This window comes from Narcine bancroftii, chromosome 3, assembly GCF_036971445.1.
Source record: "Narcine bancroftii isolate sNarBan1 chromosome 3, sNarBan1.hap1, whole genome shotgun sequence".
In the NCBI taxonomy this organism is placed as follows: domain Eukaryota; kingdom Metazoa; phylum Chordata; class Chondrichthyes; order Torpediniformes; family Narcinidae; genus Narcine; species Narcine bancroftii.
In genome coordinates this window covers 326,451,614-326,523,702 of record NC_091471.1, presented here as the reverse complement: position 1 = coordinate 326,523,702, position 72,089 = coordinate 326,451,614, and the positions used below count along the sequence as shown (strand labels likewise).

General features: G+C 44.4%; 1 protein-coding gene across 2 annotated transcripts; it reads right to left on the bottom strand.

Annotated features, from left to right (window-relative positions):
* Nucleotides 1–32,637: 32,637 nt before the first annotated feature.
* On the bottom strand, nucleotides 32,638–55,711 carry rhoaa (ras homolog gene family, member Aa). 2 transcript variants are annotated; one of them, XM_069929091.1, is made up of 5 exons: nucleotides 55,628–55,711; nucleotides 54,498–54,660; nucleotides 40,002–40,122; nucleotides 33,817–33,947; nucleotides 32,638–33,509 (listed from the first exon to the last, which is right to left on the bottom strand). In XM_069929091.1, the coding sequence occupies exons 2-5, from the start codon at nucleotides 54,651–54,653 to the stop codon at nucleotides 33,336–33,338; spliced, it is 582 nt and encodes a 193-aa protein (XP_069785192.1). In that variant the 5' UTR covers nucleotides 54,654–54,660; nucleotides 55,628–55,711; the 3' UTR covers nucleotides 32,638–33,335. The 2 variants fall into 2 exon arrangements, with proteins under 2 accessions (XP_069785192.1, XP_069785194.1); XM_069929093.1 differs by having other exon boundaries at nucleotides 54,498–54,655; nucleotides 55,628–55,699.
* Nucleotides 55,712–72,089: the final 16,378 nt, after the last annotated feature.

Sequence of the window (72,089 nt, the reverse complement as noted above, 5' to 3'; positions counted from 1 at the left end):
TCTATTGTAAAAGGGAGTAACTTATTTTGCGTCAATATTAGTTTTGGTAATTGGTAATTTGTTTTATTTCTTTCTACATGAATCTTCACTCTCTTCATATTGTTGAGATCTTTCCGATACTTTGGCGACCAAAACTGCACACAGTATTCCAAGTTTGGCCTCACCAATACCTCGTACAACTTTAACTTCCCAGCTCCTGCACTCGATGCTCTGATTTATAAAGGCTGACATCCCAGAAGCTTCATTTATCGGCCTGTCCACATGTGACTTCACCTTCAGGGAACAACGTCCCATTATTCCTAGATCCCTCTGTTCCACTGCAGTCTTTTTTTTTTGAATATTTTATTTATAATTTTTCACACAGACCTGTACAGTCATATACCATGTCCTGCCAACAATGGCAGTTCACAATCTCGTATACATGTATATGTACTCCTTTTCTCTATGACTGTATATACAAGCCCATGTCATTTCCCACCCTCCTCCCCCACCTATTAAACTAAACAATTCATTCATACTCCAATGTCAATAACAATTACACACATGAACATTAAGGAAATGAATAAGAGTATAAATAATAAAAAAGAAACAGGGACCATCACGGCTCAACGGACAGCTTCCGGGTCGCTGCTCATTCTTGACTTTCCTTGATCAGGATCAGTGGCGGTGAGAGGAAACCGCAGCAGGGAACAGTAGAACAACCACTTCCATGTCCCTATGTCGTGCATGTATGGCTGCCAAATCTTCCGAAAGTTGCTGTACTTCTCAGATTGTAAGTTATTTTCTCCAGGGGAACGCAACTTTGCATTTCCTTGTTCCATTGCTCGATACTAAGAATAGAGCCAGACTTCCAGGTCACTGCAATGCACTTCCTGGTCACTGCCAATCCGATGAACAATTGGATTTGAAATTTGGACAGCTTCATTTTGTGAGAGATAATAGAATATGGGAAGTTAAGCAATTGTTAAATAGGAATGAATTATGATGGGTTGAATAAGGGTGGAGTAAGAATGGAGTGTGAGGAAGGGTTAAGCAAGTATAATAGAAAGGGGTCTTATAGCAAGTAGATAGATTTAGCGTCCTGGGGGTTGAGATTTATGAATAAGAACAAAGACATGACACTTCCTGGTAAACAAGTTTACACACAGAAGGGCACATAAACTGCACGTAGGCAGAATTACCTAATGCCAAACCAATCCAGGAGGCAGAAGAATGTTAAGGGGGGAGGTACTTCTGTACTGAAATAGAATGTATAAAAAGTTGGGTAAGCCCCAGTATGTGTGTGTATTCCCAGGGTAAGGGGAAGCACCCAACTTTGCAGTGTTGTAAAATAAATGTTCTTTGTTCTCAATTTTTGTCTCGAGTGAAATCTGTGAAGGCGCCTCTGCTTCTCACAACTTTAAGCCTTATGTCCAATATATTTCCCCACAAGAACAACTCCAGATCCTGAGGGAACTGTTTACCTATAATTTTCTCCATGACTTGGCCTAGATCTACTCAAAAGGGCCTCACCTTGGCACATGACCAGGTTGCATGCATGAATGTCCCGGTTGCAACACCACACCTGAAGCATTAATCTGGGAGTTCTGTTTTTGATCTATTTTCTGTGGTGATATGTACAATTGGTGCAAAAAGTTATACTGGATCAGCCTGTAGCTTGCATCAATGACGGTGGTCATTAACAGAACCAGAACTATCAATAAAAGAATTATATAAGAAATTGAAGGAATATGGAGAAGTGTCGGGATACAAGATAAATGTAAATAAAAGTGAAGCAATGCCTATGAATAACGCGGATTTCTCAAAATTTAAGAAGGAATCCCCATTCAGATGGCAAATGCAGGCAATAAGATACCTAGGTGTACAAATAAACAAAAATCTAGGCCAATTATATAAACTCAATTACAATCCACTAATGAAAAAATTACAGGACGATTTAGAGCATTGGAAAGAGCTACCACTAACACTGATAGGAAGGATAAACTGTATTAAAATGAACATTTTTCCAAGGATACTATACTTATTTCAGGCATTGCCAATACAACTGACAGAAAAATTCTTCAAAGAGTTAAAGAAAATAATAAGGAAATTTTTATGGAGAGGGGGAAACCGAGGATAGCACTAGATAAATTAACAGAATGGTATAAACAAGGAGGCTTACAATTGCCAAACTTCAAAAATTATTATAGAGCCGCACAATTAAGATACCTATCAGATTTTTATCAAACAAGGGAAAAACCAGACTGGACGAGATTAGAATTAGATAAAATAGGGGAAAAGATACCTGAAATGGGACGAAAAATTGGTACAACATAGAACTTCTCCAGTATTACACCATCTCCTCAATATTTGGAAAAAGATTCATGTAGAAAGAAATAAAACAAATTATCAATTACCAAAACTAATATTGACGCAAAATAAGCTACTCCCTTTTACAATAGACAACCTTTCCTTTAGAAAATGGGAAAAAAAAGGGATTAAAAGAATAGAAAATTGTTTTTCAGGAAGTAGATTCTTATCCTTTGAACAAATGAGAGATAAGTACAATATAACTGGAGTTACAGCACTGGCATATTACCAACTGAGATCCTACTTGAAAGATAAATTAGGAAGCAATTTGAGTTTACCAGAGGGAAGTAACCTTGAATATGTGATTACAGATACAATGTTAATCAAAAGATTTATAACAAATATGTATATTAAACTGCAAGAAAAGGAGAATAAGGAAACAAATGGTAAAACTAAACAAAAATGGGAACAAGATTTAAATATAAAGATAAAAAAGGAAACATGGGAGAAATTATGTTCTGGAATGATGAGAAATACAATAAATACGAGGCTACGTATGATACAATATAATTGGTTACACAGACTATACATTACACCGCAAAAGTTAAATAAATGGGACCCAACAGTATCTGATAGATGTTTTCGATGTAAAAAAGAAAGGGGAACAACAATTCATGCAATCTGGACATGTGAGAGAGTAGAAAAATTTTGGGATGATCTCAATCAGATATTAAATAAAATAACAGAAAACAATATACCAAAGAATCCAGAGATCTTTCTCCTAAGTAACATAAAAAATAAAGAATTTGGAATTGACTTGGAGGATGCACAAAAAAGATTTGTTAAGATAGCCCTAGCCGTAGCAAAAAAATGTATTATGTCAACCTGGAAATTGGAAGATAATTTGAAAATACAACAATGGTATATAGAAATGAATAAATGTATTCCATTAGAAAAAATAACATATATGTTAAGAAATAATATTGAAATATTCGAACAAGTATGGGAGCCTTACATTAAATACAATAGCGAAAACCTACCGGGAACAAACATTACCTAAGTTGATGGAAGGAGAAGAGAAGAAAAGAATGGACTCAGTAGAATTTCTGGTGTATTTTTGTTGAATGACAACATTGTCTGACTGGCTTAATGCAACCTAGATTGTATACCTAAAATGGATGAGAGGGGGGGTGGGGGGGTGGCTTGGGAGGAGGGAGGGGGGGGGGGAGAAAAAGTCACTGTATATGTGTGAAAAAGAAAAAGTGTATATCATGGCTAACGTGATTTATGGTGTGAAAAATAAAAAATTAAATTTAAAAAAAAAATGACGGTGGTCATGCTTTCCCGGCACAGCTCAGACCAGCACCTCTAATCAATTGTAATACCCAAGTCCGACTCCTATCTTTCTCCAAACCTATCCAGTTTGGGTCCCTCTGACTGGAACAGTCTAGGAATAATGAGATAAATTTCTTGCCGATCCCCTTTCGAATCAGGGCCTCTATGCTACTGCAATGAGGTAGGACCATATCTGGACCTAATACATCCCGTAGAAAAGACCTTATTTGAAGATAGCAGTGGAATGTTTTATTCAGTAAATCATATTTATTTTTGAACTGTTCAAACGACACTAATTGCCCTTGCTCATAACAGTTCTCTATACACCTGACTCCCTTACGGAGTCAGATGTCCAGAATCCCGTTACCCATTATCAGTGGTATTAATTTATTTGGAGTCAAGGGCAATTTTGGGGACAACCCCACTTTAATATCCAAATACTGGTTAATTTTGGCCCCGATACTAATCATTTGTTTTAATATGGGGCTGCACTTCTTTCCTGTCAACAATTTAATGTCCCATTTATAAATAAAATCCTCTGCTCTCTTCTCGCTCACCAAGTGCAGATCAATTTGTGCCCAGGATGGTACATCTCCGCCCCAAAAAAGGGAGACGATGTATCTCGACTGAGCCGCCCAACAATATTTTTTGAAGTCCGGCAATTTGAATCCATTTAGACTATAGTCCCATGTTAATTTTTCCATCGTGACCCTTGGATCTTAGCATTCCAAAGAAACCTCCTAACCATATGTGATAACTGTTTGAAGAAACCCTGGGGCAATGGCACAGGCAATATTTGGAAAAGATTGGAATCCTAGCAACACATTCATTTTGATGCAGTTGATCCCACCCACCAGTGTGATAGGCAGGGGCGTCCACCTCTTTAAGTCCTCCTCGACTCTTCCCAGCAAGAGGGCATGATTTAACATATAAGTTATTCAGGTCACTATCAATCTAGGTATTTGATCCCCTTCTGTGGCCACTTTAAATTACTAATTCCTTTAAATTGACTATAATTACCCTCAGTGAGTGGCATCACCTCGCTCTTATCCCAAATGATCTTATACCCAGATAGTACCCCATAGTCCTCCAGGACCTCATGCAGCCGAGGCAAGGAAGTCGCAGGGTCTGTCAAATATATCAGTACGTCATCAGCAAACAAATTAATTTTGTGTTTCTCCTGGCCCACTCTATAACCTTTGATGTCTGGATCCTGCTGAACAGTTTCTGCCAACGGTTCCATTGTCAGCACAAAGAGAGCTGGTGAGTGGGAAGGCTGAAGAGACCTGCCCATTGGTTATAATTTTCGTCTTGGGCACGTGGTATAGTGCCCTAATCCAATTTTGAAAAATTGGTCCCAGGCCTGCTTTCTCCAGCACCTTGAATAAAATTTCCCACTCCAGTCTATCGAAGGCCTTTTCTGCATCCAAGGAGATGTCCAGTCCTTTCTCATTTTTAGATTGTGCCAGATGCATAACACTCAGCAATCTGCCAATATTATCTGCTGCTTGCCTTCTCTGCACAAAACCTGTCTGATCTTTGTTTATCAATTTCGGCAAATGCAATGCCAATCTATTTGCCAAGGCTTTGGCTAGGATCTTGCATTTGGTATTCAGAAGATAAATTGGCCTATAGGAAGAGGGCAGAAGTGGATCCTTACCCTTCTTCAAAATTGTCGTAACAATCGCCACTGCAAAAGATTCCTGTTTGCAGTGCACTCAATGCTTTACGCAGTTCATCCTCAGTAAAAGAAAGATCTAATCCTGTCTGATCCTCTGGGTTCAAACAGGGGAGGTCTAATCTAGCCAGGAACTCGTCCTCTTGATTGAGGTCCCCAGACAATTCAGATTTATGTAATCCTTCATAAAATTCCCTGAAGGTCTCATTAATTTCCTTTGGTTTGTACGAGATCTAGCCATTCCCCACTCTTACTGCATTAATTGTTCTAGAGCAGGGGTGTCAAACTCAAATTCACGGAGGGCCAAAATTAAAAACTTGGACTAAATCGAAGGCCGAACTAAATATTCATTGAAAATTTTCAACAACATCTGCATGTTTTCTCTTCTTTCAACATATGTAATGTTAAACTTTTTCTTATTAAAATAAATGTTTAATAATAGGTTTGGATAAACTCTTTCCAGAAGCATTAACAAATGAGAAATAAAATATTCAATAAATAATATTTCTCTATAGAGGATTTGTCAAATGTTGCTAGTGTGCTGTCGAATAGTAAAATCTGAGGGCTATTGAGAATGTGAGAGAATAACATGATTCCTGAAACAATCAAATGGGTGACTGATTGTGGGCATGAACTCTAGCAGGGTTATTTGCCATGCCCTTTTTCCATTGGTACAGATATCCTTTGATTTACACACTTTTCAAGTTTTATGCCTAATGAGCTTGTATCCAGGTGCAGGACCATTTTTAACCAGGAATATATTTATCACTGTGACATGAAACTATTGGAAGATCGTTTTATCCTGAGATTAAAGTTCATAATCCTTACTCAGGCCTGTGTGCGGGAGGGCGGGGTTTGCGGGCGATCGGGTTGGACAACGACAGTGCGGGGGCATCGGCTCTCACTGCAGGGCAGCATCTCGGCGGATCAGCGGCCCCGTCACTGTGAGTCACAGGTCGGCCTGTGGCAGGGAGGGGGAGTGGGCAATGGTCCTGGCGAGGTCAGGCCCGAGGCCTCCGGTTCTGGGCGCTGGGAAGTGGCCTTGACTTCCCCTGACACCGGCCAGGCCCCAAAACCAGAGTCCACGGTGAGACCCTGCAACGTAAACAGAGGAGGTGGGGGCGATTACCGGGCTGACGCCAATGCATTCTGGGATTTGTTGTATTACTGTGCATGCGCTATACTGGCGCGGCGGCCAGTGGGCCACCTCTAATACATTTTTGAAATGATTTTGCGGGCCAAATATAATTATATCGCGGGCCAAATTTGGCCCGCGGGCCAAAGTTTGACATGTGTGTTCTAGAGGCTTGTTCTGCCCTCAACTGCCATGCGAGTACCTTATGTGCTCTCTCCCCCAACTCATAATATTTTTGTCTCGACCTCATAATACCCTTTTCCATACTATACCTCTTGTTTGTGAGAGCTCTGGAATGGTCCTCTAGGTCTGATTCATGAAAATCCTTCTCTAATTGGGTAATGTCCTTTTCCAATTCCTCCACTTCCCTCATATAGTTTTTCTTGACCATCTTCATATACCCAATTATCTGACTCCTCAAGTATGCCTTGAGGGTGTCCCATAGAAGAAATTTATCTGGAATTGTCCTCACAAAACTGTTATTTTAGATCTTATAAAGCTACAAAACTCCAGTTTTCTCAAGAGCAAAGTGTTAAGACGTCACCTGTATGCTGTGTCCTGCTTATCTGGCATGTCTATAGTCAAGACCAGGGGGGAGTGGTCTGAGAGAAGTCTCGCTCTGTACTCAGCTTCCATGATCCTACCCTCTAAATGGGCTGGACCCAAAAAGAAATCTATTCTAGAGTAGGAGTCATGTTGTTTCAAGTAGAATGAGTAGTCTCTCTCTCTCTTGGATGCATTCTACACCACGCATCTGTTAAATTTAATTCTCTCATACAGTCAATGGAGGCTTTCGCCACTCTAGTCCTAGTTATATGTTTTGTGGACTTATCCAATACAGGATCCAGCCATAAATTAAAGTTACCCCCTATCAAAATATTTTCAATTCCCTCCGCCAAATGTAGAGAAATGTCCTGTAGAAATTTTTCATTATCAAAATTAACTAGTGTCCAGGACTCTGAGTTTGTAGTTCCGAGTTCGGGGCTTCAACTGACCTTAGGGAGCGGGCTTCTCTGTCCACGGCGGGCCTCCTCGTACAGGTAAGGCCTTCACCTTCTTCTTCCGATGTCTTTTCTTCTTCTCTTCTTCCCATAGCTTTTGGCTTTTCTTTCTTCGCTGCCATTTTCTCCACACCTTTACTTTCACTTTATTTTGCTTTTTGTGTTTGTGCCTTTGTTTTTTCACTGTCTTTTTTTTACTTTTCTGGAGAGGGCTGATGTTCCCCGACCGGCCACTACTCCATCACATGACTACCCCCGAACAAAAGAAATTAAAGAGAGATTGGATAGGACATGTAACATCAGCGTCATATAATTCAAATGCCAGAGGAGTAGCTATATTAATAAGTAAAAATGTACCAATCAAAATAGAAGAGGAAATAATAGATCCAGCAGGGAGATATTTAATGATAAAATGTCAGATATATTCAGAGTTTTGGAATTTACTCAATGTATATTCACCTAACGAAGCAGATCAAAAATTTATGCAAGATATCTTTTTGAAGATAGCAGTCAAGCAAGGGAACATACTAATAGGAGGGGATTTCAACATTAATTTGGATTCAAACATGGACAAAACTGGGAAAAAAATTAACAGAAAGAACAAAGTAACCAAATTTATAATTAAATCGATGCAAGAAATGCAACTTTTGGATATATGGAGGAAACAACACCCAAAGGAAAAGGAATATTCATATTATTCGGGTAGACATAAAACATACTCAAGAATAGACCTATTCCTGTTATCAGCTCACATGCAAGAGAGAGTTAGGAAAACGGAATATAAAGCTAGACTATTATCGGACCACTCACCCCTGTTATTGACAATAGAGTTTGAGGACATCCCTCCAAGAATGTATAGATGGAGATTAAACTCCATGCTACTTAAAAGGCAGGATTTTAGAGAATTAATTGAACGACAAATTAAAATGTGCTTTGAAATTAATACAGAATCAGTGAAAGATAAGTTTATACTATGGGACGCAATGAAAGCGTTGATCAGAGGGCAAATAATAAGTTATGTAACTAAGATGAAGAAGGACTACAATCAGGAAACAGAGCAGTTAGAAAGGGAAATAGCAAATATAGAAAAAGAATTAGCAATGAAGGAAGACACAACTAAAAGAGAATTGGCAGATAAAAAAATAAAATATGAAACACTACAAACATATAAGGTGGAGAAGAACATAATGAAGACAAAACAGAAATATTATGAACTAGGAGAAAAAACGCACAGAATTCTAGCGTGGCAGCTTAAGACAGAACAAACTAAGAGAATGGTATTGGCATTAAGGAAAAAAGACAAGCAAACCACATATAATCCAACGGAGATTAATGAAAACTTAAGAGAATTCTACAAACAATTATATCAAACTGAAAACGAAGGGAAAGAAGACAAAATAGATGAATTTTTAACTAAAATTGAACTACCGAAATTACAAACAGAGGAACAAAATAAATTAACAAAACCATTTGAAATAGAAGAAATACAGGAGATAATAAAAAAAACTACCGAATAATAAAACACCAGGAGAGGATGGATTCCCAATAGAATTCTATAAAACATTCAAAGATTTATTAATTCCTCCCCTCCTGGAAGTAATCAACCAGATTGATAAAACACAAAGCTTACCAGATTCATGCAAAACAGCAATAATTACAGTAATACGAAAGACAGGGAAAGATCCACTCGCACTAGCATCATATAGACCAATATTTTTATTTAACACAGATTATAAGATAATAGCTAAATTATTAGCAAACAGATTAGCCGATTATGTACCAAAAATAGTAAATCTAGACCAAACTGGATTTATTAAAAAAAGAAAAAACAACAGACAATATCTGTAAATGTATTAACTTAATTCATGCAGTAGAAGGAAACAAGGCTCCAACAGTAGCGGTTGCTTTAGATGCAGAGAAGACCTTTGACAGAGTAGAATGGAATTATTTATTCAAAGTACTACAAAAATTCAGCTTACCAGAGAAATATATTAATTGGATTAAAGCATTATATAAGGGGCCATTGGCGAAAGTGACAGTGAATGGATATATATCAAAACAATTTAACTAAAGCAGACCAACAAGGCAGGGATGCCCACTATCTCCCTTATTGTTCATGCTAGCCATAGAACCGATAAGAACTGATAAGAACAGAAAATAAAATAAAAGGGGTAAAAATAAAAGACAAGGAATATAAAATCAGTCTATTTTCAGATGACGTTATAGTATATTTAGAAGAACCAGAAATATCAATAAAAGAATTACATAGGAAATTGAAGGAATATGGAGAAGTGTCGGGGTACAAGATTAACACAAATAAAAGTGAAGCAATGCCAATGAATAATGTGGATTTCTCAAAATTTAAGAAAGAATCACCATTGAGATGGCAAACGCAAGCAATGCGATACCTAGGTATACAAATAAATAAAAACCTCGGCCATCTAAATAAATTCAGTTATTATCCACTAATGAAAAAATTACAAGATGACTTAGAGCATTGGAAAGACTTACCACTAACACTGATAGGAAGGATAAACTGTATTAAAATGAACATTTTCCCAAGGATACAATATCTATTTCAGACATTACCATTACGCTTAACAGAGAAATTCTTCAAGGAGTTAAAGAAAATAATAAGGAAATTTTTATGGAAAGGGGGGAAACTGAGGATAGTACTAGATAAATTAACAGAATGGTATAAACAAGGAGGCTTACAACTACCAAACTTTAAAAATTATTATAGAGCCGCACAATTAAGATACCTATCAGATTTTTATCAAACAAGGGAAAAGCCAGATTGGACTAGATTAGAACTAGATAAAATAGGGGAGAAGATACCTGAACATATATTATATAAATGGGATGAAAAATTGGTACAACGTAGAAATTCTCCAGTATTGCATCATCTGCTCAACATTTGGAAGAAGATTCATGTAGAAAGGAATAAAACAAATTACCAACTACCGAAACTAATACTGACACAAAATCAGCTAATCCGTTTTACAATAGATAACCTTTCCTTTAGAGAATGGGAGAAAAAAGGGATCAAAAGAATAGAAAATTGTTTTTCGGGAAATAAATTATTATCCTTTGAACAAATGAAGGATAAATATAATATAACTCACGATACAGTGTTGGCATACTACCAACTGAAATCCTACTTGAAGGACAAATTGGGAAGCAGTCTGAGGTTACCAGAGGTATGTAATTTTGAATATGTGACTACAGACACAATGATAATCAAAAACTTTGTAACAAACATGTATATTAAACTACAAGAAAAGGAGAATGAGGAAACAAATGGTAAAACTAAACAAAAATGGGAACAAGATCTAAACATAAAGATAAAGAAGGAAACATGGGAGAAGTTATGCTCAGGAACTATGAGAAATACAATAAATACGAGGTTACGTATGATACAATATAACTGGATACACAGGCTATATATTACACCTCAAAAGTTAAATAAATGGGACCCAACAATATCTGACAGATGTTTTCACTGTAAAAAGGTAATGGGAACAACAATTCATGCAATTTGGACATGTGAGAAAGTGAAAAAATTTTGGAAAGATCTAAACCAGATATTAAATAAAATCACAAAAAGCAATATACCAAAAAACCCAGAGATCTTCCTCCTAAGTAACATAAAAAACAAAGAATTTAGACTCGATTTGGATGGAACACAAAAAAGATTTGTTATGATAGCCCTAGCTGTAGCAAAAAAATGTATTATGTCAGCCTCGAAATTTGAAGATAAGTTGAGAATACAACAATGGTATATAGAAATGAATAAATGTATTCCATTAGAAAAAATAACCTATAATTTAAGAAATAACATAACAATATTTGAACAAATATGGGAGCCTTACATGAAACACAATAGAGAAAACCTACCGTGGACATCTACCACCTAAAATGACAGAAGGTGAAGAGAATGAAAAGAAATGACTCAGTGGAATTTCTTGTTTATTTTTATTGAGTGACAACATTGTTTGACGGGTTTAATGTATCTTATATTCTGAACTTTAAATAAATGGGAGGGAAGGTGAGGGAGGGAGGGAGGGGAGGAGGGAAGGGGGGGCAGAAAACGATACTGTATATATTTAAGAAGGAAAATGTATGTATCTTGATCAATATGGTTTATAGTGTGAAAAATAAAACATTTAAAAAACAAATCCCATATAACCCTCCCAATGCAACCTCTGCCCCATACTGCATCTACCCTCCCTTCCGTTTTGCTGACAGCCTCCGTCAGCTGTCAACCATTCCCCATAACAAAAGCTTGTGGCACTGGCACCCATGTAATCCCTTCTCCATCACCCGAGCTCCCCGGGAAAAGTCACAGATAAAACTATTATAGCTATTTGGGTGAACCCCTCTCTTAAAAAAAACGTAGTTTAACAATTCAAATATCAAGAAAGGTAAGTATAATCTAGAATATCTTTCGTTCAAATTCTACTTCTTCTTTATGTTTCCCACTGCAGGTAAACCTTCGGCAAATTCACGTGCTTCCTTTGGATCTGCAATAAATTTTCTTGTACCACCCCCCCTGGCAACGATACCTTTAGGGTGGCTGGATACCTCAATACACAGTCGTAAACTTTTTGTTTAACCTAATCTTTTAGCTGATTCTAATTCTTTTTTTGCTTTCAGGAGGGTCGCGATAATGTCCGGGAAGAAAAAACTGTTGCCTTCTACCTCTTTTCACATTCATTGCTGCCACCCCCAGTATTTTTTCTCCGTCCTGGTTACGGACCAGTCTCACCAGGACAGATCGCAGCCTTTGTCCAGGACCATGTTTGGGGAAAAGAAATCTGTGCACCCTTTCCACCTTGACCTTTTCTCCCAGCACTTCCCTGCCCAGCACCTTAGGGATCCGAGTTTGGAAGAAATGTGTCATATTTTGCCCTTCCACCCCTTCTTTTAACCCTACTATCTTAATGTTATTTCTTCTGCTAAAAGTTTCAAGGGCATCCGATTTTTTCCAATCATTTTCCCTTTTCTTAATAATATTTCTACCTTATAACTTATACTGTGTAAAGTATCCTCATTCTGGCTCACCCCTTCCTCCACCTCAGCCCCCTACCCATTAGCCTAGATAGGGTGCTCTGGACCCTGTCTAGCTTCCCCCTCCCCCAATGTCTTGGGCTCTTTCATCCACCACTCTAAAGAGCCTGCTTTCCATGTGCCCCATCTTGTCAATAATATCTTGCAGGGAGGGGCTCGGAGCCCTCCCCCCTGCTGGTTCTTCTTTAGCAGAGTTCTCTCTGCTCCACAGGACATGTCTTCATTGCTGGAATCTTGCTCTTGTAGATTATTTCTGGACCCCCCCCCCCCACCCCACTGCTGCAGCTGCCAGTATTAGAGATCTCTTCTAAGTAGCATTGCACCTGCCAGGTGGTCTGTTAGTTTCAATGCCGCAGCTCCCCGGAACTCGATCCCGGACCCGCTACTGGGGCAGAGGTATTGAACTCGCCCCCGCTGTTGGCACCGATGCCGATTTCTTGCCGGTTCCCCTTCTGTTGGGCTGCTCCGATGTCTGCAGGGTTCAGCGCTGCTGCCCCGCAACCAATGCCGGGCTGACCTCTTCATGGACCTTGCACTCCCCAAGAGCGCGACTGGTTCAATGGTCCTGTTGTGGAAGAAGGGAACCTGATCCTTTCCTCATCCACAAGGGCTTTTTTTTTTATTTTATTTTTCACACAATAAACCATATAAATCAAGATACATACTTTTTCCTTCTTAAATATATACAGTGTCGTTTTCTGCCCCTTTCCCACCTCCCCTCCCTCCCACCCTACCTCCCCTCCCTCCCACCCTACCTCCCCTCCCATTTATTTAAAGTTCAGAAAATAAGATACATTAAACCCGTCAAACAATGTTGTCACTCAATAAAAATAAACAAGAAATTCCACTGATCCGTTCTTTTCATTCTCTTCTCCTTCTGTCATTTTAGGTGGTAGATGTCCACGGTAGGTTTTCTCTATTGTGTTTCATGTATGGCTCCATATTTGTTCAAATATTGTTATGTTATTTCTTAAATTATAGGTTATTTTTTCTAATGGAATACATTTATTCATTTCTATATACCATTGTTGTATTCTCAAGTTATCTTCTAATTTCGAGGCTGACATAATACATTTTTTTGCTACAGCTAGGGCTATCATAACAAATCTTTTTTGTGCTCCATCCAAATCGAGTCTAAATTCTTTGTTTTTTATGTTACTTAGGAGGAAGATCTCTGGGTTTTTTGGTATATTGCTTTTTGTGATTTTATTTAATATCTGGTTTAGATCTTTCCAAAACTTTTTCACTTTCTTACATGTCAAAATTGCATGAATTGTTGTTCCCATTACCTTTTTACAGCGAAAACATGTCAGATACTGTTGGGTCCCATTTATTTAACTTTTGAGGTGTAATATATAGCCTGTGTATCCAGTTATATTGTATCATACGTAACCTCGTATTTATTGTATTTCTCATAGTTCCTGAGCATAACTTCTCCCATGTTTCCTTCTTTATCTTTATGTTTAGATCTTGTTCCCATTTTTGTTTAGTTTTACCATTTGTTTCCTCATTCTCCTTTTCTTGTAGTTTAATATACATGTTTGTTACAAAGTTTTTGATTATCATTGTGTATGTGATCACATATTCAAAATTACTTCCCTCTGGTAACTTCAGACTGCTTCCCAATTTGTCCTTCAAGTAGGATTTCAGTTGGTAGTATGCCAACACTGTATCGTGAGTTATATTATATTTATCCTTCATTTGTTCAAAGGATAATAATTTATTTCCCAAAAAACAATTTTCTATTCTTTTGATCCCTTTTTTCTCCCATTCTCTAAAGGAAAGGTTATCTATTGTAAAACGGATTAGCTGATTTTGCATCAGTATTAGTTTTGGTAGTTGGTAATTTGTTTTATTCCTTTCTACATGAATCTTCTTCCAAATATTGAGCAGATGATGCAATACTGGAGAATTCCTATGTTGTACCAATTTTTCATCCCATTTATATATGTTTAGGTATCTTCTCCCCTATTTTATCTAGTTCTAATCTAGTCCAATCTGGCTTTTTCCTTGTTTGATAAAAATCTGATAGGTATCTTAATTGTGCGGCTCTATAATAATTTTTAAAGTTTGGTAGTTGTTTATACCATTGTTTATACCATTCTGTTAATTTATCTAGTACTATCCTCGGTTTCCCCCCTTTCCATAAAAATTTCCTTATTATTTTCTTTAACTCCTTTTTTTTTTTTTTAAATTTTTTATTTTTCACACCATAAATCACATTAGCCATGATATACACTATTTCTTTTTCACACATATACAGTGACTTTTTCTCCCCCCCCCTTTCCTCCCAAACCACCCCCCCACCCCCCCTCTCATCCCTTTTAGGTATACAATCTAGGTTGCATTAAGCCAGTCAGACAATGTTGTCATTCAACAAAATTACACCAGAAATTCTACTGAGTCCATTCTTTTCTTTCCTTCTCCTTCCATCAACTTAGGTACTGTTTGTCCCCGGTAGGTTTTCGCTATTGTATTTAATGTAAGGCTCCTATACTTGCTCGAATATTTCAATATTATTTCTTAACCTATCTGTTATTTTTTCTAATGGAATACATTTATTCATTTAAATTTAGTAGTTTCTTCCTTTTAATTTGGTTATGTATTCCATTAATATTTAAAGACATATAGTTTAGCGTAGCCCTTTTATATTTTGTTTATCTTCTCTTTCCGTTTTTCCATCATTACCTTTCCTCCTTTTCCATTTCTGTTTTATTATTTTCAACTCTTTATAAGACAACATTCCTACAACATCCAACATTTTCCTTATTCTCCTATTTCTATCTTATTTATCCCCAATCTCCCCTTCACCTCCTGAGTTGTCCTTTATCCCTTGTCGGACAACCACATCTCCCCTCTCCATTTGGATTTGCGAATCCACTCGCAAGCGTCAACTGATTTTGCAGTGACCGCTATTTCCCCCCACCCCGCCTCCCCCAGAAAAGATTTCACTTTTCATATGTCACAAAGGTCACTCTTTTAATTCCCTCCTTATTCTCTCTATTCCATTACCTTCCCTTATTAATTCTTGTCTATACTATCTATATTTTCCTCTAAGTACAGATACATTTATGTATGCTCATTGTCTCTATTCACTCTTATACCTCTTTACCCGCATACATATCAATCGTGATCATTTTTACTCTCATTACCCGTCTTCATCCCTTAGTCTATTTTTGTCTTTACCCACATACATATCAATCGTGATCATTTTAACTCTCATTACCCGTCTTCCTCCCTCAGTCTATTTTTGTAATTGTTCTGCAAATTTTCGTGCTTCTTCTGGATCCGAGAATAGTCTGTTTTGTTGTCCTGGAATAAATATTTTCAATACCGCTGGATGCTTTAGTATAAATTTATACCCTTTCTTCCATAAAATCGCCTTTGCTGTATTGAACTCTTTTCTCTTCTTTAAGAGTTCAAAACTTATATCTGGATAAATGAAGATTTTTTGCCCTTTATACTCCAGTGGTTTGTTGCCCTCTCTTACTTTTTCCATTGTCTTCTCCAGTACCTTTTCTCTTGTAGTATATCTTAGGAATTTTACTACAATAGATCTTGGTTTTTGTTGTGGTTGTGGTTTAGAGGCCAATACTCTATGTGCCCTTTCTATTTCCATTTCATGCTGTAGTTCTGGACATCCTAGGGTCTTAGGGATCCACTCTTTTATAAACTCCCTCATATTCTTGCCTTCTTCATCTTCCTTAAGGCCCACTATCTTTATGTTATTTCTTCTGTTATGGTTTTCCATTGTATCTATTTTTTGAGCTAGTTCTTGTGTCTCTTTAGTTTTTTTATTAGATTTCTCCAATTTCTTTTTCAAGTCTTCTACCTCCATTTCTGCTGCTACTGCCTGCTCTTCCATCTTGTCCATTTTCTTTCCCATTTCTGTTAAGGTCATCTCCATTTTATTTATTTTCTCTTCTGTGTTGTTTATTCTTTTTCTTAAATCCTTAAATTCCTGTGTTTGCCATTCTTTAAATGACTCCATGTATCCTTTAATAAGAGCAAGTATATCCTTTACCTTGCCTTTCTTTTCTTCTTCTATTTCTCTGTACTCTTCCTCTTCCTCTTCTTCTTCCTCTGGGTTGGCCATCTGTTGTTTCTTTGGTGCCCTTTCCTCCTCTTCTTTCTTGTTTCTATTGTCTTCTGTGGTCTCTTCTTGCTGCAGGTGTTCTGCAGCTGTCGTTGCCGGCTGTGGAGATCGACTCCCCAGCTGGTCCCCCCTCCCGTCGGTGTGTTTTTTTTCATTCGCATCGCGCATGAGCGAAGTATCGCGCATGCGCGGTTGCGCACTTCTACTCGGCTCAGCGAGCCATTTTTGTAGTCCATTATTTACCGACCTGAGGGAGCGGGTTTCTCTCTCCGCAGCGGGCCTCTTCGGACAGGTAAGGCCTTCACCTTTTTCCTCCTTTGTCTTCTCTTCCTCTCTTCTTACCGTTGCTTTCGATTTTTCTTTTTTTGTCGCCATCTTCTTTCCACCTTTATACTCACTTTTCTGTAACTTTTATTTCTGTGCCTTTGTGTTTTTCTTTGTTTTTCCCGACTTTTCTGGAGAGGGCTGGAGTTCACCGTCCGGCCACTACTCCATCACGTGACTCCTCATTTTCTTTAACTCCTTGAAGAATTTCTCTGTTAAGCGTATTGGTAATGTCTGAAATAGATATTGTATCCTTGGGAAAATGTTCATTTTAATACAGTTTATCCTTCCTATCAGTGTTAGTGGTAAGTCTTTCCAATGTTCTAAGTCGTCTTGTAATTTTTTCATTAGTGGATAATAATTGAGTTTATATAGATGGCCGAGGTTTTTATTTATTTGTATACCTAGGTATCGCATTGCTTGCGTTTGCCATCTCAATGGTGATTCTTTCTTAAATTTTGAGAGATCCGCATTATTCATTGGCATTGCTTCACTTTGATTTGCATTAATCTTGTACCCCGACACTTCTCCATATTCCTTCAATTTCTTATGTAATTGTTTTATTGATATTTCTGGTTCTGCTAAGTATACTATAAGGTCATCTGCAAATAAACTGATTTTATATTCCTTGTCTTTTATTTTTACCCCTTTTATTTTATTTTCTGTTCTTATCAGTTCTGCTAGTGGTTCTATGGCTAACGCGAACAATAAGGGCGATAGTGGGCATCCCTGCCTTGTTGATCTGCTTAAGTTAAATTGTTTTGATATATATCCATTTACTGTCATTTTCGCCAATGGCCCCTTATATAATGCTTTAATCCAATTAATATATTTCTCTGGTAAGCTGAATTTTTGTACTACTTTGAATAAATAATTCCATTCTACTCTGTCAAAGGCCTTCTCTGCGTCTAAAGCAACCGCTACTGTTGGAGCTTTATTTCCTTCTACTGTATGAATTAAGTTAATAAATTTACATATATTGTCTGTTGTTCGTCTTTTTTTAATAAATCCAGTTTGGTCTAGATTTACTAATTTTGGTACATAGTCGGCTAATCTGTTTGCTAATAGTTTAGCTATTATCTTATAATTTATGTTAAGTAAAGATATTGGTCTATATGATGCTGGTGCGAGTGGATCTTTCCCTGTCTTTGGTATTACTGTAATTATTGCTGTTTTGCATGAATCTGGTAAGCTTTGTGTTTTATCAATCTGGTTGATTACTTCCAGGAGGGGAGGAATTAATAAATCTTTAAATGTTTTATAGAATTCTATTGGGAATCCATCCTCTCCTGGTGTTTTATTATTCTGTAGTTTTTTTATTATCTCTTGTATTTCTACTATTTCAAATGGTTCTGTTAATTTATTTTGTTCCTCTGTAATTTCGGTAGTTCAATTTTAGTTAAAAATTCATCTATTTTGTCTTCTTTCCCTTCGTTTTCAGTTTGATATAATTGTTCGTAGAATTCTCTGAAGTTTTCATTAATCTCCGTTGGATTATATGTGATTTGCTTGTCTTTTTTCCTTAATGCCAATACCATTCTCTTAGTTTGTTCTGTCTTAAGCTGCCACGCTAGAATTTTGTGCGTTTTTTCTCCTAGTTCATAATATTTCTGTTTTGTCTTCATTATGTTCTTCTACACCTTATTTGTTTGTAGTGTTTCATATTTTTTTTTATCTGCCAATTCTCTTCTTTTAGATGTGTCTTCCTTCATTGCTTATTCTTTTTCTATATTTGCTATTTCCCTTTCCAACTGCTCTGTTTCCTGATTGTAGTCCTTCTTCATCTTAGTTACATAACTTATTATTTGCCCTCTGATGAACGCTTTCATTGTTTCCCATAGTATAAACTTATCTTTCACTGATTCCGTATTTATTTCAAAGTACATTTTAATTTGTCGTTCAATTAATTCTCTAAAATCCTGCCTTTTAAGTAGCATGGATTTTAATCTCCATCTATACATTCTTGGTGGGATGTCCTCTAACTCTATTGTCAATATCAGGGGTGAGTGGTCCGATAATAGTCTAGCTTTATATTCTGTTTTCCTAACTCTGTCTTGCATGAGAGCTGATAACAGGAATAAGTCTATTCTTGAGTATGTTTTATGTCTACCCGAATAATATGAATATTCCTTTTCCTTTGGGTGTTGTTTCCTCCATATATCCAAAAGTTGCATTTCTTGCATCGATTTAATTATAAATTTGGTTACTTTGTTTTTTCTGTTAATTTTTTTCCCAGTTTTATCCATGTTTGAATCCAAATTAAGGTTGAAATCCCCTCCTATTAGTATGTTCCCTTGCGTGTCTGCTATCTTCAAAAAAATATCTTGCATAAATTTTTGATCTTCTTCGTTAGGTGAATATACATTGAGTAAATTCCAAAACTCTGAATATATCTGACATTTTGTTCCACCCTGGTACCTGAATGGTGGAGAAAGTGCAGATGTTGGAAGGGAGTTCCCAAAGGGTGGAAGTATGTTGATGCAGGGGAATGTGCGCCAGGATATTCCTCACTGGTAGCGAACCCTGTGCAGAGAGGGCACTTGATTATTTTAACGGGAAGCGCTCCACCAAGTGCCCGAAAGTTCACAATGATTTTTGTCCCAAGGGTATTTTCTTTTTGAGAAAGATAATCAAAGATCAATGTGTTAATTATTCTTACAATCTAAACTAAAATTTCAAGTTTTGTGCTGTTTATTTCTTCCATAAAACAAGTTTTTGAAAGTGGGAGATGGCCATTTCTTTCTCAGGGAGGTGCAAGCAGTTGGCCTTGCCTCAGGGACAAGGGAGCCTGTTGCCGGCCCTGCATGCATGGGCGAGGGCCAGCCGACGCAGGTCACCTCCTCTAGCCACTCACATCAGGACACAGTAGAAGCCCACGCGTTTGAGCGTCCGTCGGGGGTGGGGGGGAGTGTGACGGCGGTGCACAGATGCTCGTGGCAGGTAAGGCAACCCCCCCCCCCTCCCCAACACTGCTGAGAGAGTTTTGGAATGTCAGTTTGTGCTCCTATTAGACTTGTTCTGTCACTGACCCTGCACGTCATCATGAGTCACCTTTGTGTCGTTCATACAATACCTGCTAATGCAATGCATGGTAAGGGCAAGGTCATGTTTCTCCAGAACCATGGAACAGGTTTACATAAATAAGAGTCAACTATTACATCACAACACAATAAAAATCCAGGATCTACTCGTACACAAATGTTCTGGGAATTCAGGAACCTGTTGCTCGATCTGGATGGATAGGCCCTGAATGCTGTGGTACCTCCTACCCGATGGCAGAAGGGAGCAGTTTAGTGAGGGATGTTAGCAAAAAGCAGCCTGAGTTATTGATAGAACAGAGGAAGGGATGGAAGATGAGACAATACAAGCTGATTCTTGTGAGAGCCACTTCGAAGAAAACCTTGTCCAGTTCGCGTATTTTGCAGAATTTGGATTCGTGATTGGCCATGTGGGAGAAGACCAAGAGTAGTAGTGGATGATTGTTTCTCAGACTGGAGGCCTGTGATCTAGGGGTGTGCCTCAGGGATTGATGCTGGGACCATTATTGTTTGTTGTCTAGATCAATGTTCTGGATGATAATGTAGGAAATTGGATCTAAGATTGACACTAAGATTAGTGGTGGGCCAAGAAATGGCAGATGGAGTTTAATGCAGACAAGGGTGAGGTGCTGAATTCTGGAAGGGTAAACCAAGAAAGGACGTACACGGTAAACGGTCGAGCACTGAAGAGTGTGAGGGACCAGAGAGATCTGAGAATACCAATACATTGCTCCCTAAAGGTGGCGTCACAGGTGAACAGGGTTGTAAAGAGAGCTTTTGGCACATTGGCTTTCATAAATCAAAGTAATGAGTCCAGGAGTTGGGATGTTATAGTGAAGTTGTTTAAGACATTGGTGAGGCCAAATTTGGAGAATTGTGTGCAGTTTTGGTTGCCAAACTACAGGAAGGATGTCAATAAGATTGAAAGAGTGCAAAGAAGATTTACTAGGATGTTGCCAGGTCTTCAGGAGTTGAATTATAGGGAAAGTTAAACAGGTTTGGACTTTATTCCCTAGAGCAGGGGTGTCAAACCCAAATTCATGGAGGGCCAAAATTAAAAACATGGACTAAGTTGAGGGCCGAACTAAATATTTATTGAAAATTTTCAACAACATCTGCATGTTTTCTCTTCTTTCAACATATGTAATGTTAAACTTTAGGATATAACTTTAGGAGGATAATGTTACAGGTCAGGAGTAGGTAGCTCAAGTTCACCCTTTGCTTGACCTGAGGAAACCATATTTGGTCCCTGTGGAGATGTTCACAGGCTGTGTCCATTTTGGCCTGCATCAGGACTCAGCATTTCCTGCTCACCATCCCTCTACCTGACCAGTCCTTTATCCAACCTCTACTCACCCCTCACTCCACTCGCTCTGCCTCTACCCACCCCATCCTATACACGCCCCTCTACTGCCTCTCCCCTCAACCTGTTCCTCCCTCTACCCGTCTCTCACCCTCTAATCACCCCTCCCCTACTCGCCCTGCCCCTCCCCTTTTACCTCTTCCCTATCCACCCCTTCTTCTACTCATCCCTCCCTCTAACTGCCCCTCGCACCACCATAACTTCCCCTGCCCATTACTCCTCACCTACACCCTCTGCCCACCCCTGCTTACCCACCCACTCAGGCCCAGCGCACTGCCGATCAGCCTTTGAGGACAGCCACCATCTCTCTCTTCACGTGCAGGGCCGAACCAGCCGTCCCTGGGGTCCGCGCGGGTGCAAGTGCTGAAGGCCGTGGTGACCGGGAGAAGTGCGCTCGCGCTGTGGAAGGGCCGTCCGGTGCCAGTCGCGGGGGGCTCGCGCTGCCCGGGGGCCGTGCGCAGCCTGCCATGCCCGTCGCGCCGACAGGAAATCACAGGCGCTCGCCCATCCGCCGCACCGCTCGACAGGTGTGAGAAGTGACTGGTTGTGCGGGGTTCCTTCCAACCGGCTTGCCGGCTGATGACATCGACAGACTTCTCATGTTACAATTTCTCGTGTTACAATGGGGAAGGATGTGCAATGAAGGGGGAAGATGGTGGGGGTGACATTACCAAAAAACAGCATCGGCTCTCGCTGCAGAGCGGGCTACCTCTAATACATTTTTGAAATGATCTTGCGGGCCAAATATAATGGGCCAGAGTTTGACATGTGTGCCCTAGAGTGAAGAATGAGGGGAGTTTTGATTGAGGTTTATAAGAGGTATAGATAGAGTGGATATGAGGAGGTTTTTCCCACTTAGTTCGGGGGAGATCAATATGAGGGAACATGGCTTTAGGGTGAAAGGGGAAAGGTTTGGGGGAAAATTTGGAGAAGTTCACTCAGAGAGGGGTGGGAGTATGGAACGAGCTGATGTGGTGAACGCCAGCTCAATTGCGTATTTTAAGAATGAATTGGATGGGAGAGCCCTGCAGGGTTAATGGAATGGGAGGAGGTCAGTGGGATTAGGGTTGGCATAGACTAAAGGGGCCAAATGGACTGTTTTCTCTGCTGACACATTCTATAGTTCCAGCTGCAGCCCTTGGAAAAGGAGCATTTGAAACAACTAGTTTTAAAATTTAGGAACCTGTTTCTAGAGAACTTCAATCACTTGACATGTGTTGATAATGGAGATATCAAACAATATCCAAATCAAATCAATGCTGAAAAGTGTAACCTGGTAGATCAAGAGATTGAACATGTTTTAAAGAATATTATTAGACTGTAGTGGCACGCCACTGCAGCAATCGGGCCAGCACTCCATGCAGCAAGCGCAATCGAGGGTCAGCAGACTGCGCAGGGCACAGGCCCCATCCAGCGAACCAGTGGTCAGGAGGCTAAGGCAGTGTAGGGACCAGCATCTCTGACATGGCGCCAGCCCCTCTGTACAGCCAACAGAAAGGGACAAGTGTGTGGGGAAGAAGGCATTGTCATGGAAGAATGTATCCGTATGCAAGAGACCTGCTATTGTTATGAGAACGGTGATGTTAACAAATGGGCAAAGGGCGGGAACACAAACGATATAAAAGTCAGGCTTTCAGCCCCAATAGAGTCATAGTTGACTACACTCACGTGTGTGTGTGTTTACTTCGAGTAGTGTGCGTGGCTACAAGACGTTCTATTTCAGATCGAAGTTTCACCTTGTGTCCTGGTGCATAAGCCAGATGGGACAGTTAGATTTTGCACTGATTATAGGAAAATTAATGCTGAGACAAAAACAGATGCTTATCCTATCCCCAGGATGGATGATCGTGTGGACAAAGTTGGAAAAACTAATCTTCTTACAAAGATGGATTCGTTTAAAGAGTTACTGGTGTTACGGGCCCAGAGGACCCCAAACCACAGCAGCAATAAAAATTCACGAATAATTACTTAAACAAAAGTTATGAAAGACCTCAACAATGAAGACGCTGTTAACTTAAGCAGATCAAGAAGGCAGGGATGTCCACTATCTCCCTCACTGTTCGCATTAGCTATAGAACCACTAGCAGAACTGATAAGAACAGAAAATAAAATAAAAGGGATAAAAATAAAAGAGAAGGAATATAAAATCAGTCTATTTGCAGATGACATTATAATATACTTAACAGAACCAGAAATATCAATAAAAGAATTACATAGGAAATTGAAGGAATATGGAGAAGTATCGGGGTACAAGATCAACGCAAATAAAAGTGAAGCAATGCCAATGAATAATGTGGATTTCACAAAGTTTAAGAAAGAATCACCATTTAGATGGCAAACACAAGCAATGCGATACCTAGGTATACAAATAAATAAAAACCTCGGCCATCTATATAAACTCAATTATTATCCACTAATGAAAAAATTACAAGACGACTTAGAACATTGGAAAGACTTACCACTAACACTGATAGGAAGGATAAACTGTATTAAAATTAACATTTTCCCAAGGATACAATACCTATTTCAGTCATTACCAATTCACCTAACAGAGAAATTCTTCAAGGAGCTAAAGAAAATAATAAGGAAATTCTTATGGAAAGGGGGGAAACCGAGGATAGCACTAGATAAATTAACAGAATGGTACAAACAAGGAGGCTTACAACTACCAAACTTTAAGAATTATTATAGAGCCACACAATTAAGATACCTATCACATTTTTATCAAACAAGGGAAAAACCAGATTGAACCAGATTAGAACTAGATAAAATAGGGGAGAAGATACCTGAACATATACTATATAAATGGGATGAAAAATTGGTGCAACGTAGGAATTCACCGGTATTGCATCATCTGTTCAACATTTGGAAGAAGATTCACGTAGAAAGGAATAAAATAAATTACCAACTACCAAAACTGATATTGACGCAAAATCCACTATTCCCTTTCACAATAGATAACCTTTCCTTCAGAGAATGGGAGAGAAAAGGGATCAAAAGAATAGAAAATTGTTTTTCGGGAAATAAATTATTATCCTTTGAACAAATGAAGGATAAATATAATATAACTCACGATACAGTGTTGGCATACTACCAACTGAAAACCTACTTGAAGGACAAATTGGGAAACAGTCTGAGGTTACCAGAGGGAAGCAATTTTGAATATGTGATTACAGACACAACGATAATTTAAAAATTTATAACAAACATGTACATCAAACTGCAAGAAAAGGAGAACGAGGAAACAAACGGTAAACCTAAACAAAAATGGGAACAAGATCTAAACATAAAGATAAAGAATGAAACATGGGAAAAGCTGTGCTCCGGAACTATGAGAAATACAATAAACACGAGGTTACGCATGATACAATATGACTGGATACACAGGCTATATATCACACCTCAAAAGTTAAATAAATGGGACCCAACAGTATCTGACAGATGTTTTCGCTGTAAAAAGAAAACGGGAACAACAATTCATGCAATTTGGACATGTGAGAAAGTGAAAAAATTTTAGAAAGATCTAAACCAGATATTAAATAAAATCACAAAAAGCAATATACCAAAAAACCCAGAGATCTTCCTCCTAAGTAATATAAGAAATAAAGAATTTGGACTCGATTTGGATGGAGCACAAAAAAGATTTGTTATGATAGCCCTAGCTGTAGCAAAAAAATGTATTATGTCAACCTGGAAATTAGAAGACAACTTGAGAATACAACAATAGTACATAGAAATTAATAAATGTATTTCATTAGAAAAAATAACATATCATTTAAGAAATAACATCACAATATTCGAACAAATATGGGAGCCATACATGAAATACAATAGAGAAATCCTACCATGCACCTCCACCACCTAAAATGACGGAAGGAGAAGACAACGAAAAGAACTGACTCAGTAAAATTTCTTGTTTATTTTTATTAAGTGACAACATTGTTTAACGGGTTTAATGTATCTTATAGATTGAACTTCAAATAAATGGGAAAGGGGGTGAGGGAGGGAGGGAAGGGAGGGGGGAAAATGGGGGAGGAAATGACACTGTATATATTCAAGAGAAAAAATGTCTGTATGTATCTTGGTCAATATGGTGTATAGTGTGAAAAATAAAAAAATAAAACCAAAAAAAATGAAGACGTTGTTTACATCCGGTACCGCACGGATGGCAGTCTCTTCAATCTGAGGCGTCTGCAAGCTCACACCAAGACACAAGAGAAACTTGTCCGTGAATTACTCTTTGCAGACGACGCCGCTTTAGTTGCCCATTCAGAGCCAGCTCTTCAGCGCTTGACGTCCTGTTTTGCGGAAACTGCCAAAATGTTTGGCCTGGAAGTCAGCCTGAAGAAAACTGAGGTCCTCCATCAGCCAGCTCCCCACCATGACCACCAGCCCCCCAACATCTCCATCAGGCACACAGAACTCAAAACGGTCAAACAGTTTACCTACATCGGCTGCACCATTTCATCTGATGCAAGGATCGACAAAGAGATGGACAACAGACTCACCAAGGCAAATAGCGCCTTTGGAAGACTACACAAGAGTCTGGAAAAACAACCACCTGAAGAAACACACAAAGATCAGCGTGTACAGAGCCATTGTCAAACCCACACTCCTGTTCGGCTCCGAATCATGGGTCCGCTACTGGCATCACCTACGGCTCCTAGAACGCTTCCATCAGCGCTGTCTCCGCTCCATCCTCAGCATTCATTGGAATGACTTCATCACCAACATCGAAGTACTCGAGCTGGCAGAGTCCGCAAGCATCGAATCCATGCTGCTGAAGACCCAACTGCGCTGGGTGGGTCACGTCTCCAGAATGGAGAACCATCACCTTCCCAAGATCGTGTTATATGGCGGTGGGCTGATATCGCCTCAAACCGTGCATCTTGGCGCCTCACAGTTCGGCGGGCAGCAATCTCCTTTGAAGAAGACAGCAGAGCCCACCTCACTGACAAAAGACAAAGGAGGAAAAACCCAACACTCAACCCCAACCAACCAATTTTCCCTTGCAACCGTGCCTGCCTGTCCCGCATCGGACTTGTCAGTCACCAACGAGCCTGCAGCAGACGTGGACATACCCCTCCATAAATCTTCATCCGCGAAGCCAAGCCAAAGAATGTTTAATTATCTTTAAACATAAAAACAGGATCAAACTCTAACATTACTATTAACAACTCCCTTCTAATTCTAAGCGCACGTGTATGTAATGTGTGTGTGTGTAAGTTCAGAAAAGTTCTTTGATTCGCAGTCCAATCTCACTTCTCACTCCTCCAAATTCACTGGGATCAGGCAATTCTTCAACTATGTACAGAATTTAACATTTATGAATCTTCACCAAGCTTTGGTGTTTGAAAGGTAAATGGTTACCATTGAGGAAGGTTCTTGTCAGTTTTCAGAGAGATTTGTTGTTTGTTGGACACAGATTCCTTCCGATCAGCCACTTCAGTGCCTTGCCGAAGAAACTTGCCCCATTAGGGTTTTCCAGATAACCTCTTTCATTCAGGTCACCAGAGTTTCTTTTCGTTTCCCTAATTTCAATTGAAACATTATACAGCCAGCCATCTTCTCTTGTATGGACCACAAGGGCTTTGACTAGGCTGAACTCACAACCCATCTTCAAAATGGGGCTTTTCCACAAATTTGCCAGCTTGTCATGTTCCAGTCCTGCTTCTGCTGAACTGTAGAACTGAATTCTCTCTCTCTCTCTCTCAGAGAAAAGCCTGTTTGATTTTCTCTGCTTGCAAAACCAGATGTCCTTCCTAGAACAGCAAACTGCTTTCCGATAGATTGCGGCACCGGACCCAATCTTCCGAGTCTATTCACCTGTTGCTTTCAAAAAACAGTAATCCATTACTCCACCACATGTCCAATTAACACCTACTTGTGAAGTCCTTATAGCCATCCTTCAAAGTTTTTACAAAGGCACTCAGAGCGTGACTGTCTTGGCTTGAGCAAAGCTCTTGCATTTTAAATGAGATCTGTTTTGAAGTTTGTGACTACACTAAAAAACCTGCCACTATTTATCTCCTTTAAAACACATCTATATACATTATATAAAATATAACATAATCTGCCACACTGCTGTATTTCCTTAATAGAGAGTGGTAGGGATATTTCTGCAGTTGTATCCTTGTCAATTTTCTACCATTCCAACAGATGATCAACTTTGTGACTCAAGATTAGAGCATGCAAATTTGGTCACGGGGAAATGACATCTGGGATGCACCTGTTTGTGTTGGGGAAATTTCAACTTTCAAAAGCCAGCCTTCCTGTTAATTTAGCCAAAAGCCAGCCTTCCTGTTAATTTAGCCAAAAGCCATGGCACAGTGACTTATCCTGGTAAAGCTGTTGGTCAGGGAAAAGTGGTATCTGTTCAGGCAAAAGTTCAGACGATTTCTGAGTTCCCCGTTCCCACAGGTAAGTTTTAGGAAGAGTAAGCTGTTGTAGAAAGTTCTGTAAAAACTTTTGGAAAAGGGTGAAAAGTTTATTTGTCAGGAAGCATTTGATCAGCTGAAAGCCATTTTATGTCACGCCTGTGCTGAAGTCACTTTCTTTCCCAGTTATTGCTAGCAGTGAAGCAACAGGAGCTGTTCTATTACAGAACAAACGACTGTGATAACATTACGTTCCTAAGAAATTCAAGAATGATTCTACTACTCAAGATGGATTATTGTCCCTTACATGAGCTCTGCAGCATTTCGAGGTTTCCATTTGCAATATGAATGGGACAAATTGTGGTTTACACAGATCACGATCTGGTAGCGTTATTCAGTAAAATGAAAAAAGATTGTCCATGAGGTCCAGCGACAGAAGCAGGCCATTCGGCCCATTGAGTCTGCTCCACCATCCCATCCTGAACTCAACCAATTTGACCTCTAGTTCCAAGTTTCGGCCTTTTCATTAGATACCAACCCATCAGGCCTCTGCAGCTGTATGTGACGATGAATCCCACAAATCCATGACCCTCCAGCTGAAGGAATTTCTCCTCGTCTCTGTTTTAAACAGGTCCCTTCTCATTCTAAAACCGTGCGCTCTGGTCCTGCATTCACCCACTAAGGGAAATATTTTATTCACTTTGACTCTGTCCAATACTTTCAGTGTTCAAAATGTTTTGATGAGATCCCCACTCATTCTTTACTCCAGTGAAGAGAGTCCAAGAACCACTTGGTTCCTCATATGTTAGCCCTTGCATTCCTGGAATCATCCTGCACTCTCATTACATCCCTTCTAAGGGGCCAAAAACTGTACACTGTTACTCCAAATGAGGTCTCAACACTGCCCCATAGAGCCTCATCAACACCTCCTTATTCTTCCACTATTCCCCTTGAAACAAAGGTGATCATAGCTTTCTTTACTCCCAATCCAACCTGGTGCTTCACTTTTAGGTTAAACTGGAGTTTAATTTTGCAAGAATATGATATAGTGATAATTCACATTATAGACAAGGATAATGTAATGTTGATTGCCATTCAAGATGATGAATTTGCGTTGTTTCTGCAGTATCTGTCGATATTATATTGTATAACAAGAATGTAAAGCCTACCAGATAAATGGTAGTTTGCAGTTTAAAATGTTCTTTTAAAAATCTCAAAATTTCTCCAATTGGAAGATGTGACCGAATTGTGCTATTATTAATCTTTAGATAAAAATTATATACATTTCTTAGACAAGACTGTGTGGATGAACAGGAGCTTATACACAGAACACCATTTTGAGAGACGAGAGCGGGAGGAGGGGAGAGAGGGGGAGGGGAGAGAGAGGGGGGAGAGAGAGATAAAGAGAAGATATAAAAAGAGAAATAGAGATAAAAAGTGATGAGAGCAATATAGAGAAATTGAGAGATAGGAACAGAAAGAGAGTGAAAGAGAGAGAAATACGGAGGACTGAAGGGGGGTAAATTTGGGAACAAGAGGGGAGGGGTCAACAGAATCCAGTCAATGTTAATTCTGTCTGGTTGGAGAGTGCCCAGACGTAATATGAGGTGTTCCTCCAATTTGCAGGTACTCCCAAGTGATCGATTAATCGTGTGGGACCTCATCGAAGGCATTGCTAAAGTCCACCAGTCGAGCTGATCCTTAAGGTCGTGATGTTCAAGGATGCAGCAGGGCCAGACCACTCGCAACAAAGAGGAGCTGCTCTGCTGGCTCCTGCCGCCAGCTCTGACCACCCTGGCCCACCCACAGAACTCATGGGTTGCAGGATCCAGGGACCATGGATGGAGCACGCACCTCCGTGCCCCCTCCCCCCAAGGAAGCCTGAGGAACTGGGTAAGGGATTGGCCTCACGCTTGAGTTTCCTGATCTGGGGAATAGGAAGGTGGGGGGGGGGGTGGGAAAGAGCTGGCTTGGGACACCTAAGGCTTGGGGCTCACCGCTGGGCTGGAGTCTCTACACCACTGCGGCGATCACCCTCTGCTCCCACCAGCAGCAAGGACATTGCTGTGGTGGGGAGAGGACAGAGGGAACCACGACTTTGCCCTCCAGGGGTCAGATCTGGCTATCCAAGAGTGGGCTGGGGGGCGGGGGGGGAGAGGCAAGCTCGCACGTCCGCGCTCAATGTCCCGGAGAGAGCGGCCCTCTCTGACCACCCAGACACAAGGGAATCACCAGCCCAATCTCCCCCACCCCCCCTTCCCACCCAAAGATGAGCCACGCAGAGAAAAGAGCTCAATAATCTGACTTTTTTTTATTACACCGCCATCTAAATCCTTGCAACCATATAAATGCACGTACGTCACTACTCCTCCTGGAATTTACAAAGATATTCCAAATGATATTATTTTTGTCAATACATTGAATAAATTACATTTCAGTAACAATTGGCAGAGAGTATAAACATGGGGTGGGGATGCTCTCCTGGAAATAGGGCGCAGGGGAGGTGGGGGAAGAGGAGGAGGGATAGTGTTCCCCTCACCCCTCTGCCATCAGCAGAAGGAGGGCTTCTGTCACAAGCCCCAAGAGTGACGCCTACCGAGTGGGCTGAGCCGGAGGTGAATATTTAATGCTTCCCCTCCCCCCTGACACCATGCACAATAGTTTTAAAGCCAGTGGGTGTTACAAGGTCCACCCCCCCCCCCCCCCGCCGCCCCCCCCCCCCCCAACTTGGGTCCCATCTGGGAAATCTGGCGGGGATTCTACAAGAGAACCAATCCTTCTCTCCCAGAAACAGATGTGAGAAATCCCCCCCCACCCAAGGATTCCAAAGTAAGCAATGAATTTCACATCCCCTCCCCAAACTTTGCACCTCGCCTCGAATCTTCTCCCATCTCTTGGCGCAGTAAAATACAGGCACAGAGTAAAGCTCCCTTCATATCATCCCATCATACACACCTGGGGAGGTCGGACACAGTGTGAATCTCCCTCCGCACCGACCCGTTATACATTCCCAGCACAGATTTAATAGTCTTCATCAGATCATCTGGAAATGCCAGCAGGAAGGGGGCTGGCTGGTAATCAAATGGACAGGGGTGAAGGTCAAAGGCACCGCATGCTCAAGGACCTCCAGGGTCAAGAACCCCGCCTGTCTCTTGGTTCCCAGGCTGGGGGGGCAGACACCCTGGAACTCACTGCAACAGCCACTTGCCACAGGCACCATGCTCCAGGAGGGGGTGTGTGTGGAGAGGGGAAGGAGCCAAGGTTCTCCTACTATGATGGGGTCCCAGTTCTTTGTGAAGGGTGGGGGAAGGACAGGACAAACCGTATGGTGGACAGTGGACTCCCAGTCTTGTCCGGACTACCGGATGGGCACTTGGGTGAGGCACTTTGCGGGGATTGCAAGGCCCTCAGGACTCCGACACGGTGCCAGGAGCGAGAGAGGGCCAAAGGCAACTCGAATGGAACGAATGTTTACAGGTTAAAAAAAAAAATTGCAGTGCAAATCAATCCGGTTGAGGCAGGAGGCACGCCGACAACAGACCTCCGGTGAAGCAGGGAGCGCTTGAGGAGGAAAACAAGAGGAGAGGAAAGAACGAGAGGGAGGAGAGAGCGAGAGCGGGAGGAGAGAGCGAGAGCGGGAGGAGAGAGCGAGAGCGGGAGGAGAGAGCGAGAGCGGGAGGAGAGAGCGAGAGCGGGAGGAGAGAGCGAGAGCGGGAGGAGAGAGCGAGAGCGGGAGGAGAGAGCGAGAGCGGGAGGAGAGAGCGAGAGCGGGAGGAGAGAGCGAGAGCGGGAGGAGAGAGCGAGAGCGGGAGGAGAGAGCGAGAGCGGGAGGAGAGAGCGAGAGCGGGAGGAGAGAGCGAGAGCGGGAGGAGAGAGCGAGAGCGGGAGGAGAGAGCGAGAGCGGGAGGAGAGAGCGAGAGCGGGAGGAGAGAGCGAGAGCGGGAGGAGAGAGCGAGAGCGGGAGGAGAGAGCGAGAGCGGGAGGAGAGAGCGAGAGCGGGAGGAGAGAGCGAGAGCGGGAGGAGAGAGCGAGAGCGGGAGGAGAGAGCGAGAGCGGGAGGAGAGAGCGAGAGCGGGAGGAGAGAGCGAGAGCGGGAGGAGAGAGCGAGAGCGGGAGGAGAGAGCGAGAGCGGGAGGAGAGAGCGAGAGCGGGAGGAGAGAGCGAGAGCGGGAGGAGAGAGCGAGAGCGGGAGGAGAGAGCGAGAGCGGGAGGAGAGAGCGAGAGCGGGAGGAGAGAGCGAGAGCGGGAGGAGAGAGCGAGAGCGGGAGGAGAGAGCGAGAGCGGGAGGAGAGAGCGAGAGCGGGAGGAGAGAGCGAGAGCGGGAGGAGAGAGCGAGAGCGGGAGGAGAGAGCGAGAGCGGGAGGAGAGAGCGAGAGCGGGAGGAGAGAGCGAGAGCGGGAGGAGAGAGCGAGAGCGGGAGGAGAGAGCGAGAGCGGGAGGAGAGAGCGAGAGCGGGAGGAGAGAGCGAGAGCGGGAGGAGAGAGCGAGAGCGGGAGGAGAGAGCGAGAGCGGGAGGAGAGAGCGAGAGCGGGAGGAGAGAGCGAGAGCGGGAGGAGAGAGCGAGAGCGGGAGGAGAGAGCGAGAGCGGGAGGAGAGAGCGAGAGCGGGAGGAGAGAGCGAGAGCGGGAGGAGAGAGCGAGAGCGGGAGGAGAGAGCGAGAGCGGGAGGAGAGAGCGAGAGCGGGAGGAGAGAGCGAGAGCGGGAGGAGAGAGCGAGAGCGGGAGGAGAGAGCGAGAGCGGGAGGAGAGAGCGAGAGCGGGAGGAGAGAGCGAGAGCGGGAGGAGAGAGCGAGAGCGGGAGGAGAGAGCGAGAGCGGGAGGAGAGAGCGAGAGCGGGAGGAGAGAGAGAGCGGGAGGAGAGAGAGAGCGGGAGAGAGAGAGAGCGGGAGGAGAGAGAGAGCGGGAGGAGAGAGAGAGCGGGAGGAGAGAGAGAGCGGGAGGAGAGAGAGAGCGGGAGGAGAGAGAGAGCGGGAGGAGAGAGAGAGCGGGAGGAGAGAGAGAGCGGGAGGAGAGAGAGAGCGGGAGGAGAGAGAGAGCGGGAGGAGAGAGAGAGCGGGAGGAGAGAGAGAGCGGGAGGAGAGAGAGAGCGGGAGGAGAGAGAGAGCGGGAGGAGAGAGAGAGCGGGAGGAGAGAGAGAGCGGGAGGAGAGAGAGAGCGGGAGGAGAGAGAGAGCGGGAGGAGAGAGAGAGCGGGAGGAGAGAGAGAGCGGGAGGAGAGAGAGAGCGGGAGGAGAGAGAGAGCGGGAGGAGAGAGAGAGCGGGAGGAGAGAGAGAGCGGGAGGAGAGAGAGAGCGGGAGGAGAGAGAGAGCGGGAGGAGAGAGAGAGCGGGAGGAGAGAGAGCGGGAGGAGAGAGAGAGCGGGAGGAGAGAGAGAGCGGGAGGAGAGAGAGAGCGGGAGGAGAGAGAGAGCGGGAGGAGAGAGAGAGCGGGAGGAGAGAGAGAGCGGGAGGAGAGAGAGAGCGGGAGGAGAGAGAGACCGGGAGGAGAGAGAGAGCGGGAGGAGAGAGAGAGCGGGAGGAGAGAGAGAGCGGGAGGAGAGAGAGAGAAGGAACAGGAGAGGGGAGGAGAGAGAGGGAGGGAGGATGGAGAGGGAGCAGAAGAAGAGAGGTGGGGGTAGCTGGAAGCTCCTGCTCACAGAAGCAGACAGGGGCTCTTGCTCTTGGTTTTCTTGGCCTGCAAGGCAGCGCGTGTGGCCAGCTCGAAGACCTCGCGCACGCCTTCCTTCGTCTTAGCCGAGCACTCCAGGTAACCAAAGGCGTTGATGCGGCTCCCCATCTCCTTGGCATCATCTGGCTTGACAGGCTCCTGCGGGGTGGGGTAAGTGAGGAGGTCTGCAATGAATGTACATACCACCTCCCTTCCTCTACCCACCCTTTCCAGGAGCAGGGTCCCTTTGCCTCACTCCCACCCCTCCAAGAGCAGAGTCCCTTCCCCTCCACCTCTAAGGGAGTAGGTTTGCGCCCCCACCCCAGGAACAGTCCCCTCCCCCCCTCCCTCTAGGAGCAGAAACCTCTCCTTTACTCCCCCCCACTCCCCACCTTCCAGGAGCTGGATCCCATTTACCACCCCTCCAGAAGCAGGGTCGTCTCCTTTAGACCCCCACCCCACCCACCTGCTTCATCTTGGCTAGCTCCCTCCGTGTGTGCTCATCCCCCCGCAGGTCCTTCTTGTTGCCCACCAGGATAATGGGGATGTTGGGGCAGAAGTGCTTCACCTCCGGGGTCCACTTCTCCGGAATGTTCTCTGCGGAGATAGACGGACTACAGCGTTCAGGGCCAGCTTTGGAAGTGGGGCAGGGGCAAGGTTCAGGGGAGAGGTTGGTCAGCAAATAAAGGCCCAGTCTGGCTACAGCATTGCAATGCATGGGACCAGAGGTCGGTACAGATGATCGTCAAAACGTCCAAGATCACTGGGGTCTCTCCCTCTATCGACCACATTCACCCTGAACGTTTGCTTCATCATGGTCTAGTACAGGGACTAAGAGTAAAAAGGTAGCGGACATCACAGGCAAAACCCTCCCACCGTCGAGAACATCTACAGGGAACACTGCCTTCGGAGAGCAGCAAGCATCATCAAGGATCTACATAAGCTCGATTTTCACTACTGTCATCAGGAAAGAGGTCTAGGGCCCACAAGACTGGCACCACCAGGTCCAGGAACAGCTGCTACCCCTCCACAGTCAGACTCCTCAACGACAAACTCAATCAGGGACATTTCCTTGTGCACTTTATTGATTCCCCCCCATTGCACAGTTTGTTTACATTTATTTGTTTACATATATACGTTGGTGTTAATTGGAGAGGCCAAATTTGGGCACCCAACAGGAAGAATATCAGTAAGATAGAAAGTGGGCAGGGAAGATTTACTAGGATGTTTCCGGGTCTTTAGGAGTTGAGTTACAGGAAAAGATTAAACAGGATAAGACTTTAATCCTTGGAGTAAAGAAGAATGAGGGGAGATTTGATCAAGGTTTACAAGATTATGAGAGATGTAGACAGAGTGGATGCGAGGAGGCTTTTTCCACTTGGACTGGGGAGATCAATATGAGAGGACATGGCTTTAGGGAGAAAGGGGAAAGGTTTAGAGGGAACTTCTTTATTCAGAGAGCAGTGGGAGTGTGGAATGAGCTACCATCTGACATGGTAAATGCAGGCTCAATCATGTGTTTTAAGAATAAATTGGACAGATACATGAATGGGAGAGGTCTGGAGGGTTATGGAATGGGTGCAGGTTAGTGAGACTAGTGTATGACATTTCAGCACAGACTAGAAAGGCCGAATGGCCTATTTTCTATGCTGTAGTGTTCTATCTGTGGATTGCAGAGGATCTACTTGTCTGGAATCTAGTTGGAAGTTGCATCACCTGCCAATCAAGGTTGTACTCCGCCCATCCACTAATGCACACCTGACTGTTGGCTCACTATCAGCCAGACAACACTAGAAAGTCCAAAGATCTGGAAAAGTTTGCCCTCCCTACCTCTTGGTTTTAGCTACAAACACTGCTCCACGCCAGGTGGGTAAGATGTGCACTGCACTGAGGCGAGCTGTAGTACTGTGCTAGAACAATGCTTGCAGTGAGATGCATCCCGTTGGTACAAGGAATGGGGGGGGGGGGGGGGTTGTGCGTGCACACGCATGTACGTAACAGTCCATTCCACCCCACAAGTCTGTGCCACCCAATTAACCTACCACCCCTGACACGTTTTGAATGGTGAGAAAACTGGAGCGCCCTGGGAAAACCCAGGCAGATACAGGGAGAATGTACAAACTCCTTGTAGATAGCACAGGATTCGAACTGCGGTGACTGGGGCTATAAAGGCATCATGCTGTGAGGGAGAGTGTGGTCGATTGAGCAGCCACTGGTAACAGGGATCATAACACGCGATGCACCTGCTCATCCCGTTCCAGTGATTAAATTCCACATTGTGCAGAGAATAGGTGACCACTGGCATTGGAGTCCACTGGCTCTGATGTGAAAATGTCCAACTAGTTATATGACTGCAGGTATGCGCTGCTTAATGTCTGTTCGGGCAAAGTCCAACCACATATTCGTGCACTGCCCCATAATTATTCCATTACTGTGAGCAAGTCCACAAGAAATTAGATAAAACCGATCGCTAGCTATAGGAAATTGTACACTGTTCACCCACACTGATCGCAATGCCCCGTGTCAGTCCCCACACTGATCCCACAGCCCCGTGTCAGTCTCCACATTGATCCCACTTCCCCGCTCTCTCCCCACAGCCCCTTGTCAGTCCCCACATTGATCCCACTTCCCCGCTCTCTCCCCACAGCCCCTTGTCAGTCCCCACATTGATCCCACTGCCCCACTCTCTCCCCACAGCCCTGTGTCAGTCCCCACACTGATCCCTACTTACAAATAAAAAGTTTACAGGTACACTACAGTATCCCACATAGCTTTGCTAAGTATACAAGGTGCCCGCACAACTTCCACATCACATAATGCCTAATCTCACAGAATGTATCATGGACATTAAGCGGTGCATTTCTGTAGTTTGAGAATTGAGTACCATTTGGCATCTTCCCCCATTTAATTCCCTTCTGTGTCCAATAAAGTTACCTTTGACCTTGCAATTTGTGTCTGGACTCATCCCTCCATCGTGCATGTACTTTGACAATAAACCTGAAATCTCATATCAGGCCCCAAGAAAATTCGACGGCCCTTCACACAGAACCCATTGCCATCAGGAAGGTGGTACAGGAGCATCAAACTCAGTACTGCCTGGACTGAGAAATTGCTTCTTCCCGCAGACTGTGAGCTTCATTAACTGAGGCAATCATCCCAAAATATTGATATTTATTTTTAAATTATATTATGATGTATTTATGTGTGAATTTATATATATGAGGCAGCGTGATTAGCAGTGGTTTTTAAACTCTTTCCATTCACATCCCACTTTAACTAATCCCTATGGCGTCAGTGCCTTGTGATCATACGGGATTGCTTTAGTCACTGCTCTAACCCAAATTATTACTGAAACATTTTTGCTTGAGAAAAATTGTCATTGGCCCATTTCCTTTGGAGTTCTGAAACTGTACACATGACAAGTCAATGAGGGGGAATTAAAACGGTGGTTTTCTTCCCACTCACAGAACACCCAAAGTAATCCAATACTAATCACAGCGCCCCTGCGGCAGCGCGCCCCGGCGGCAGCGCGCCCCGGCGGCAGCGCGCCCCGGCGGCAGCGCGCCCCGGCGGCAGCGCGCCCCGGCGGCACAGCGCCCCGGCGGCACAGCGCCCCGGCGGCACAGCGCCCCGGCGGCACAGCGCCCCGGCGGCACAGCGCCCCTGCGGCATAGGGATTACTTAAAGTGGTCTGTGAGTGGGATGTTTGAAAACCACTGGATTTGACTCTCCCACCATGGGAAACAACCTGTCTACATCTGATCCATCCACGCCTTTCAACGTTCCAAATGTTTTAACGAGATTCAAGATACTTGTATTGTTATGCAATAAAACAGATAGAACAATAAAACAGGGGTGGCACGGTTGGTGTAGCGATCAGTGCAAACACTGTTACAGTGCAAGCAATCGCAACCAGGGTTCGAACCTGGCGTTGTCTGCAAAGAGTTTGTACGTTCTCCACGTCTGCGTGGGTTTCCTCCGGGGGCTCCAGTTTCCTTCTACAGTAAAAAAAAATGTACTGGGGTTGTTGGTCAATTGAGCAGCATGGGCTCGTGGTCCAAAAGGGCCTGTGTCTAAATGTAAAAATTTTAAACATGCGTGGGGTGTGTTCTGGAGAAAAGTCTGTTGACTTCGAGGCCTACAGGATTGTGAGAGGCATAGAAAAGGCATCTTTTTCCTGGGGGGTGGGATGGGGCAGTATCGAATTTGTACAAGGTAAGGGGAGGAAAGTTAAGGGGAGACACAGAGTTGTGGGAGTCTGGAATGCATTGCCGGGGGGTGGTGGTGGAGGCTGGAATGGGGGCATTTAAAAGACTCTTAGGCACGCTTCCACCAGCGTTGTCTCCGCTCCATCCTCAACATTTATTGGAGCGACCTCATCTCCAACATTGAAGTACTCGAGATGGCAGAGGCCGACAGCATCGAATCCATGCTGCTGAAGATCCAACTGCGCTGGGTAGGTCACGTCTCCAGAATGGAGAACCATTGCCTTCCCAAGATCGTGTTATATGGCAAGCTCTCCACTGGCCACCGTGACAGAGGTGCACCAAAGAAGAGGTACAAGGACTGCCTAAAGAAATCTCTTGGTGCCTGCCACATTGACCACCGCCAGTGGGCTGATATCGCCTCAAACCGTGCATCTTGGCGCCTCACAGTTCGGCGGGCAGCAATCTCCTTTGAAGAAGACAGCAGAGCACACCTCACTGACAAAAGACAAAGGAGGAAAAACCCAACACTCAACCCCAACCAACCAATTTTCCGATGCAACCGTGTCTGCCTGTCCCGCATCGGACTTGTCAGCCACAAACGAGCCTGCAGCTGACGTGGACATTACCCCTCCATAAATCTTCATCCGTGAAGCCAAGCCAAGAGAGAGAGAGGCACACGGATGCAAGAAAAAGAGGGTTACAAGTGTGAATGTGAGGGAGGGAGAGTGAGATTATTGCAGAGTAGGTTTATAATGGGTCAGCACAACATTGTGGGCCATAGGGCCTGTACTGCGTTGGAATGCTACATGTTCTAACACAGTGTTTTTGTGTGGATGGTGGAACAATAATAATACTATACCATGGGGGTGTCAATAAACTTGAACCAGAACCTTTTCTTCTCTGAATGGAGAGGGAAGAGGGGTGGGAGGGCTGGAGGAAAGAGGCTGGATGGATAGGAAAAGAGAGAGGGGGTTAATAGAGAGAAACATGACAGGTTGCAGATGCTGCGATTGTTGGAAACACACCAAAATGCTGGAGGAACTTGGCTGGTCTTTTCACCATCTATAGGAGACAAAGACATATTGCCAACGTTTTGGGTCTTCAAGGTAAAAATCAGAAAAGGGAGGAATCCAGACCAATGTCAGCAAAGGAATGGGATGGAGAATTAAAACAGACGGCCACTGGGAGATCCACGCTACTGCGGCACACAGAGCTGAGGTGCTTAACAAAGTGATGTCCCAGTCTGCGTCCAGTCTCTCCAACGTAAATGAGACTGCAGCGGGAGCACCAGATGCAGTAGACGACCCCTGAAGATTCATAAAACCAGAGAAGTCTAGGTGAATGCTGTCTGGTTGGAGAGTGCCCAGGAGTGCAAGGTTCCTCCCATTTGTGGCAGCTTTGGTTCAGCAGTGCATGAGGCCATGGACAGACACATCTGTGTGGGGATGGGGATAGGGGAGTGAAATGGTTGGCCATTGGGATGTCCCTGTTATTGTGGCAGAAAGTGCTCAGCAAAACGTTAGAATGTCGAACACTACATCACAGTACAGGCCCTTCAGCCCTCCATGTTGAGCTCACCCATATATTCCTTAAAAAAGTATTAAACCCTCCCTACCCTGTAACCCTCTATTTTTCCTTCCCTCCATGGACCCGTCTAAGAGTCTCTTAAATGCCTCCAATGTACCAGCCTCCATCACTATCCCCTGGCAGGGCATTCCAGTCACCCACAACTTCCCCCTAAACATCCCTCCCTTCACTTTGTACAGAAGTCCTCTGGTGTTTGCTGATCCTGCCCTGGGAAACAGACAGTGGCTGTCCACCCTATCAATGCCTCTTATCGACCTCTATCGAGTCTCCTCTCATCCTTCTACGCTCCAGAGCGAAGTCCCAGCTCTGCAAACCTTGCCTCATAAGACTTGTTTCCCAATCCAGGCAATATCCTAGTCGATCTCCTCTACCCCTTCTCCACAGCTTCCACATCCTTCCTGTAATGAGGTGACCAATCCTCCAAATGTGGTCTCACCAGAGATTTGTAGAGTTGCAACATGACCTCTAAAACTCCTGAATTCAATTCCCTGACTAATGAATCCCAGCGTCCCATAGGCTTTTGTAACTGTCCTATCAACCTGTGCAGCGACCTTGAGATGAAGCGATTTCCAAGTCCCTCTGACGTAGATGGAGGCCAAATCAGGAGCACCAGACACAGTGGGCGTCCTCAGCAGAGGGGGATAGGGATGACAGGGTGAGAGCAAGCCAGGGGGAGAGGAAGAACGTGGACACCCAGGAGGAGGTCGAGACTGAGCCCAGGGTCGCTGGATTTTCAAAGCTCCAGGTACCACTGAGGAGGGCTATCGCCTCCCCAAGTTGGCTGCAAGCCACCCTCACCTCACACGCACCCTCCCCAAACCCCCCCAGGTCCACGGCAGAAAGTGACGGAGCTCACCCAAGCTGTCGGGGCTGTCGATGGAAAAGCACATCAGGATGACATCGGTGTCAGGGTAGGAGAGGGGTCGTAGGCGGTCATAGTCCTCCTGTCCAGCTGTGTCCCAGAGAGCGAGCTCCACCTGCAAGATTCAATTCAAGGGAGGCATTAGTCAGAGCCTCACTGACCTGACAACTTTGCTGGCATTGTGGTCTGTACACAATGCAGTGCTGGAGACACTTGGTAGGCCATGCAGCATCCACAGAACGCTGCAGCCCAGAAGCAGATCCTTCAACCCGTCCAGTCCACGCCGGACATTTGCAACAGAAGATGGCGCAGTGAGCACAGCACCTTTACAGCGACCATGTTTCATATCCAAGGCTGTCTTGTAAAGAGTTTGTACATTCTCCCTGTGCCTAAGTGGGTTTTCCCCAGAGGACTCGAGTTTCCTCCCACCATTCAAAAACATACTGGGGCGGTGGGGGGGGTTGTAGGTTAATGGGGTGTAAATTGGGCAGCACAGACTAGTGGGCCAAAAATGCACCATTACTGTACTGCATTTCTACATTTTAGAAAAAAAATTAAAAACTCCTCAACAAACTCAATCACTTGTAAGTTTTCATCTGCAATATATCTCTTAGTTCAGTCGGGAACTCCCAAGCTGGAGTTACACAAATCAAAACAAAGATGGGAATCAAAGATGATGATAAGAACTGGGCCGATTTATGTCAGACAGCATTATCAATACCATCATCGTAAGATATTATATTGAAGCAATATAACTTCTTGCATCTGCCACACCCTGCAGAAATTACATAAATTCTAATATATCGGATGCATATTTTAGACGTGGGGAAGAAATGGGAACCTTGTTACATTCCACCTGGTCGTGCTCTAAAGTGAAATCATTTTGGGAAAACTTAAGAATTTTATTAGATCAGATTATTGGGAAACAATTGGCACAGAGTCCAAAATCGTTTCTCCTAGGAAATACTATGGACTTGAATGAAACTGTCCAGGTACCAATAAGATCAGTGGTTCTCCACCTTTTTCTTTCCACTCACATCCCACCTGAAGTAACCCCTCTGCCATCAGATCAGTGCTCTGTGATTAGTAAAGGATTGCTTAAGGTGGGATGTGAATGGGAAGGGAAGGTTGAGAATCACTGCTCTGGACCCAATTTTTACGGAAATATTTTGCTTGAGAAAAATTGTCATTGGTCCATTTCTTTTGGAGTTCTGAAACCGTGCACATGAAGGATGATTAAAATAGTGGTTTTCAAATTTTTTCTTTCCACCCACATCCCACCTGAAGCAATACCTTACTAATCACAGAGCACCGATGGGATAGGGAATACTTAAAGTGGGATGTGAGTGTGTAGCATAGATAAAAGGTCACACTTGATTGGAGGGAGAACAAATGCTTTTATTAGTTTACAATACAGGTACGGTTCATGAACAGGCTTTATTTAGGGGGTTCTGATTGAGAGTAGCAGCCAGGGCTACGTCCGAAGTGTCACTTTCCACTTGGAAAGGTACATTCTCGTCCACCGCGTGCACAGCAGCTTTTGCAATGCAACTTCAGAGGTAATTAAAAGCCGCCTGGGCTTCAGCTGAAAGTGGTGGCCTTTAAGAGGGGACGAACTTTGTCAGCGTATTGAGGGACCCACTGGGCGCAATATGAGAAAAACCCCAGGCATCTCCTCAAAACCTTTGTGGTTTCGGGAAGGGAAGCTCCCACAGGGGGCACATCCTATCAGGGTCGTGGCCAATTACACCAAGGATGGCCAGTTGTGTAGTCCTGAATACACACTTGTCAGAATTGTGAGATTCAAGGCTCTTGCCACATGGAGGAAGCTCTGGAGATTGGTATAATCGTCATCCACAGCATGGCCACAGATGGTGACATTGTCGAGGTAGGGAAAGATAGCCTTCAACCCATACTCATTCACCACTCCGTTCATCAGCCGCTGGAAAATAGACACTCCTGTTGGTAATACTGAAAGGGACCCTCTGGAACTGATAAGAGTCGACCGTTAGCCTCAAATGCTGTGTAAGGGAGGTCCTCAGAATGGATTGGCAGCTGGTGATAGGCAGCTTTCAGGTTGATGGTCGAAAAGACCCGATACTGTGTGATATCGTTCACCATATCCGAAATGCGAGGGAGGGGATATGCATCTAGGATTGTGTATCTGTTAATTGTTTGGCTATAGTCAATCACTAACCTGGAGTTGTTTTTCCCCTTTACCATCACCACTGTGCTCTCCCCGGGTTAGGTTCGACGATTCCCTCCTCCAGCAGGCGCTGGGTCTCCGTCTTTATAAACTCCGTCTTCCATGCTGTACCTACTGCTCTTTGTGGCAATGGGCTTACAGTCGGCAGACACGTTTGGGAACAGGGCTGGGGAGTCGATGTTCAGCATGGAGAGGCTGCATGGGTCCTGGTTTTGAAGGCCCTCCGTTCCAAACTGTTACTGGGGGAAAGGGACCAGAAAACTCCAAGGTCATGCTTTTAAGGTGACGCAGGAAGTCCAGATCCAACAATACTGGACCACACAATTCATCTAAAATGTACATGCAAAATTAACAAAATTCCCCTTCAAATGACAGATGAACTATACAAATGGGACTGGGATGCTAGGAAGACTCAGTAATTAGAGGGGTACATTTTTAAGTTATATTTTTGCACAGTCCATGAGTCTTTGAAACTTCCCGTGGAACCTATGTCAATCAGGTACTTGGTTGAATGTCCGTTTAACTTCACTGTCACCATCGAGTTGCTGAGCTTGTGAGGTCTATTCTGGTCGAGGACCAGCCATGCCAGGTTGCTGGAGATGCTGTGTTCTTCCCTCCAGTGGCCCCCTCCGTCCTGAGTCGACCTGCGCAAGTAAGAAGGTACCAACCTTGTGGCGCGGCAAGATGGCTGCCCTTCCTCCTTCCTCTTCTGATGATGATGGCGCTGAATTAAAAAATCAGACCACTGCAAGATGGATGCCGAACCTTTTCGCTCAGTTTCTGTAGGTGGCAGGTTGCCCAGCAGGCAATCTCGGCCGAGTCAGGGGCAGGCAGCTTGGGGCTGGAATGGGATCCAGGAGCAGTACAGGCCATGGATTCCCCGGACTCCACTTCACGCTGCAGATCCTCGCCCAATGTCCTTTCTTCCCACAGCTGGAGCACGCCGACTCTTTGGCCGGGTAGCGGGCACAGGGGTGCTGTCCCTTGCCACAGAAAAAGCACTCTCAGGCTTGGGAAGCGGCAGCCGTTAGAGCAGGAGCAGCTGGTCTTTGGAGGTGCTCACCTGACAACATGAGTTCGCTGGTCTCAAGGTCATCGTTCTTTTGACTGGCCTGTTCCAGTGATTTGGCCAGCTCAACGTGGCTGGTGAGGTCCTTCCTTCCTTACCGACTCGAGCAGTTGCTGCCTCACATACCTCGAGTGGACCGCTGCAACTAGAGTGTCCTGGATCTGCTCATCTTCCTGGACGCAGCCTAAAGTGGCCTCATACCTGCACTTCTTAGCCAGCGTCCACAGATCCACCAGGTAGTCGTCAATCAACTCTCCGGGCCGTTGGCAGAATATGGTGATCTGGTGCCTTGCTAGGACCTTGTTCGGGGCCTTCACATAGTGGGCCTTCAGCACCTCGACAGCGACCAGTCTCAGACAACTGCATACTCCTTTGTCCCTACCTTTGATTTGAGTGCTGACCTCCGGAGCTCGTCTGTATGGAAGATATCCTGGTCGCATTCAGGTAGGCCTGGAAGCAGTCTAGCCAATATGCAAACTCCTCAGCTGCGCCAGGGGGACTGGGGGTCTAACAGCAGAAAACTGGGCTTGAGCAATGAAATTGTAGCATGGATAAAAGCTCACACTCGACTGGTGGGAGAACTAACGCTTTTATTAGCTTACACCATGGGTAGGGGTCATGAACAGGCTTCAGAGGGGTTCTGGGTTTAGGCGGGAAACCAAGGGTTATATACGGGCCCCAGGGGGAGGAGCCGGGAGGCAGGACCAGTCATCAATACAGCACACCTCTAGTGAATCCCAGTTCACTAGAGTGGAAAAAGGTTGAGAACCACTGCTTGGCGGTGGCCAGGAAGTGTACTGTGAAGTCTGATTCCGGACCGGATATTGCCGTGTAGCAGCCCACGAACTGAGTCGCGACCTGGTTCACAAAATGGCTGGCGCATGCGGCGATCATGAGGGCCTGCAGGGACCAAAGGCCATCGTCCCGCATGACCTCCCACATGGTGGGAAGCAGCGGGCAACGGCGGGAGCGCTGGCCAGACAGAGGCTGGCAATGCGATGACGTCACCCGTTGTCAGAGGCAGAGTGAATATAAACAGAGCCGACAGAGCATTAAATCAGTCTCCGCTCTCGACCCGACTGTGTGTGTTGTTCTTACACCACTCTTCACATAGGCACGCACATTACAATGGTGACTCCGACAGGTCCAACTGATCAAATGCAGAAAGGCACAATTGTGTGTCCCCCCCCCCCCACCAACCCAGAGAAATCTACTTACAATCGAAGGAAGTACAACGTTTTTGCAGGTACGGCAGCCGTATCTGCAGAACACAGGATTGAATATTTAGGGACGCTTATTCTGTTCCCAAATTCTGCACCCTGGTTCTTTCCCCTACTAGAGATCTAGGTAAGAAAAGATAATTAGATCCTCTGAAATGGATCCCCAGAGGTTCCTGTTCCTTTCCTGTTCTTCTCTCTCTCTATCTATTTTCTCTGTCTTTTTTTCCTCAATCTCAGGGTTTCGTTTTTTGGGGGGGGGGGGGCGAAATGGGGCTGTTTGGTGATTTGGACAACCTACATCATTGAATTTTTTTCATTTCAAATTATGCATTTGGGTAAAATTTTAAAAAGTATTCAAAAATAAAACCTCAAATCACTTTATTGATTCTTTCTCCTCCCCGATCTCAGTATTGCAGATTTTCTGCATGACCGATTGGTGGTAATTTTGCCGCACCTGCAGGAATCGGAATCTCAGGGTTGTATGTGATGTCGTGCGTGCACTTGACAATAAATCTAGGCCCTTTTATAGAAAAAAGGCGATGTGAAGATTCTCCACTTTAAAAGACCGGAAGGCAGATGGACTGCTGGAAAACGCTACAGCTTCCACCAGCCTAGGGGGGGGGAGGGGGTCACTTAAAGGCTGAGCGTATTTTTCCGTAAAAGGAACGCCGCTGAAAGTGGCTGCAAAGGGGCAGATGATGCCGTCAGCCCACGACCCCAGAGGCAATTTTAACACACTCCAATACAGGGCAATAGCAACTGCGACTGGGCTCAAAAGGATCATTAATCTAGTCACATGAGCAATGTTAAAAAAAAATTTCCACTTGCTGGCACAAATATTTGATGTCATGGTGGCGGGCGGTGCCACTGCACCACTTGACCTGCCTCCCTCAACTCCGGAAGCCGGTTCCCGACTCTGTTCTCCCTAAAGGCCATATGGAATCCGCATTATAGGCCATCACCGTAAAAGGTAAACCCCTTGAGCCAGCTTTAATGTGGGGCTTCACCATAAAAAGGGCTTCTGATACCATCTGATATTCCCCCTCGTCCCACTAACATCTCCCTCCCATCCAAACATTTCTTAAATGTCAAAAATTGAGCCCTCCGCTCATTCCACACTCGCTGTGTGACATTTCCCCCAAAACCTCTCCCCTTTCACCTTTAACCTGTGCCTGCCAGTTTTAAATTTTGACATACAACACAATAACAGGCCCTTTTGGTAATTGCCACTCAATTTACACCCCATTAACCTACACCCCCCCTCCCCGGTACATTATGAATGGTGGAAACCAGAGCCCCCGGGGAAAACCCACCCAGACATGGGGAGAACATACAAATTCTTTACAGACAGGGTGAGGATTTGAACGCCGGTCCCGATCGCTGGCGCTGTAAAGGCATCGCGCTACCAGCGATGCCTTTCTTGTCGAACCCCACTCAGTGGCAATACCTTTGCGTTTACTCTATTAACATCTCTTGTAATTTTGCACACCTCTATCAAATCACCCCTTGTTTTCTGATGCTCCAGGGGAAAAAACTCCTCACCTGCTTCACCTTTCACCCGTGACTCTGCTTCTTAAGTCCTGGCAACTCCCTTCCATTTGGGAGGTGGGGGAGGTAGTGTGTGGGGGCCGGGTCATCAGGTGTATTTAATTCGCAATTAAATGGCAGGGTTCGTTTTGAGGAAACTGCCAAAATGTTTGGCTTGGAAGTCAGCCTGAAGAAAACTGAGGTCCTCCATCAGCCAGCCCCCCCACATCTCCATCGGGCACACAGAACTCAAAACGGTCAACCAGTTTACCTATCTCGGCTGCACCATTTCATCAGATGCAAGGATAGACAACGAGGTAGACAACAGACTCGCCAAGGCAAATAGCACCTTTGGAAGACTACACAAAAGAGTCTGGAAAAACAACCAACTGAAAAACCTCACTAAGATAAGCGTATACAGAGCCGTTGTCATACCCACACTCCTGTTCGGCTCCGAATCATGGGTCCTCTACCGGCATCACCTACGGCTCCTAGAACGCTTCTACCAGTGTTGTCTCCGCTCCATCCTCAACATTCAATGGAGCGCTTTCATCCCTAACGTCGAAGTACTCGAGATGGCAGAGGTCGACAGCATCGAGTCCACGCTGCTGAAGATCCAGCTGCGCTGGGTGGGTCATGTCTCCAGAATGGAGGACCATCGCCTTCCCAAGATCGTGTTATATGGCGAACTCTCCACTGGCCACCGTGACAGAGGTGCACCAAAGAAAAGGTACAAGGACTGCCTAAAGAAATCTCTTGGTGCCTGCCACATTGACCACTGCCAGTGGGCTGATATCGCCTCAAACCGTGCATCTTGGCGCCTCACAGTTCGGCGGGCAGCAACCTCCTTTGAAGAAGACCGCAGAGCCCACCTCACTGACAAAAGGCAAAGGAGGAAAAACCCAACACCCAACCAACCAATTTTCCCCTGCAACCGTGTCTGCCTGTCTCGCATCGGACTTGTCAGCCACAAATGAGCCTGCAGCTGACGTGGACATTTACCCCCTCCATAAATCTTCGTCCGTGAAGCCAAGCCAAAGAAAGAAGAAATGGCAGGGCAGGCTCAATGGTCTGAATGGCCTATTTCTGCTCCTGTGTCTTATGGCTAAATTTTCTGGTGAAAGGATGACCAGTGTTTTGGGCGTGGGCCTATCACGTCTTACCTATTAGAACCACAGAACACTACAGCACACAGACAAAAGGCTATTTTTCTAGTTGGTGCTGACCATCATACCGCTAGTCCCATTGACCTGTTGCCACTCCATCACCCTCCAGGCCTCTCCCATCCAGGTAACGATCCAATTTATTCTTAAAACACATGATCGAGTCCGCATTCACCACGTCAGATGGCAGCTCGTTCCACACTCCAACCACTGTCTAAGTGAAGAACTTCCCCCTAAATCTTTCCCATTTCAGCTTAAAACTATGACCTCATATTTATCTCCTCAATCTAAGTGGAAAAGCCTCCTCGTGTCCACGCTGTCTACACCTCTCATAACCTCGTAAACCTCGATCAAATCTCCCCTCATTCTTCTTCGCTCCAAGGAATAAAGTCCAAACCTGATTAATCTTTCCCTGTAACTCAGTTTCTGAGGACCTGGCAACATTCTAGTAAATCTTCTCTACCCTCTTTCAATCTCGTTGACATCCTTCCTGTAGTTCAATGACCAGAACTGCGCACAATATTCTAAATTTGGCCTCACCAATATCTTTAACAACTTCATCATAACATCCCAACTCCTAGACTCAATACTTTGATTTATAACGGCTAAGATACCAAAAGCTTTCTTTACGACCCTGTCCACCTGAGACACCACCTACAGGGAACAATGTCTCTGATTTCCCAGATCTCTCTGCTCCTCCGCATTCCTCAGTGCCCAACCATTTACCATGTATGTCCGACCATGGTATGTCTGACCAAAATGCATCACCTCATACTTGTCTGCATTGGACTCCACCTGCCATTTATTGGCCCATTCTCCCAGCTGGCCCAGATCCCTCTACAAGGTTTGAAAATGTCCCTCGCTGTCCACAACACCTCAAATCTTAGTGTCATCAGCAAACTCTGTGTTCCTCCCCTCATACTTTTATATTCCAATTTTTACCAACACCTTCTCCCTCACCACCATTTGGGGCCCCAAACAGCCCTTCCAAGTGAAGGGAGACTTCACTTGTGAATCTGTGGGAGTTTTCTACTGCATCTGCTGCTCCTGCGGTGGTCTCCTTGGTGTCGGGGAGAGCAGGCGCAGACTGGGAGATCGAGCACCTGTCTGCAGAAATAATGGGAATCTCGCATTGTTGATTATCTCAATTCTCCGCACCATTGCCAAAATGATGCCACCCGCGAATCAGAGGTACCTTGTGCTCCATCTGGGCACTCTCCAACCAGGCGGCATTAACTTAGACTTCTGCAGTCAGGCAGCACAGTTAGCGTAATGGTCAGTGCAACACCATTACAGTGCCAGCGACTGGGGTTTGAATCCTGCACTGTCAGGAGCCTGTACATTCTCTTCACGACAGCACGGATTTCACCCAGGTGTTCCTGTTTACCGCGCGTGGATGCAGCAGACTGCGAGGGGCTGCAGCGGACAGGCACAGTGGACCCCAAAACAAGGACCTTTCCCCACCCCGTTGAGAAGGAGAAACAGACGAGACGACTCTACTGGGAAGGTGAGCACAGCAGCGGAGCAGCGCGGGGCTCAGGGGCTGAGGGACCAACATGGGCTGTGGGTGACTTGTGTTTGGGAGTCCCACAGGGGCTCCCAGGAACAGTTTATCGGTGCCGGGATTCGAGAGGGTGCCGAAGGCAAGAGAGGGCTCCCTAAGAGGCCTTCGGCGCTGAAGGCTTCCTGATCGTGTTCGGATCTGGAGTTCGGGTTGCTGTTGAATTGAACACTCTCTGGGCTCTCATACTTTTTCTCTCGTACTGTAAGCGACGCCCGACGACACTAACGGCAACTCTTTGCATTACGGCAGGCAGAAGTCCATTTTGTGTAATTCCCTGCCCCATTCCCATGCCAATGTGTCTATCTGTTGTCTCGTGCACTGCCAGAATGAGACCACCCATAAATTGGAGGAACAATATCTCATCTTCCATCTGGGCACCCTCCAACCAGACGGCATTAATTGACCATCCACACCCCCACCCAGTCTTCCTTTCCACATCCCTCTGTCTCCCTTCCTCCAGCTACCAACACCCCTCCCTCTCCATTCACATAATTACCCCTCCCCCATAACTTCCAGTTTTTTTTTCTTCCTGCCCTCCACCTGCGATCTCTTGCCTGTGCTTGATCCCTCCCTCTGCCCTTTCCCCCTCATGGTTTACATCATACCTTGACGAAGGACTCAGGCCCGAAACTCTGGGTTACTTATCCTTGCTACAAAGAATGCTGCATGACCTGCAGACTTTCTCCAGCACTTTTGTGTGTCAAATTAAAGAGGGCAAGGTTGCCCTGAAACCACAGTGTTGTCACAGAGTCAACCTCACCCAAATCAGCCATCTGGGAAACGGCAGAAGGTCGCGCATGCTCACACAGAGGTGCCAAGGTTATTACTGGGGGGGGGTCCTTTGAGAGGGAGCAGAGGAGACATAGGCTATTCAGCCCATTGAGTCTGTCCCACTATGGTGATCCTTTCTCGCACTTAGCCCCACTGCCCACCCTTCTCCCTATAGCCCTTGATGCCCTGGCTAATCAAGAACCTCTGCCTTAAATACATCCAATGACCCAGCCTCCATGACCACCTGTGGGAACAAATTCCACAGATTCACCGCCCTCCAACTGAAGAAATTCCTCCGCATCTCTATTCTAAGCCATTCAATCCTGAAGTTGTGCCCTCTTGTCCTAGACTCTCCCACTGTGGGGAAACAACCTTTCTACATCGACTCTGTCCACATCTTCCAACGTTCAAAATGTTTCTCCTAAATTCCAATGAGTACAGGCCAAGAGCCTTCAAATGCACCTCATACAATAACCCTTTCATTTCCGGAATCATCCTTGTGAACCTCCTTTGAACCCTTTCCAACGTCAGCACATCCTTTCTTCCCTGAGGAGCCCAAAATTACTCACAATACTCCAAGCAAGGTCTCATCAGGGCCTTATAAATGCTCCACATTACATCCCTGCTCTTATATTCTTTCATCTTTAAATTAACACCAGCATCACATTTGCCTTCTTCACCACCAACTTCACCTGCAAGTTTACTTTCAGGTTATCCTGCACAAGGACTCCCAGGTCCCTTTGCATCTGGGGATTTTCAATTTTCTCCCCATTTAGATAATAGTCTGCTGTTATTTCTTCTACCAACGTGCATGACTGTACATTTTCTGACATTGTTTCATCTGCTACCTCTCTGCCTGTTCTCCGAATCTAAGTCCTTCTGAAGCCTCCTCGTTTCCTCAACAGCACCTGCTCCTCCACTGACCTTCGTATCATGGAACATAACTGTACAGGCCCTCGATATTGTGCTACCTACTATATTCCAACAAAAAAAAAAAAATCCCTTCTTACGACGTAACCTTCCATCGTGGTAACCTTCCATTTTTCTTTCATCCATGTTCATGTCTAAGAGACTCAAATGCCATGTTTAAGCCTCTGGTTTGTCCTTCCAAAATACATCACCCAACATTGAATCTGCCACTTCTCTGCCCAACTCTGCATCCCATCTGTATCCTCTTGTAACCTTCGACAACCTTTAGTTCAATCCATAAATCCTCCAACCTTCAAAAACCCGCAATCTTACTAACCCATCTTTCTGCCTCTTCGTCCAGGTCTGACCTCAGGGCAGAATACTTTCCATCCACCACTACTTTCTGCTTTCTACCTGCAAGCCAAAATTTTAATCTGCCCAGACAAGGTTCCATGGATCCCGTGCATCATGACTTTCTGAACGAGTCTCTCGAGGGGGACCTTGTCAAATGCCTCACTAAAATCCTATTGACCACATCTACCGTCCAACCCTCATCAATTTCTTTTGTAACCTCCTCAAAAAACTCAATTTGACTCGTGAGGCACAAAACTCCCTTCACAAAGCCATGCTGACTATTCATAGAACCATAGAACAATTACAGCATAGAAACACATCCCTTCGGCCCCTCTAATCTGTGCTGATCCATTTTTTCCTAATCCCACTGACCTGCACCCACCCAAGTCCTCTATACCTCTCCCGGCCATGTACCTGTCCAAATTTTTCTTAAAAGATAAATTGAACCCACATTTACCACTTCAGCTAGCAGCTCATTCCACACTCTCACCACTCTCTGTGAAGAAGTTTCCCCTAAACTTTTCCCCTTTCACCTTTAACCCATCTCCTCTGGTTTGTATCTCACCAACCCTCAGTGGAAAAAGGCAACCTACATTCACTCTGTCTATACCCCCATAATTTTAAATACCTCTATCAAATCTCCCCTCCTTCTTCTACACTCCAGGTAATAAAGTCCAAACCTTTTTAACCTTTTCCTGTAACTCAGTACCTCAAGTCCAGGAAACATGCTAAAAAATCTTCTCTGCCCTCTTTTTATCTTATGGATATCTTTCCTGTAGTTCAGTGACCAAAACTCCACACAATTCTCCAAATTTGGCCTCACCAATGTCTCGTAAAACTCTACCATAACATCCCAACTTCTTTGATTTCTGAAAGCCAATGTGCCAAAAGCTCCCTTTTATGACCCTGTCCATCTGTGACTCCACTTTCAGGGAATTATGTCTCTGTATTCCCAGATCCCTCTGTTCTACCGCTCTCCTCAGTGCCCAACTGTTTACCGTATACGTCCTTTCCCGGTTTGTCCTTCCAAAATGCAACACCTCACCCTTGTCTGCATTAAACTCCATCGGCCATTTATCAGCCCATTTTTCCAGCTGGTCCAGACCCCTCCGCAAGCTTTGAAAACCTTCTTCGCTGTCCACAACGTCTCTGATCTTAGTGGCATTACTGATCAATTTTCCACATGATCATCCAGATTATTGATATAGATGACAAACAACAATGGTCCCAGTACCGATCCTTGAGCCTCCAATCTGAAAAACAATTTTTCACACTACTCTCTGTACTTCTGGAAATGCTCATAGATCCTATCCTTAAGAATTCTCTCCAATAATCTACACATCACTGACATAAGACATACCAATCCCAGGATTCTCCCAATTACCTTTTTTAAACAAAGAGACCACATTTGCCATTCTCCAATCCTCCGGACCTTCCCCCACAGCCAAAGAGGAGTCAAAGATCATAGCTACTGCCCCAGTTATGTCTTCCTTCAGAGCAGCCTGAGGTATGTCACATCCGGCCCCAGTGATTTATCAACCTTGATGTTTCTAAGAAGATCCAACATTTCCTCTTCCATAATCTCAACACCGTCCAGCACACAGACCTCACCCCGATCAACATCCTTTTCTCTTGTGAATACTGATGCAAAGTATTCATTTAGGACCTCCCCAACCTCCTCCGCCTCCAGACACATGTTGCCTCTCTTGCCCCAGCCCCACCTTCATTCTCATCATCCTTCTGTTCTTCACATCTGCATAGAACACCTTGGAGTTCTCCTTAATCCTGCATGCCAAGGACTTCTCATCCCCCCTTCGAGCTCTCCTCAATCCTTTCTTAAGCTCCTTCCAGGTTACCATATACTTCTCATGAGCCCTTTCTGCTTCCTATTGACTAGTTGCCCAACCTGTTATGTCAGCCACGGTTCTCTTTTCCTTATATGATAATAATGGAACCTTTATACCTTTTTTTAAAACCATCTTTTCCTTGTCCCACTGAGACAAACCTAGCCTGAACCCAGCACAAGTGGTGTCTAAACATCCTCCACATTACTTCTGTGGTTTCTCCTGCGTACATCTGTTCCCAATTTACTCTCCCTTGTCCCTGCCTCATCCCATCATAATTAGCCCTTCCCCAATTAAACACATTCCTATTTTGCCTTCTTTGATCCTTTTCCATAGCTATGCTAAAGCTCAGGACGTTGTGATCACTCTCACCGAAATGCTCCCCCACCGAGACCAGCTTCATTCCCCAGAACCAGGTCCAGTATGGCCTCTCCTGTCGTCAGCTGGTCCACTTACTGCGTCAGGAATCCTTCTTGGACACACCTGACAAATTCTGCCCCATCTATCCCTCTTGCAGTCAGAAGGTGCCAATCAAGTGTTAGGCAAGATGAAGACCCCATAACCATAATCTTATAATTTCCGCACCAAAATCTGCCTGCGTATCTGCTCCTCGGTATCCAGAGGCTTTTTGGGGGCCTATTGACTACTCCCAGCACGGTGATAACTCCCTTCCCATTTCTGACACTCATCCACACCAACTCCCTCTGCAGCACCCTTTCTATAGCCGTGATACTATTCCCCACCCCCCCACCCCCCTGTTGCCTTTAAAATACCTACACGCCAGTACCTGCATCAGCCAATCCTCCCCTTCCACCAGCCAGGTTTCTGAAACAGACACAACATCGTAGTTCCACGTAGTGATCCATGCTTGAAGTTCATTCCCTTTATTCCTGATATTCCTAGACACATTTCAATCCCTTTGACTACATTTATGTTTCTTCCCAGGCCTGACCTCTCTCACAAACTCACAACACATTGCATCATCATTTCTACCTTCTGCCTTATTCCCTGCCCTCACATTCTGGTTCCTCCCCCCCCCCCGCCAAACTATTTTAAACCCTCCCCAACAGCTCCAGCAAACCTGCCAGGAATATTGGCCCCTCTTCAGTTCAGGTGCAGCATGTCCTTTTTGTACAGATCAGACCTTCCCCAGAAGAGATCCTGATGGTCCATAAATCTGAGCCCCTACCCCAACTCCAGCCAGGTATTCATCTGACACAAATTCCTGTTCCTACCCTCTCGGCACGTGCCAAAGACAGTAATCCTAAGATTACCACCCTCAAGGTGCTACTTTTCAGCTTCTTTCCCACCTCCCTCTATTCCCTCCTCAGAACCTCATCCCTACTCTTATCTGTCATTGGTACCAACGTGGATCACCACATCTGGCTTCTCACTCTCCCACTTGAGAACATCGTAGACTTGATCAGAGACATCCCTTACGCTGTCACCTGGGAGACAACATACCATCCGGGAGTGTGTCCTTCTCATTCACAGAACCTCTGATCTGTTCCCTGAACTATCAAATCCCCATCACTTCCCTTCCAAGCTGGGGATGGCCGGGCTTCACAACTTGTCCCTGGTAAATCACCTCCACCCCCCTCCCCCTCAACAGTATCCAAAATGATATACTTATTGTTGTGAGGAACGGCCACAGGAGTGCTCTGCTCTCTCCGTCCATTATTCCCCTTTCCTCTCCTGACAGTCATCCAGCTACTTGCCTTCTGCATTAGTATACAACATAAAAAGAAATGGCCCCAACACCGACAACTGTCAAGGGGAGGGGGGTGAGGAGAGGCAACCAACCAGAATACAGTCCCATGTCCCCTTTTGAAGAACTCAGGGATACGAACATGCTCCCCGCACCTGCTTCCCGTCCACCTCGATGTCCGCCACGTAGTTCTCAAAGACAGTGGGGACATAGACCTCCGGGAACTGGTCCTTGCTGAAGACAATCAGGAGGCAGGTCTTGCCACAAGCTCCATCGCCAACGATGACGAGCTTCTTCCGGATCGCTGCCATCGCTGTGCTGGGAGGGAGGGAGCGTGTGAGTGAGAAAGAGAACATGCAAGATAGAGCATGGGTATGCAAAAGAGACAGAATACAGAAAGGACCCTCACTCCCTCTCTCTTACCACCATCACCCCAAACTCCCCCCACCCTCCCCTTCCTCCCCTACCCGCCCACTCCTCACTTCCCCACTCTCCTCTCACCACCCCCACCCTTACCTTCTATAACTCCCTCCCTACCTCCCCATTCATTCCCACACACTTCACCATTACCCACTTGCCCCTCACCCCGACTCTCCTCATTCCTTCCCTCCCTTGCACTCACCATCTCCATACCCTCTTTCTGCCCTACCACCTGCTCTCTATCCCTACCTTCTCCATCCCCCGATACCTCAAATGCCTCACCCCCTCCCTCCACTCCCCTACACCATCCCTCCATTTTCTATCCACTTTACCCCTACCTTCCTCCAACCCATTTGTATCCTTCCCTATCCTCAACCCCCACTGATCCCACCCCCTCCATCACACCCTCCCCTCTGCCACCAATTCCCTCCCTCTCCACACCCTCTGCATTCAGCTTCCTCCCTCTCCCCATCTGTCCCACCCCCTTCCTCTTCCCCCACCCCCAGGACCTGCTCCCTCCTCCTCCTCCTCCACTACTACCACCACCACCACCACCCCCACCCCCCCTGCACTCAGCTTCCTCCCTCTCCCCATCTGTCCCATCGCCTCCCTCTTCCCCCCTGGGCTCCCTCCCGGCTTCCTCCTCTGGGGACCCGGCCTCCTCCTCTGGGGACCCGGCCTCCTCCTCTGGGGACCCGGCCTCCTCCTCTGGGGACCCGGCCTCCTCCTCTGGGGACCCGGCCTCCTCCTCTGGGTCCCCCCCACTTCCCCAGGACCCCTGCCCCAGACCCCCGTCCCTTCCCTTCCCTTCCCTTCTTCCTCCCTCCATCCAACCCCCCAGATCCCACCCTCCCGCGCCTCGCACCGATCGCGACGACGATGCCGATCCGCGGGCCTTCTCTCTCCCCCCCCCGCCTTTCCTAAAGCACCACCTTCGACCTAACTGACGTCGCACGGCGACCAATCCCCTCCGCCTCCCGCCCACCACCCGTCCAATGGCGCGCCGGTCTGGGGGCGGGACGTCCGCCCCGAGCGACGTCAGAGACTGAGTCGCGGACGCGCGGCCACGCCTTGAGGAAGTGGTTGGGACTGAGGGGGGGTGTGGGGGCATTGGTGCAATTGCCTGATTTCACCCCCCCCTTCTTTTACTTACACCGCAGAACTTCCTCCTCCCTTCCTGCAGGTGGAGCCCTGAGTGGCGCCAAAGCCCACCCGCCTACCGCCAAGCTTCCAGCGGAGCTCCCACCTCCTTTCCTGCAGGGGGAGCGCTGGCCGACACACCTGCCAACTTTCCACGCCTGCAAAGGGGAGCGCTGAAGTGTGAAATTGAGGCCAAGGCCATTCAGCTAATCAAGAGCAAGGGCTCAACATGATCCCACAGCCATTTAATCCATTTTTCAAGGTTCTTTTATTGTCAATGTAATAAAAAACGGATTTATACTATACAGGAAGGGCCACAAGCACCCACTCCTCCCTCACCACTGTTTGGGGCGCTGAACAGTCTTTTTAAGGGAAGCGACCCTTCACTTTGGTATCTGCAGGAGATCAGCTGGTTGAGTGGTGTCACACCAACAACCAACCAAGGAGGTGGTTGTGGACTTCAGGAGGGAGTCAGGAGATCATGACCCAGTGCCCATCGAGGGCTCAGTCGTGGAGAGGGTCAAGAGCTTCAACATCTCCGAGGATCTGTCCTGGAGCCTCCACGTCGATGCGATCACAAAGAAGGCTCGTCAGCAGCTGAGGAGATTCGGTATGTCACCGAAGACTCGTAAACGTCTACAGGTGGAGAGTATTCTGTCTGGTTGCATCACTACCTGGTATGGAGGCACCAACTCTCAGGACAAGAATAAACTTCAGAGGGAAGAGGAGATCATGTGATGGAGTAGTAGCTGGTCAGGGAAACCCGGCCCTCCACAGAGAAAGTTGAAAAAATAGGTAGAAAAACAAGGCAGAGAAGTATAAAAAAAATCACAAGATAAAAAGTCCAAGGAGAACTTGAAGTTGGTTCTGTTAGAAATAGAAGTACCTTTAAAGAAATTGCTCGAGACAAATATTGAGAACAAAGAACATTTATTACAACAACAATGCAAAGTTGGGTGCTTCCCCTTACCCTGGGAATACACACATACACTGGGGCTCACCCAACTTTTATACAGTAAATTTCAGTATCAGAATACCCTCCCCCTTACATTCTTCTGCCCCCTGGATGGGTTTGGCAGAGGCAATCCTTCCTGCCTACGGGCAGTTTCAGTATACTTGGAGGACCAGGGGGTATCCTGTCGGTGTCTTCTTATGCCATTATTCCCATTGTCCTTATTCACATCCTAGCCCTTGTCCCCATTCACACCTTCCCGTCTCTCAGGGCTACAGTCCCTTCATCTGCAGGGTTCGTTAATCTTGTCTAGGGTTTACTAGTTAAATATGCATACTTGAAAAATCTGTGTATGGCTTATAATTATATATGTATAACTTGCTAATACTGTCTAAGGTCTTCTAATTATTTATGCAAGCCTTGCTAATTCTATCTGGGGCTTGGCGACCCTTATCTCGTTCAGACTAACTCTACTTCTATTCTCAATTATCTGTCCTTCTCTCCTTCATTCAGTGAACTTGCTGCTGTAGGAGATTCTTATCTTACTCAGACAGTGTCAGCTTCCTGCCTTCTAATATCCATGTCTCATGTTGTTTGCACTGGCTTCATTCATTTACTTATGTATCAATTTTATTTTCTTCATTTCTTCATGTTCATATTGCAATGTCAGTTTTTCTCATCTCTCACAATCCTCACTTTTCTTTTAGATCAGTAATACTGATCTCACGCAATGATCAGTGTTACTGATCTCAGTGTTACTGGTCTCTCACAATCCTCCGTTTTCTTTTAGATCAGTATTACTGATGCGGTAAAGTGGAACTTGTTGTTTTTCCCAGCTGGTCAATAAACAGATAGCAGTTTTCATGTCCTCAGAAAGATGTTGGGAATCGTACATCCTTTGGGTGTAAGTGTTCTGACGAAAGGGTTGATGAGTTAAACGATGTGTACCAGTCTGTATGTAGGGAAGCAGTAAGATGGTGAGAGTAATGAGTCCAGCTGTTAAAAGGGTTGCGAGTATCAGACTCCAGTAACCGGTCAAAAGTCCAGTCCATACCGCAGAGGACCGAGGTTGCAAAGTCTGTCCCTGGGCATGGGAAGTTTTTCGACATCCTGAAGAAGTGTTCTTAACCGCCTGCCCGTTGTGAGTAGTGTCTTTAAGGAGTCTTTCACAAGTGCTGCGTTCAGCAGCGAAGCTGTAATCGAGAGGCAGGTGGTGTTGTTGAAGTGTGTCTGGTAAACGTTGTTTATCTTCAGCCCGTAACCTCAGGGCCATTGTGTTGTGTTGGATGATAATGCCCAAGGCTGCATGGAGTCTGATTAGATGTTTCAGATGGCAAGGAGCGTTAGCAATCGGTAGCCGCTGTTGCCGTTTATAACTGGAACTTCCCTTAACGATGCAGTAGTAAGGATTGTGAATGCCGCGGAACCCAAAGGATGTTTGAGAAAAGACCAGTCTGGGGAGGATTGTGCATTATGATCAGAGATGTATGTTACAGTATGAGTATAATTGAAGTTGTGAGTCGAAGCCTGTCTGTGTACATTTGCAAACATCTCTCTCTCTCTCTGACAGGTGCATTGGTTACTGTCGGACTCTGGCTTTACCTTACTCTTAAATTAGTCTATGTGTAGTCTGAGTCCAGCGTGTTCTTTGAATGAAGTGATAGGAGAAGGTATTCGGTTCAACAGTCAATTTATTACACAGCACAAGAATAAAACTTAACAGAGCTCTGGGTCAATCATTAGTTCATAGGTCACCTGCACAGTGAGCTACTCCCCAAGACTGACCCCTATTGTCCAGTTGGCTCAGTTTATATAGGTCAACCTTATCATACAGAACAAAAGTTGGCTTCCTTTGCTAGATTTCATTATCATACAGAACAAAAGTTGTCTTCCTTTGCTAGATCTTTTTGCATAAGGGTTATCACAAGTCATCTCCTGTTTTGCAGATATCTGGGGTGTAGCACTCCCATCTTAATCCTCCAGGCCAGACTATCCTGTTGTGTTGATCAGAAATTAATTCATCCCCAGATATTTCTAATCACCATTCTGTTCTTGTCTGGCCAATTTCTGCTGTTCTCTTTAACACCTCCTCCTGCCTTAATCTTCCTCCTAGACTGGTTTTCCATTCCCTTTGTTTCTTGCAGGCCATTCTTTGTTCTGATCTGGCCTGTGTCTCCTGTGCTACTCACCACCTCCTTTAGTTTGAGCATTCCTCCTAAATCGTTTTATGCATTTCCTCTCCCTGTATTTTGGAGCAGACAATTTTGCTCAGCCAACTTTGCTCCATGCTGTGATTGCCACTTAATCACATTCCTTTTTCCCTGAACCATGCAGTAAATATACACTTATTAATTAATCATTTATTTCATACTGTTTTAACCCCTAGATTCCAACATTACTAACATTCAGTGTGTCTGTGTCATATCGCTCTCTTTGTGCTACAGGTTTAGAACTCATACCTTTAATATCTATGTGGGAAGTTAAGTGATGGTCTCTACAGCTGTTCTGGTCCCCTGGTCCGTATTGGAATCCCTTATTAAAACATATCTTACTATGGCTAAAAACTAAATCTACACCTTGTCTAAACGCTAAAGGAAAAAAATTGTGACCTCTGCTGCCCCTATTCCAGGAGGACTTAATACATTGTGAGTAATTAAGTGATGTCCCAGAAATGGAGAAGCAACAATTAAACAATACAATAAAGAATAAAAACAACATTACGGCACTTTTTCACGGCATAGTGTAAGTTTCAGGTCAGAAGGATGAGGCACTGCACGCCAGGTGGAGGGTTGAGTTTGACTGTCGTGATCCTGTGGTTCGGTAGCTGGTTTAATCCGTTGGATGTGGGTCCAGCCTTTTTCTCTTGTTCGCACGGCAGCGTCTGAAATCAAAAGTACACAGTAGGGACAATCCCAGGCACGTTTCAGTTGGTTATCTTGCCATGCTTTGACATAAACCCAATCACCAGGTTTAATAGAATGGATAGGAAATTCCAGGGGTGGAGTTTGGGCTAATAATCCCTTCTGTTTCAGGTCGTGTATAGAAGTAGAAAGACCCTGTATAAATTTTGAAATGTATTGATCGTTAGCCTCAGGGATAGGGGTATCAGTGTGGAATCCCATAAATGGAAGTCCAAACATCATTCTGTGCGAATTCTAAGCAGGGCTAATGGTAAAGATTTAATCCAGGAGAGGCCAGTCTCTTCATGAAGTCGAGTGAGTTGATTTTTCAAAGGTTGATTCATTCTTTCAACTCGACCTGAACTTTGGGGGTGCCATGGGGTATGTAGTTGCCAGTCTATTCCCAGTTTCTTGCAGACACCCTGGAGAACCTGAGAGGTAAAATGTGTTCCTCGGTCTGAATCAATGGTTTGAATCAGACCATATCTTGGAATCACAGATTCAATAAGTATTCTGATTACAGTGATAGCTCGATCATTCGGGGTGGGGAAAGCTTCAACCCATCGTGTAAAATGATCTACCATGACTAGAAGGTATTTGTAAATACCAATTTTAGGAAGTTCTGTAAAATCAACTTGTATGCGTTGAAACGGGTGAACTGCAATGTCGCGACCGCCAGGCAGTACAGGGCGCATAGATTTCTTATTGATTCTCTGACAGATCGGACAACTGCGAGTAGTAAGTTTAGCAATTGTATATATACCGGAGCAGTATAAAGATCGTTGAAAGGCATCAACAAGCGCCTGAGTTCCCCAATGTGTCTGTTGGTGTAGCTGATCTACCACTTGGCGGGCTAATGCTTTGTTAAGGACTTGACGTCTGTCTGCTGTCCACCACAACCCGTCGGCAGTTTGGCGAAATCCCTGATCTTTCATTGAGACCTCCTCTTCCCGTGAAAAGATGGGGGTTTTTTAAATCTCTAATGGTGTGGGCAGTAATAGGTGGATGTGAATATTTTCCGCAAGTGCAGCCTGTTTGGCAGCTGCATCAGCCTGTCTGTTGCCGTTAGCTTCAGGACTGTCACCACTTTGATGTCCTCGGACATGTACTACGGCTATTTCAATCGGGAGCATCAGAGCATCTAGGGATTGGACAATTAAGTGTTCATGGGCTAACTTCTGTCCTTTACCAGTTATCATTCCCCGTTCTTTCCAGATCTTCCCAAAGGTGTGGACTACACCAAAAGCGTACTTAGAGTCAGTGTAGATAGTGTCTATTTTGTTCTCTAAGCCGTGGAGTGCTCTGCATAGGGCGTATAATTCACAGAACTGCGCTGACCAATGATCAGGGAGGCGACCGGCTTCAATCACCAGTCCTTGCTTCCCATCCACTACACTGTACCCACTATAGCGAGTTCCTGCAATGCATCATGAAGAGCAATCAATAAACCATCTTTCACCTTCTTTTAAAGGGACATCAGTTAGAACTTTCCTAATTTTGGTTTGTAGGTCTATGACTTCTAAGCACTCATGTTCTAATTCATTTGTGGAATTGTCCAAATTTGGAGCAACGAGGAAGGCTGTTGGGTTAAGGGTTTTAGTCATGAGCAAGGTCAAATCATCCCTATCCATTAGGATCGTTTCATATTTTAAAATTCTAGGGTCCGTGAGCCATCTCCCAGCACGTTGTAAGAGAATATTGCGGACTGTGTGAGGGGTGTGAACTATCATAGGGGCACCGAAAGTAATCTTCCGTCCTTCCTCAACTAAAACAGCAGTGGCTGCGATGGCTTGTACACATTCTGGCCAGCCACGACAAACGGGGTCTAAAATCTTTGATAGAAAAGCCACTGGTTGTCTATAGCCTGCCCTGTCCTGGGTTAGTACTCCGGTGGCTACACCTCCTTTGGCATTAGTGTATATATCAAAAGGCTTATTTAAGTCGGGTAGTGCCAAGACTGGGGCACGCGTAAGGCTATGTTTAACAAAGTCAAAATCTTTAATCTCATCGTCTGTCCAGACTAGAGCTTCGGTCTCTATAATCGTGAGTTTATCGTAAAGAAATTTGACAAGGCTAGAATAATTTTCCATCCAGATTCTACAGAATCCCACTAAGCCAAGGAATTTCCTAAGTTCCTTGGCATTTTTGGAGGGGGAATCTGCAGAATACCACGTATCCTCTCTGGACTTATTTTCCTAGTTCCCTGACTTACCAGATGACCTAAGTATTTAACTTCTGATTGAACAAATTGTAATTTGGATTCGCTCACTCTAAGACCTTTTTTTTCTAAAAAATTTAAAAGTGCAACAGTAAATTCTTTAGCCAATTTGTATGTTCTTCCAGTAATTAACAAGTCGTCTATGTATTGTATTAGCTGACAATTGTCTCTCCGAGGAGCCTCATCTAGTATCTGTTCCAGGACCTGACCGAATAAATTTGGAGATTCTGTAAAGCCCTGAGGAAGGACAGTCCACCGGTATTGATTTTTATGTCCAATAAAAGGGTTTTCCCATTCAAAGGCAAACATGTCTCTGCTTTCTGTTGCTAACGGACAGGTCCAGAAAGCATCTTTGAGGTCAATCACACTAAACCATTTACTATGGGGATTGTATAGGGATTAGGTACAACAGGGTGACGGGTGAGAATGATTTTGTTCAACTCCCTTAAGTCCTGTACTAATCGATAGGTACCGTCTGGTTTCTGAACAGGTAAAATCGGGGTATTAAAGGGTGACATACAAGGTTCGAGTTATACCATCCTTAAGCAACTGGTCAATTATGGGCTGCAGACCTTTGCGGCCAGCTATAGGAATTGGGTACTGTTTTCTTCTAATTGTTTGTTGCGAGTCTTTTAAAGTTACTTGGAGGGGAGGAATGTCTAAAACTCCTCTATTGCCTTTTTCTGCCCATACTCTTGGATTGATAAGTTCTCGATCTTCCTCGCTTAAAATATAAAATTGAACCCTGATGCCTGATTCTAGTGGTCTGGTACCGTTAGCCAATTGGTCCTGTAAGTCTCGTCCTAATAAGCATACTCCAGCTTGGGGAAGTAGTAGAAGATCCTCTACTATTACCTAATTTCCCATTTGGATTCTGACCTCTCTTAATACAGGGACTGTGAAGTCCCTTCCTCCCACCCCCGAAACTATCATTGTCCCTTCTATTTTAACCCCCTTTGGTTGGTGTAAAATACTAGATCGGGCTGCTCCAGAATCAACTAAAAATATCATGTTGTCACTGTGGGGTCCTATGCATAAATTAACTAATGGTTCTCCGTGCAGCCCCACAGTGTGTATTGACTGAGAACCGTGACCCCCCCTATTCATAATCTGCTTCCATCAGGGCATAGGATCGTGAGTCCCTGGCTCACAGTGGGCAATCCTTTTTAAAGTGTCCTTCCTTTTTACAATGGAAACAGACAAATGTTCCCGTTTCCCAATCTCTACCTGGGTTTCTAAGGTGCCCCGGGAAGGGTCGTCGTCCCCGGAATCCTCCTCTACTCCTCCATCCACTGGGGTCCGCACTTCCCCACCCGTGGCTTCCCTCACCGCATACAGGAGCTGGCACACAGTCCCTACCCTTTTTATGTCGCTCATCTACTACCTCTCTGACTGCTTGGATTAATGTTTTTGCCTTCCCTATTTGCTTATCTTCAGACCTCTGGACAAATGCTTTCTGTGCAATCTGTAGTAGCTGGGTAATTCCTTGCTCATGTCAATTTTCCGTTTTTTGTAATTTTCTTCTAATGTCTGGGGCTGAGTTGGTAACAAAACCAGTTAGTACCAATTGTTGCCCTGCTGGGGATTCTATGTCGAGACCCCCACATTGCTGTATTGCCGTGCGCAATCTATTCAGAAATGCGGAGGGGGTCTCGTCGGGACCTTGGGGAACCTCAAAGGCTTTCTTGAAATTCTGTCCCTTTGGGACAGATTCCTTGATTCCTCTTATCAAATTAACCCTGTACTCTTCCATCAATACCCGACCGTCATTGGTATTTTTATCCCAATTAGGTCTTGCCAAGGGGAATTTAGTTTCTCCTGGTACCGCATCTGGTCCCCCTTGGTGATCCCTATCCCAGACTTTAATCCCTGCCTGGCGGATCATTCCACGCTCATCCAAAGTAAACAGGGTCTTAAAGATAGATGTTAACTCCTCCCAAGTATGTAGATTTGGTCCCAAAAATTGGTCTAACTGTTCGGCACATCCCTGGGGATCTTCTATCAGGGAGGTGAGTTCTTTCTTAAAGTTACGCACTTCAGTACTGGTCAGGGGCACATTTACGAAACCGAGACCCTCTCCTGCGGGAAATCCCGCAGGGGTCGCATCCAGTTGGTTTCTGGCTTATTAGATCTGGGTTCCTGCTCCCTGGGAGATGGATTGGGGGACTCTGCCCTTTCTTCCTGAAGAGTGTCACACTGTTCTGAATTAAAGTTTCCTCTCTCTCCTGTCAACGGGGGTGGTAATCGAGTGCTTTGTGAGCGAGTCATCATACCACTCCTGCTCTCTTCTCTCTTCTCTAGTGGTGGGGGAGGTGGGGAAGGTGCAGAAGGGTAGGTTATAGGAGGGGGAGGAAAGATAGGAGCCGGCATAGGAGGAACATAAGGTGGAGGGAGGGAATGTAGCACATCCCACCCTTGTGGTTCAGGGACAAAAGGTTCCTGCTCTCTCTTGTCCCTGTACTCTTTTTCTTTCAAAACCAATTGATCACACGATCCCCTAAGCCAGCAGGCTGCATATTCCCTGCTCTCTAGGTTATCTCTCTGGTTTTGATAGAGCCAGATGTTCAAAGCTTGACACATCCAGTCATCCTCGGATCCGAGTTTTGGCCAGTACACGGAGCTCCCTTTTATCGGGTATTTAACCCAGTCCCTACAACAATACCTGACCATGGTCAGTTTGTCCTTTCCACGGGTCTTTCCCGTGCCCCAGTCAGATAACATCAACCCAAGCGGGCTGTGCGTAGTTATCTGATCCTCACATCCTTTACCAAGACTCTCTTCCTTGCTACCCATATTAAAATTCCTCTTACCGGGTTCCAGTAGCAAGGCTCTAGCGCGCTTCCTTAACGTTCTTCCGTCGTTTGTTCTCAATGCCTCTTCTCGGATATCACTCGCTTCTTCCACTGACCAGCCACCCGTCATCCGTGAGTCCAGCTGAATCAGCTGGGGTGCACCTATTCTTGTCGTAGGGCACTCTGTCAGTGGAGGGAGTGTGATCCTGGACGAGCCCCCATTTGTTAGAAATAGAAGTACCTTTAAAGGAATTGCTCGAGACAAATATTGAGAACAAAGAACATTTATTACAACAACAATGCAAAGTTGGGTGCTTCCCCTTACCCTGGGAATACACACATACACTGGGGCTCACCCAACTTTTATACAGTAAATTTCAGTATCAGAATACCCTCCCCCTTACATTCTTCTGCTCCCTGGATGGGTTTGGCTGAGGCAATCCTTCCTGCCTACGTGCAGTTTCAGTATACTTGGAGGACCAGGGGGTATCCTGTCGGTGTCTTCTTATGCCATTATTCCCATTGTCCTTATTCACATCCTAGCCCTTGTCCCCATTCACACCTTCCCGACTCTCAGGGCTACAGTCCCTTCATCTGCAGGGTTCGTTAATCTTGTCTAGGGTTTACTAGTTAAATATGCATACTTGAAAAATCTGTGTATGGCTTACTAATTATATATGCATAACTTGCTAATACTGTCTAAGGTCTTCTAATTATTTATGCAAGCCTTGCTAATTCTATCTGGGGCTTGGCGACCCTTATCTCGTTCAGACTAACTCTACTTCTATTCTCAATTGTCTGTCCTTCTCTCCTTCATTCAGTGAACTTGCTGCTGTAGGAGATTCTTATCTTACTCAGACAGCGTCAGCTTCCTGCCTTCTAATATCCATGTCTCATGTTGTTTGCACTGGCTTCATTCATTTACTTATGTATCAATTTTATTTTCTTCATTTCTTCATGTTCATATTGCAATGTCAGTTTTTCTCATCTCTCACAGTTCCAAAGAAAGAAAAGTCAACAATGTCAAGTAAAAAAGAAATAAAGAAATTGCCAGAGAAAAAAGAGGAAGGCCTTACCGGTGTTTGGGAGCAGGGAGCTCTCTCCAAGAGAATGGCCCAATCAGTGAGCAGGCAGCGACGTCCCCCGGGGCGGTCTCAAACATCGTCTTGCAGTGGCAGAAAAGGAAATGCCAGCGCATATGCACAGTACACATTATAGCGAAGATGCCGGTGGGAACGGATGCCGACAGCGGGATGCTGAAACGGCAGTTTTAGAGGCCGTAGAGGAGACATCGTTAGAAGCAGGATCAACATGGAGCAAGTGAAGAAAAAAAACAAAAGGAAGATAAAGATGTACAAGAAAAATACCAGGTAAAAAAAAAGACACAGATGGTGGATAAGGAAAACTTCAACAGTCAAAGGATCAATAATGGCTGAGCTCAGAACTATTAACAAAAACATGCAAGATAAAGATGTAAAAACACAAAGAATGGAGAATGTTATGGCAGGAATGAGAAAGTGAAGAGATGAAGTGGAAGACAGAGGGATAGGTGCGGAAATGGAGGTGAATGTGTTAAGAGAAACAGTGGATGATAGAGATAAGATAAAGAAGACACATGACTTATTAGCCCAAAAAAATGGACATTTTAGAGCATTTCAGCAGAAATAATAATATAAAAATAGTGGGCGTGAAAGGAGGTGAAGAAGGGGCAGATATAAAAGGATTTATAAAAAGATGGATCCCACAGATCTTGGGAGTGGAAGAATTCCAAGAAGAAATAGAAATTGAAAGAGCCCACAGAGCATTGGCGCCAAAGCCATAGCAGAAACCGCGCTCCCTACTAGTAGAACTACTGCGATACACAACAAGGGAGAAAATAGTGGAACTGTGAAAAGAGTGAAAGAAAATAAGGCACCACTGGAGTAGAATGGGAATAAAATATTTCTTTATCCAGTTATAAGCTTTGAACATTTAAAGAAGCAAAAGGAGTTTAACACAAACTGTACTTTGGAAGAAAGGTTATAACTTTTTGTTACAGCATCCAGCAGTGTTGAAGATATTCATCCCTGGTGGGCAAAATAGACCGTTTTCAGATCCAGAAGAAGCTCGTCGCTTTGCAGATCAATTACCAAATAAACAAGAAGAGGAGTGAAGAAAGTAATAAAAGGACGGTTAAGATCATGTATATCAATACATTGGAATGTTAAAAGTTTGATTACGGACGTTTAGGAAATAAAAAGAGGTTTAAAAAAGACTGTTATATTTTTAAGAATATATAGCGTTTTCTCTGGGGGGCTGGGGAGGGGGTACGATTTGTCAACTGTGAAATCTGTTGACATTTGTGGTACATACTGCAACCCACGTAGAAAAGGGAGTTGTGGTTGTATTACGAGGGGCAAAGACAATCATTAAAGGGGGATTTAATGTTGTTTTCTTTATTAGTATTTTTTTGGGGGGTTTATGGTTTTTGTTATTTTCCTACTAGTTGTGTCATCACGACACAGTAAAGAGTAAGTACAATCTAAAGAGTGATTTTGGGAGAAGGGGTTGAAGAGTGGGAGAGGGGTGAAAACAGATGGGTAAGATGTACATTGAACTATATGATTATTAATATTAATGGAATCCACAATCAAATCAAGAGAAAAAAGTTACTAACCCTACTTAAAAAGGAGAAAATAGACACAGCATTTATACAAGAAACACACTTAACTGAGTTGGAACATCGCAAACTGAAGAGAGACTGGGTAGGTCATGTCGACGCATCATCGTACAATTCAAAAGCCGGGGAGTTGCTATATTAGTTCATAAGAATCTGCCAATGAAGATAACAAAAGGAATAACAGACCCAGCAGGTAGATAAGTAATGATGATGTGCCAGATTTATTCAGAATCTTGGAACTTGCTGAACATTTGTGTACCTAATGAAGATGACCAGGAATTTATGCAGGACATTTTTTTAAAGATAGCAGACACACAGGGACACATTTTACTAGGGAGGAGGCTTTAATTTTAACCTTGACCCATCAACAGATAAAACCAGGAAGACAACTATAAAAAAATAGAGCAGCTAAATTTACATTGAACTCAATGCATGACATAAAGATAGTTGATACATGCAGAAAAACAACATCCAGAAGAAAGAGATTATTCATATTATTCAAACAGACATAAAACCTATTCTAGGATTAATATGTTCTTGTTGTCGGCTCAGATTCAAGGGAGAGTTCGAAAAACCGAATATAAAGCAAGACTTTTATCAGACCACTCACCCTTGTTATTGACAATTGCTTTAGAGGATATTCTGCTGAAAACATATAGATGGAGGCAAAACTCCATATTGTCAAAAAGGCGAGACTTTCGGGAATACGTAGAACAACAAATTGAAATATATTTTGAAACAAATACAATTTCGGGAGTCAATGAAGGCCTTTATTAGGGGACAAATAATTAGTTACACGACTAAGATTAAAAAAGAATATAATCGGGAAATTGAACAGTTGGGAAAAGAGATAGTAACTATAGAGAAAGATTTAATGAGAAGGGAAGATATAGAGAAAAAGAGAGAATTGACAGAGAAAAAATTAAAATATGCAACATTGCAAACATACAAAGTGGAGAAAAACATTATGAAAACAAAGCAAAGAGATTATGATTAGGAGAGAAAACCCACAAAGTATTGGCTTGGTAACTAAAAACAGAACAAGCAACAAGAACAATCTCAGCAACAAGGAAGGAAGATAAACAGACCTCATATAACCCATTAGAGATTAATGGAAATGTTAAAAAAATTATAAGAAATTATATCAAACTGAAAACCCCAGTGAAAAAATGATAAAATAGATGAGTTTTTGTCAAATATTGAATTACCCCAATTACAATTGGAAGATCAAAATAAATTACTAAAACCCCTGACAATTACACAACCAAATAATAAAGCACCAGGCGAAGATGTATTCCCCACAGAGTTTTATAAAGTATTCAATAATCTATTAATCCCATCCCTCTTAGAAGGAATGAAACAGGTGGAAGAGACCCAGAATTTACATGACTCATGTAAAACAGCAATAATTACAGTAATTCCAAAAACGGGAAAAGATCCACTGTCACCAGCGTCATATAGACCAATATCTTTACTAAATACAGATTATAAATTAATAGCAAAATTACTAGCAAATAGGTTGACAGACTGTGTACCAAAATTAGTGACGCTAGATCAGAGACTATTTTTTAAAATAGAAGAGCGGCAAATAATCTGTAACTTTTTTATTTAATACATACAGCACAAATAAATAAAACACCAACTGTGGCAGTAGCTCCAGATGCAGAGAAAGCTTTTGATAGGGTGGAATGGAATTACCGGTTTTAAAGTTTAAAATCCCTGTTTGCTTTGACTATAGAACCATTGGCAGAGCTGATAAGAAGGGAACCTACGATAAAGGGAATAAAAGTAAAAAAGGAAGAATTTAAAATTAGTTTATTTGCAGATGATTTTATAGTATATTTAACAGACCCAGATAAATCAATAAAAAGGTTATATATAAAATTGAAAGAGGAGAGGGCGATATCAAGATACATGGTTAATATTGATAAAAGTGAAGTGATGCCAATGAGCAAAGTCGATTATACAAAATGTAAAAAGGAATCCCCTTTTAAATTACAATCACAGCCTATATGCTACCTAGGTATCAGGATAGATAATAATTTAAATCATTTGTGTACATTAAATGACCACCCATTAATAAAGAAATACAGGAAGACTTAGAGAAATGGAAAGATTGACCATGAACTTTAATAGGGAGAGTAAACTGCAACAAGATGAATGTATTTCCACGGCTACAATATCTGTTCCAATATCTGACAGGGAAATTTTTAATGAAACTAAATTAATTAAAAAATTTCTATGGAAGGGTAAAAAATCAAGAGCAGCTTTGGAAAAATTTACATGGGTGTATAAACAAGGAGGATTGCAGCTACCAAATTTGGAAAACTGTTTCAGGGCAGCACAGTTAAGATATTTATCAGACGGGAGATAAACCTGCTTGGCTCAAGATAGAATTATATAAATTAGGAGAAAAGGTCCCAGAACATTTATTCTATAAATGGGATGAGAAACAATAATCTATTGGTGCAACACAACAATCTACCAACACAACATCACATAGTAAAAACAGGGAAGAGAATAGATCTGGAGCGAAAGATGATAAATTATCAAATACCAAAAATGTTACTAATGCAAAACCAATTAATTCCTTTTACAATAGACAATTTATTTTTTAAGGAATGGGCAAAAAAAGGAATTAAAAGAATAAAAGATTGCTTTTTGGGAAATAATTTATTGACATTTGAACAGTTAAAAGACAAATACGGAATTCATGTGGTACAATTTTCATACTATCAGTTGAAAACTTGTTTAAAAGAAAAGTTGGGAACTAGCCTAAGATAACATGAGAGTAGCTGCTATGAAAACTTAATTACAGACACTGGGATAGCAAAACAATTTATTAAAAACATGGAAAATGGTGAAGAAATGTACAAACCCAAACAAGGTTGGGAGAAAGATTTAAAGATAGGAATCAAGAATGAAACATGGGCGGAACTATGCGCAGGGACCACGAGTTATACAATAAACACTTGGTTTCATATAATACAATACAATTGGCTCCATAGACTAGATGTTACACCTCAAAAGTTAAAAGAATGGAATCCAACAATATCGGACAGAAGCTTCTGTTGTAAACAAGAAATTGGAACAACATTACATGCAATTTGGATATGTACAAAAGTGAAATTTTTTTGGGAGGATTTAAACCTATTATTAAATAGAATTAGAAAAAATAGGATAGCTAAAGACCCAAAAATCTTCCTGTTAAACAACATAAAAGATAAAGAAATTGGTCTAAAATTAGACAGGGCTCAAAACAGATTTATTATGATTGCACTCGCAGCAACAAAAAAAGTGCGTAATGATAACTTAGAAAATGGAAGCAACTTTAAAAGTCCAACAATGGGAGATTGTGGTGCGCTACCGAACAGAAGCAAACACACAAAATATAGAGTTGGTTCGACAGGCTTTATTCGACATAAACTTCTACAGAGCTGGTTGTGAGAACGCAAGTTCTGAGACTCGCTTCGAAGGGCCGGATCTGCTTATATTCTGGAGGGTGATTGACAGCCGACCGGGTGGGAGCTTGGTCCATTCATGTCGGCTGATTGACAGCCGGCCAGGTGTTGCCTTGTCTTCCTGTGCTCTTCTGCGGGTGCTGAGGTCACCCACTGCAGTAGGCCAGTGGTGTATCACCATATTCACCCCCTTCTTTAAAATTGTCCGGGGGGGGGAAAGATTGGAGTCCATGGTCTACCCAGAGCCCCAAAACATATATACATTATTTACAGATTAAGACTGTCCGGCAGCCATTGGAGTCTTTGCGATCGTTGCAGGACTGGCTCCTGGTCACTGGTTGGTGAGAGTATTCAGGGGCTGGGGGCAGGGGCCGGAGCAGCTGGCATGGAGCAATGGGGAGGGGTGACCGGGGTTGAGGTGCGTGTGTCACATTGAATGGGTTGGGGGGCAGGTTCATCCCCCACGATTGTAGTGAGTCCTTGGTGCCCAAGGAGATCTTGAGTACCCTATAGCTGTCCAGGGTTGGGGGTGTGTGTCAGGCTGGCGTGGTCCTGGGCTGGAGGGTGGCGTGGTGTGGTGGGTGCTCCTGCTGGTGCCAGGTCCCTGGTTGAGACAGTGTCCTCCCTGCCACTGCTGAACCTAACGTAAGCATAGTTATGGTTTGCATGTAGGAGGAACTCCTGCTCAACTAGGGGGTTGGCCTTATGGGCCCCTACATGTCTACGCAGGAGCACTGGTCCCAGGGACACAAGCCATGCTGGGAGAGATGTTCCCATCGCAGATCTCCTGGGGAATGAAACAGGTGTTTGTGAGGGGTCTTGTTGGTAGCCGTGCACAGGAGTGACCTAATGGCATGGAGCACCTCGGGAAGGACATCCTGCCAGTATTCTATGGACCACCCCTTTGACTTAAGGGCCAGAAGGACTGCCTTCCAGATCACCCCATTTTCGCATTCCACCTGTCCATTACCTCTCGGGTTGTAACTAGTCATGCGACTAGTCACGATGCCCCTTGCTGTCAGGTACTAGTGCAGTTCCTCACTCATGAAGCTAGACCCCTGATCGCTCTGGATAAATGTGGGGTAGCTGAACATGGTGAATATCTGCATCATTGTCCTGATGACGGTGGCCGTGGAGGTGTCTGGGCAAGGGATGGCGAAAGGGAAGTGGGAGTGCTCGTCTATGAGGAAATAGACATTCCGATT

Bases quoted from the DNA above. Each gene is read 5' to 3' on its own strand.
- rhoaa (XM_069929091.1), bottom strand. From the start codon at position 54,653: ATGGCAGCGATCCGGAAGAAGCTCGTCATCGTTGGCGATGGAGCTTGT. The intron at 40,123-54,497 runs GTGCGGGGAGCA...TGAATCTTGCAG, and splicing joins TCGAGGTGGACGGGAAGCAG to GTGGAGCTCGCTCTCTGGGA. The intron at 33,948-40,001 runs GTGAGCTCCGTC...CTATCTCCGCAG, and splicing joins CGACAGCCCCGACAGCTTGG to AGAACATTCCGGAGAAGTGG.